Source organism: Ovis canadensis, chromosome 2 (assembly GCF_042477335.2).
Source record: "Ovis canadensis isolate MfBH-ARS-UI-01 breed Bighorn chromosome 2, ARS-UI_OviCan_v2, whole genome shotgun sequence".
NCBI lineage: Eukaryota > Metazoa > Chordata > Mammalia > Artiodactyla > Bovidae > Ovis > Ovis canadensis.
In genome coordinates, this window is record NC_091246.1 from 230,933,496 (window position 1) to 231,005,584 (window position 72,089).

The window sequence follows — 72,089 nt, forward strand, 5'->3', positions numbered from 1 at the left end:
TATACCACACAAAATCTCCAGCAACACAGGAACACAGCCCTGAGCTCCAATATACAGGCTGCCCAAAGTTACTCCAAAACCACTGACATCTCATAACTCATTACTGGACACTTCATTGCACTCCAGAGAGAAGAAATCCAGCTCCATGCACCAGAACACCAACACAAACGTCCCTAACCAAGAAACCTTGAAAAGCCATGCGTCCAACCCCGCCCACAGTGAGGAAACTCCATAATAAAGAGAACTCCACAAACTGCCAGAATACAGAAAGGCCACCCCAAACTCAGCAATATAAACAAGAAGAAGAGACAGAGGAATACCCAGCAGGTAAAGGAACAGGATAAATGCCCATCAAACCAAATGAAAGAGGAAGAGATAGGGAATCTACCTGATAAAGAATTCCAAATAATGATAGTGAAAATGATCCAAAATCTTGAAATCAAAATGGAATCACAGATAAATAGCCTGGAGACAAGAAGGATCGAGAAGATGCAAGGAAGGTTTAACAAGGACCTAGACGAAATAAAAAAGAGTCAATATAAAATGAATAATGCGATAAATGAGATAAAAAACACTCTGGAGGCAACAAATAGTAGAATAACAGAGGCAGAAGAGAGGATTAGTGAAGTAGAAGATAGAATGCTAGAAATAAATGAATCAGAGAGGAAAAAAGAAAAACGAACTAAGAGAAATGAGGGCAATCTCAGAGACCTCCAGGAGAGTGTTAAACGCACCAACATTCAAATCATAGGAGTCCCAGAAGAAGAAGACAAAAAGAAAGACCATGAGAAAATATTTGAGGAGATAATAGTTGAAAACTTCCCTAGAATGGGGAAAGAAATAATCACCCAAATCCAAGAAACCCAGAGAGTCCCAAGCAGGATAAACCCAAGGCAAAACACCTCAAGACACGTATTAATCAAATTAACAAAGATCAAACACTAATAACAAATATTAAAAGCAGAAAGGGAAAAATAACAAATAACACACAAGGGGATTCTCATAAGGATAACAGCTGATCTTCCAAAAGGAACTCTTGAGGTCAGGCTGCTGCTAAGTCGCTTCAGTCGTGTCTGACTCTGTGCCACCCCACAGACAGCAGCCAACCAGGCTCCCCCATCCCTGGGATTCTCTAGGCAAGAATACTGGAGTGGGTTGCCATTTCCTTCTCCAATGCATGAAAGTGAAAAGTGAAAGTCAAGTCGCTCAGTCATGTCCAACTCTTAGCGACCCCATGGACTGCAGCCTACCAGGCTCCTCTACCCATGGGATTTTCCAGGCAAGAGTACTGGAGTAGGGTGCCATTGCCTTCTCCATCAGGTCAGAAGGGAATGGCATGACATACTTAAAGTGATGAAAGAAAATAACCTACAGCCCAGATTACTGTACCCAGCAAGGATCTCATTCAAATATGAAGGAGAAATCAAAAGCTTTACAGACAAGCAAAAGCTGAGAGAATTCAGCACCACCAAACCAGCTCTCCAACAAATGCTAAAGGATATTCTCTAGACAGGAAACAGAAAGTATGTATAAACTCAAACCCAAAACAATTAAGTAAATGGCAACGGGATCATCAGTTCAGTTCAGTTCAGTCACTCAGTTGTGTCCGGCTCTTTGAGACCCCATGAATCGCAGCACGCCAGACCTCCCTGTCCATCACCAACTCCCGGAGTTCACTCAGACTCGTGTCCATCAGGTCAATGATGCCATCCAGCCATTTCATCCTCGGTTGTCCCCTTCTCCTCCTGCCCCCAATCCCTCCCAGCATCAAAGTCTTTTCCAATGAGTCAACTCTTAGCATGAGGTGGCCAAAGTACTGGAGTTTCAGCTTCAGCATCATTCCTTCCAAAGAAATCCCAGGGCTGATCTGCTTCAGAATGGACTGGTTGGATCTCCTTGCAGTCCAAGGGACTCTCAAGAGTCTTCTCCAACACCACAGCTCAAAAGCATCAATTCTCCGGCGCTCAGCCTTCTTCACAGTCCAACTCTCACATCCATACATGACCACTGGAAAAACCATAGCATTGACTAGATGGACCTTAGTCGGCAAAGTAATGTCTCTGCTTTTGAATATGCTATCTAGGTTGGTCATAACTTTTCTTCCAAGGAGTAAGCGTCATACTTATCAATAATTACCTTAAATGTAAGTGGGCAAAATGCTCAAACCAAAAGACAAAAACTGGCTGAATGGATACAAAAACAAGACCCATATATATGTTGTCTACAAGAGACCCACCTCAAAACAGGGGACACATACAGACTGAAAGTGAAGGGCTGGAAAAAGATTTTCCATGCAAATAAATATCAAAAGAAAGCAGGAGTAGCAATACTCATATCAGATAAAATAGACTTTAAAACAAAGGCTGTGAAAATAGACAAAGAAGGACACTACATAATGATCAAAGGATCAATCCAAGAAGAAGATATATCAATCATAAATATATATGCACCCAACATAGGAGCACCGCAGTAAGACAAATGCTAACAAGAATGAAAGGGGAGGGGGGGCCACCCTAAGATGGCGGAGGAATAGGATGAGGAGACCACTTTCTCCCTCACAAATTCATCAAAAGAACATTTCAATGCTGAGTAAATTCCACAAAACAACTTCCAAACACTGGCAGAGGACATCAGGCACCCAGAAAAGCAGATCATTGTCTTCAAAAACAGGTAGGAAAAAATATAAAAGACGAAAAAGGAGACAAAGGAGGTAGGGAGGGAGCTCCATCCCAGGAAGGGACTCTTAAGAAGAGAGGTTTCCAAACATCAGAAAACACTCTCGCTGCCAAGTCTGTGGCGAACCTTGGAAGCGCAGAGGGCAACATAACAGGAAGGAAAAATAAATAAATAATTAAAACCAACAGATTACAAGCCCAACAGTAACTCCCCCAGCGGAGAAGCAGCACAGACGCCTGCATCCACCACTAGCAAGTGGAGGCTGGGCAGGGAGGCGCGGGAGGTGCGGGCTGCAGTGCTTTGTAAGATTTGGGCCAGAACGCCCTGCGCATAACCAAAGCGAACTAACTTGGGCTAGCAAACCAGACTGTGGGATAGCTACCACGCATAAAGCTCGAACAGAAGACACCACCAGGACCCCACACAAAACAAAGGATGGAACAGAAATATCCGGCTGTAGACCATCCCCCTCCGGTGACAGGCAGCCAGAGCTGTAAGGGCTGGAAGGGGGCAATCGCAGTCCAAGAGAGACATTACCTACCAAAATGCAAGCAGGCTTCTTTGCTAACTAAGACTTCTGGGGGTTCAGGACAGTCATCAGCCACCAGAGAAGGGATGCCAGCGATATACCCAGAAAACTGAGCAGCAGAGATGGGAAAGGCGATAAGTCGGAGCGACTGCACTCACCAAACACCTGAGCTACTCACCTGGGAAGGGCACAATACACAGGCCCAACCGAATCTGCACCTCTGAGGGCTACCTGAGGGCCAAGCCTGAGCGACTTAGACCAGGGAGGTGCATGCAGCCTAGGGCCGGCCTCAGACTGTTCCTGGCGGAGCAACATAGAGCTTGAGTGGTGTGCGCCGCGAGCAGGGGCAGGCCCAGCGGGGCTGAGACATTGCAAGCACACGCCAGTGTTACTTGTTTGCAGCATCCCTCCCTCCCCACAGCGCGACTGAACAAGTGAGCCTAAAAAAAAAAAAAAGTGTCCACCACTGCCCACCCCATGACAGGGCGGAAATCAGACACTGAAGAGACCAGCAAACAGAAGAAGTTAAACAGAGGGAACCACCTTGGAAGTGACCCCACACTTCCCACAACACCAGAGAAAGGGCCAGATATATCTTTACTATTTTTCCTATCATTCATTTTGTTGTTGTTGTTGATATTGTTGCGTGATTGTTTTTTCTTTTCTTTTTCCTCTTCTTTTTTTTTAACCTTTAAAAAATTTTAAGTCCTCTATTTCTCCTTTAATTTTTATTTTCATAACCTACTATTACTTTTCAAAAAAAAAGACCCTATTTTTAAAGCAAATGCCATATATACTCTTTTTGTGGTTGTTGTTTTTGTTTTTTAATAATTCTTGTGGCTTTTTTTTTCTTTCTTCTCCTTCTTCTTCTTTTCTTTAATATTGTTTTTTTGAAAATCCAACCTCTACTCTAGATTTTTAATTTTTGCTTTTCGGTATTTGTTGTCAATTTTGTACATTTAAAAACGCAATCTTCAGTACCCAATTTTACCTGAGAGCAAGATTACTGGCTTGACCACTCTCTCCTCCTTTGGACTCTCCTTTTTCTCCACCAGGTTGCCTCTGTCTCTTCCCTACCCCTTCTCTTCTCTACCCAACTCTGTGAATCTCTGTGTGTTCCAGATGATGGAGAACACTTAGGGAACTTGTTACTGGCTGGATCTGTCTCTCTCCTTTTCATTTCCCTCTATTATCCTCCTGGCCACCTCTGTCTACTTCCTCCCTCTCCTCTTCCCTGTATAACTCCGTGAACACCTCTGAGCAGTCCAGACTGAGGAGTACACATAAGGAAGTGACAACTGACTAGCTTGCTCTCTCCTCTTTTGATCCCATCTCATCTCATTCCAGTCACCTCTAACTACCCCCTCCCTCTTCTCTTCTCCATGTAATTCAGTGAACCTCTCTGGGTGTCCCTCAATGTGAAGAAACTTTTCATCTTTAACCTAGATGCTTTATCATCGGTACTGTATAGATGGCGAAGTCTTGAGGCTACTGTAAAAATAAAACTGAAAACCAGAAGCAGGAGGCTTAAGTCCAAATCATGAGAACATCAGAGAACTCCTGAATCCAGGGAACATTAATCGATAGGAGCTCATCAAACACCTCCATACCTACACTGAAACCAAGCACCACCCAAGGGCCAACAAGTTCCAGAGCAAGACATACCACGCAAATTCTCCAGCAACCCAGGAACACAACCCTGAGCTTCAATAAACAGGCAACTCCAAGTTACTCCAAAACCATTGACGTCTCATAACCCATTACTGGTCACTTCATTGTACTTCAGAGAGAAGAAATCCAGCTCCACCCACCAGAACTCCAACACTAGCCTCCGTAACCAAGAAACCTTGACAAGCGACTGATACAACCCCGCCCACAGTGAGGAAACTCCATAATAAAGAGAACTCCACAAATTCCCAGAATATAGAAAGGCCGCCCCAAACGCAGCAATATATCCAAGATGAAGAGACAGAGGAATACCCAGTAGGTAAAGGAACAGGATAAATGCCCACCAAACCAAATGAAAGAGGAAGAGATAGGGAATCTACCTGATAAAGAATTCCAAATAATGATAGTGAAAATGATCCAAAATCTTGAAATCAAAATGGAATCACAGATAAATAGCCTGGAGACAAGGACTGAGAAGATGCAAAGAAGGTTTAATAAGGACCTAGATGAAATAAAAGAGTCAATATAAAATGAATAATGCAATAAATGAGATCAGAAACACTCTGGAGGCAACAAATAGTAGAATAACGGAGGCAGAAGATAGGATTAGTGAAATAGAAGATAGAATGCTAGAAATAAATGAATCAGAGAGGAAAAAAGAAAAACGAATTAAGAGAAATGAGGACAATCTCAGAGACCTCCAGGAGAGTGTTAAACGCACCAACATTCAAATCATAGGAGTCCCAGAAGAAGAAGACAAAAAGAAAGACCATGAGAAAATATTTGAGGAGATAATAGCTGAAAACTTCCCTAAAATGGGGAAGGAAATAATCACCCAAATCCAAGAAACCCAGAGAGTTCCAAATAGGATAAACCCAAGGCGAAACACATATTAACCAAAGACACATATTAATCAAATTAACAAAGATCAAACACAAAGGACAAATATTAAAAGCAGCAAGGGAAAAACAACAAATGACACACAAGGGGATTCCCATAAGGATAACTGCAGATCCTTCAATAGAAACTCTTCAGGCCAGGAGGGAATGGCAAGACATACTTAAAGTGATGAAAGAAAATAAACTACAGCCCAGATTACTGTACCCAGCAAGGATCTCATTCAAATATAAAGGAAAAATCAAAAACTTTACAGGCAAGCAAAAGCTGAGTGAATTCAGCACCACCAAACCAGCTCTCCAACAAATGCTAAAGGATATTCTCTAGACAGGAAACACAAAAAGGGTGTATAAACCTGAACCCAAAACTGTAAAGTAAATGGCAACATGGTCATACTTATCAATAATTTCCTTAAATGTAAATGGGTTGAATGCCCCAACCAAAAGGCAAAGACTGGCTGAATGGATACAAAAACAAAAGCCCTATATACGCTGCCTACAAGAGACCCACCTCAAAACAAGGGACACATACAGACTGAAAGCGAAGGGCTGGAAAAAGATGTTCCAAGCAAATAGAGTCCAAAAGAAAGCAGGAGTAGCAATACTCATTTCTGATAAAATAGATTTTAAAACAAAGGCTGTGAAAAGAGACAGAGAGGGCCACTACATAACAATCAAAGGATCAATCCAAGAAGAAGATATAACAATTATAAATATATATGCACCTAACATAGGAGCACTGCAATATGTAAGACAAATGCTAATAAGTATGAAAGGGGAAATTAACGGTAACACAATAATAGTGGAAGACTTTAATACCCCACTCACACCTATGGACAGATCAACTAAACAGAAAATTAACAAAAAAAATGCAAACTTTAAATGATACAATAGACCAGTTAGACCTAATTGATATCTATAGGACATTTCACCCTGAAACAATGAATTTCAACTTTTTCTCAAGTGCGCATGCAACCTTCTCCAGAATAGATCACATCATGGGCCATAAATCTAACCTTAAAAAATTTAAAAAAAAAAAATCAAAATCATTCCAAGCTTCTTTTCTGACCATAAAGCATTAAGATTAGATCTCAATTAGAGGAGAAAAACTATTAAAAATTCCAACATATGGAGGCTGAAAAACACGCTGCTGAATAACCAATAAATCGCAGAAGAAATCAAAAAAGAAATCAAAATATGCATAGAAACAAATGAAAATGAAAACACAACAACCCAAAACCTGTGGGACACTATAAAAGCAGTGCTAAGGGGAAAGTTCATAGCAATACAGGCATACCTCAAGAAACAAGAAAAAAGTCAAATAAATAACCTAACTCTACACCTAAAGCAACTAGAAAAGGAAGAAATGGAGAACCCCAGGGTTAGTAGAAGGAAAGAAATCTTAAAAATTAGAGCAGAAATAAATGCCAAAGAAAAGAGACTATAGCAAAAATCAACAAAGCCAAAAGCTGGTTCTTTGAAAGGATAAATAAAATTGACAAACCATTAGCCAGACTCATCAAGAAGCAAAGGGAGAAAAATCAAATCAATAAAATTAGAAATGAAAATGGAGAGATCACAACAGACAACACAGAAATACAAAGGATCATAAGAGACTACTATCAGCAATTATACGCCAATAAAATGGACAACGTGGAAGAAATGGACAAATTCTTAGAAAAGTACAACTTTCCAAAACTGAACCAGGAAGAAATAGAAAATCTTAACAGACCCATCACAAGCACGGAAATTGAAACTGTAATCAGAAATTTTCCAGCAAACCAAGGCCCAGATCCAGATGGCTTCACACCTGAATTCTACCAAAAATTTAGAGAAAAGTTAACACCTATCCTACTCTAACTCTTCCAGAAAATTGCAGAGGAAGGTAAACTACCAAAGTCATTCTATGAGGCCACCATCACCCTAATACCAAAACCTGACAAAGATGCCAGAAAAAAAGAAAACTACAGGCCAATATCATGGATGAACATAGATGTAAAAATCCTCAACAAAATTCTAGCGATCAGAATCCTACAACACATTAAAAGATCATACACCATGACCAAGTGGGCTTTATCCCAGGGATGCAAGGATTCTTCAATATCTGCAAATCAATCAATGTAATACACCACATTAACAAACTGAAAAATAAAAGTGATAAGATTGTCTCAATAGATGCAGAGAAGGCCTTTGATAAAATTCAACATCCATTTATGATAAAAACTCTCCAGAAAGCAGAAATAGAAGGAACATACCTCAACATAATAAAGGCTATATATGACAAACCCACAGCAAACATTATCCTCAATGGTGAAAAACTAAAAGCATTTCCCCTAAAGTCAGGAACAAGACAAGGGTGCCCACTTTCACCGCTACTATTCAACATAGTTCTAGAAGTTTTGGCCACAGAAATCAGAACAGAAAAAGAAATAAAAGGAATCCAAATTGGAAAAGAAGAAGGAACACTCTCACTGTTTGCAGATGACATGATCCTTTACATAGAAAACCCTAAAGACTCCACCAGAAAATTACTAGAGCTAATCAATGAATATAGTAAAGTTGCAGGATATAAAATCAACACACAGAAATCCCTTGCATTCCTATACACTAATAATGAGAAAGTAGAAAAAGAAATTAAGGAAACAATTTCATTCACCATTGCAACGAAAAGAATAAAATACTTAGGAATATATCTACCTAAAGAAACTAAAGACCTATATATAGAAAACTATAAAACACTGGTGAAAGAAATCAAAGAGGACACTAACAGATGGAGAAATATACCATGTTCATGGATCGGAAGAATCAATATAGTGAAAATGAGTATACTACCCAAAGCAATCTACAGATTCAATGCAATCCCTATCAGGTTACCAGCGGTATTTTTCACAAAACTAGAACAAAGTTTCACAATTTGTATGGAAATACAAAAAAACTCGAATAGCCAGGGCAATCATGAGAAAAAAGAATGGAACTGGAGGAATCAACTTGCCTGACTTCAGGCTCTACTACAAAGCCACAGTCATCAAGACAGTATGGTACTGGCACAAAGACAGAAATATAGATCAATGGACCAAAATAGAAAGCCCAGAGATAAATCCACGCACCTATGGACACGTTATCTTTGACAAAGGAGGCAAGAATCTACAATGGAGTAAGGACAATCTCTTTAACAAGTGGTGCTGGGAAAACTGGTCAACCACTTGTAAAAGAATGAAACTAGAACACTCTCTACACCATACAGAAAAATAAAGTTAAAATGGATTAAAGATCTAAACATAAGACCAGAAACTATAAAACTCCTAGAGGAGAATATAGGGAAAACACTCTCTGACATAAATCACAGCAGGATCCTCTATGACCCACCTTCCAGAATTCTGGAAATAAAAGCAAAAATAAACAAATGGGATCTAATTAAAATTAAAAGCTTCTACACAACAAAGGAAACTATAAGCAAGGTGAAAAGACAGCCTTCTGAATGGGAGAAAATAATAGCAAATGAAGCAACTGACAAACAACTAATCTCAAAAATATATAAGCAACTGATGCAGCTCAATTCCAGAAAAATAAACGACCCAATCAAAACATGGGCCAAAGAATTAAATAGACATTTCTCCAAAGAAGACATACAGATGGCTAACAGACACATGAAAACATGCTCAACATCACTCATTATCAGAGAAATGCAAATCAAGACCACACTGAGGTACCATTTCACACCAGTCAGAATGGCTGTGATCCAAAAGTCTGCAAGCAATAAATGCTGGAGAGGGTGTGGAGAAAAGGGAACCCTCTTACACTGTTGGTGGGAATGCAAACTAGTACCACCACTATGGAGAACAGTGTGGAGATTCCTTAAAAAATTGCAAATGGAACTGCCATATGACCCAGCAATCCCTCTGCTGGGCATACACACCAAAGAAACCAGAATTGAAAGAGACACATGTACCCCAATGTTCATCACAGCACTGTATATAATAGCCAGGACATGGAAACAACCTAGATGCCCATCAGCAGATGAATGGATAAGAAAGCTGTGGTACATATACACAATGGAGTATTACTCAGCCATTAAAAAGAATACATTTGAATCAGTTCTAATGAGGTGGATGAAACTGGAGCCAATTATACAGAGTGAAGTAAGCCAGAAAGGAAAACACCAGTATAGCATACTAACACATATATATGGAATTTAGAAAGACGGTAATGATAACCCTGTATGCGAGACAGCAAAAGAGACACAGATGTATAGAACGGACTTTTGGACTCTGAGGGGGAGGAAGAGGGTGGGATGATTTGGGAGAATGGCACTGAAACATGTATACTATCATGTAAGAAATGAATCGCCAGTCTATGTTCTATACAGGATGGAGGATGCTTGGGGCTGGTGCACGGGGATGATCCAGAGAGATGATATGGGGTGGGAGGTGGGAGGGGGGTTCAGGATTGGGAACTCATGTACACCCATGGTGGATTCATGTCAATGTATGGCAAAACCAATACAGTATTGTAAAGTAAAATAAAGTAAAAATAAAAATTAAAAAGAAAGAATGAAAGGGGAAATTAACAATAACACAATAATAGTGGGAGACTTTAATACCCGACTCACACCTATGGACAGATCAACTAAACAGAAAATTAACAAAGAAACACAAACTTTAAACGATATAATAGATCAGTTAGACCTAATTGATATCTATAGGACATTTCACCCTGAAACAATGAATTTCAACTTTTTCTCAAGTGTACATGGAACCTTCTCCAGGATAGATCACATCCTGGGCCATAAATCTAGCCTTGGTAAATTCAAAAAAATTGAAATCATTCCAAGCATCTTTTCTGACCACAAGGCACTAAGATGAGATCTCAATTACAGGAGAAAAACTATTAAAAATTCCAACATATGGAGGCTGAAAAACACGCTGCTGAATAACCAACAAATCACAGAAGAAATAAAAAAGAAAGCAAAATATGCATAGAAATGAATGAAAATGAAAACACAACAACCCAGAGCCTGCGGAACACTGTAAAAGCAGTGCTAAGGGGAAAGATCATAGCAATACAGGCATACCTCAAGAAACAAGAAAAAAGTCAAATAAATAAGCTAACTCCACACCTAAAGCAACTAAAAAAGGAAGAAATGGAGAACCCCAGGGTTAGTAGAAGGAAAGAAATCTTAAAAATTAGAGCAGAAATAAATGCAAACGAAACAAAAGAGACCATAGCAAGAATCAGTAAAGCCAAAAGCTGGTTCTTTGAAAGGATAAATAAAATTGACAAACCATTAGCCAGACTCATCAAGAAGCAAAGGGAGAAAAATCAAATCAATAAAATTAGAAATGAAAATGGAGAGATCACAACAGACAACACAGAAATACAAAGGATCATAAGAGACTACTATCAGCAATTATACGCCAATAAAATGGACAACGTGGAAGAAATGGACAAATTCTTAGAAAAGTACAACTTTCCAAAACTGAACCAGGAAGAAATAGAAAATCTTAACAGACCCATCACAAGCATGGAAATTGAAACTGTAGTCAGAAATCTTCCAGCAAACCAAAGCCCAGGTCAGATGGCTTCACAGGTGAATTCTACCAAAATGTTTGAGAAGAGCTAACACCTATCCTACTCAAACTCTTCCAGAAAACTGCAGGGGAAGATAAACTTCCAAACTCATTCTATGAGGTCACCATCACCCTAATACCAAAACCTGACAAAGATGCCAGAAAAAAAGAAAACTTCAGGCCAATATCACTGATGAACATAGATGCAAAAATCCTTAACAAAATTCTAGCAATCAGAATCCTACAACACATTAAAAAGATCATACACCATGACCAAGTGGGCTTTATCCTGGGGATGCAAGGATTCTTCAATATCCGCAAATCAATCAATGTATACACCACATTAACAAACTGAAAAATAAAAGTGATATGATTATCTCAATAGATGCAGAGAAGGCCTTTGACAAAATTCAACATCCATTTATGATAAAAACAAAAAAACTCTCCAGAAAGCAGGAATAGAAAGAACACACCTCAACATAGTAAAGGCTATATATGACAAACCCACAGCAAACATTATCCTCAATGGTGAAAAACTGAAAGCATTTCCCCTAAAGTCAGGAACAAGACAAGGGTGCCCACTTTCATCACTACTATTCAACATAGTTCTGGAAGTTTTGGCCATAGCAATCAGAGCAGAAAAAGAAATTAAAGGAATCCAAATTGGAAAAGAAGTAAAACTCTCACTGCAGATGACATGTGGCTCTGCATAGAAAACCCTAAAGACTCCACCAGAAAATTACTGGAGTTAATCAATGAATATAGTAAAGTTGCAGGATATAAAATCAACACATAGAAATCTCTTGCATTCGTATACACTAATAATGAGAAAATAGGAATTAAGGAAACATTCCATTCACCATTGCAACAAAAAGAATAAAATACTTAGGAGTATATCTACCTAAAGAAACTAAAGACCTATATATAGAAAACTAAAAAACACTGGTGAAAGAAATCAAAGAGGACACTAATAGATGGAGAAATATATCATGTTCATGGATCGGAAGAATCAATATAGTGAAAATGAGTATACTACCCAAAGCAATCTACAGATTCAATGCAATCCCTATCAGGCTACCAACGGTATTTTTCACAGAGATAGAACAAATAATTTCACAATTTGTATGGAAATAGAAAAAGCTTTAATAGCCAAAGCAATCTTGAGAAAGAAGAATGGAACTGGAGGAATCAACTTGCCTGACTTCAGGCTCTACTACAAAGCCACAGTCATCAAGACAGTATGGTACTGGCACAAAGACAGAAATATAGATCAATGGACCAAAATAGAAAGCCCAGAGATAAATCCACACACCTATGGACACCTTATCTTTGACAAAGAAGGCAAGAATCTACAATGGAGAAAAGACAATCTCTTTAATAAGTGGTGCTGGGGAAACTGGTCAACCATTTGAAAAAGAATGAAACTAGAACACTCTCTAACACCATACACAAAAATAAAGTCAAAATGGATTAAATTCTAAACATAAGACCAGAAACTATAAAACTCCTAGAGGAGAACATAGTTAAAACACACTCCAACCTATATCACAGCAGGATCCTCTATGACCCACCTCCCAGAATATTGGAATTAAAAGAAAAATAAACAAATGGGACCTAATTAAACTTAAAAGCTTCTACATAACAAAGGAAACTATAAGCAAGATGAAAAGACAGCTTTCAGAATGGGAGAAAATAATAGCAAATGAAGCAACTGACAAACAACTAATCTCAAAAATATACAAGCAACTCCTGCAGGTCAATTCCAGAAAAATAAATGACCCAATCAAAAAATGGGCCAAAGAACTAAATACCAGGCAACTATTAGCATTATCTGTTAACAACGAAATGTTTTCTTGCTGAAGCTGTCGCTATTAACCAGTCTTCTAGTTTCTACCCAGTGACGTTCTTAATTAAATCAGATTCTACTAGGGCATGTTTTAAGACTGAAAGGTAATAAAAATGCCTTTCTTTAAAAAAAAAATCAGACTTTTTACATCTTATCCTCCTTGAACTCACTGAATAGTGAGTTCTTATCCTCCTTAACTCACTGAATAGTGCCGACTTAATGTGAAAGTGTTTCAGTTTTCTTAAATTCCTTTCTTCAATTGATTGTTTTTTTCTTACCTTTCCTGAGCTCCTAGTATGTTATTATCATTGCTCAAAACTGTTGCTCTACTGTTTCAACTTTGACTATTTATTCACAGATAAAATCATTAAATAAATCCCATGTTCACGTTATTTAAAAAAAAAAGAACTAAATAGACATTTCTCCAAAGAAGACATACAGATGGCTAACAGACACATGAAAACATGCTCAACATCACTCATTATCAGAGAAATGCAAATCAAAACCACAATGAGGTACCATTTCACACCAGTCAGAATGGCTGTGATCCAAAAGTCTGCAAGCAATAAATGCTGGAGAGGGTGTGGAGAAAAGGGAACCCTCTTACACTGTTGGTGGGAATGCAAACTAGTACCACCACTATGGAGAACAGTGAGAAGATTCCTTAAAAAATTGCAAATAGAACTGCCTTATGACCCAGCAATCCCACTGCTGGACATACACACTGAGGAAATCAGAATTGAAATAGACACATGTACCCCAATGTTCATCACAGCACTGTGTATAATAGCCAGGACAAAGAAGCAACCTAGATGTCCATCAGCAGACGAATGGATAAGAAAGCTGTGGTACATATACACAATGGAGTATTACTCAGCCATTAAAAAGAATACATTTGAATCAGTTCTAATGAGGTGGATGAAACTGGAGCCTACTATACAGAGTGAAGTAAGCGAGAAAGAAAAACACCAATACAGTATACTAATGCATATATATGGAATTTAGAAAGACGGTAATGATAACCCTGTATGCGAGACAGCAAAAGAGACAAAGATATATAGAACAGTCTTTTGGACTCTGTGGGAGAGGGAGAGGGTGGGATGATTTGGGATAATGGCATCGAAACATGTATAATATCATATATGAAATGAATCACCAGTCCAGGTTTGATGCATGATACTGGATGCTTGGGGCTGTTGCACTGAGACGACCCAGAGGGATGGTACAGGGAAGGAGGGGGGTTCAGGATGGGGAACACGTGTATACCTGTAGTGGATTCATGTTGATGTATGGCAAAACCAATACAATATTGTAAAGTAATTAACCTCCAATTAAAATAAATAAATTTATATTTTAAAAAATTTATAAAATGTTGGTACTAAGTAACCAAAGAGGGATCTGCCTAAAGAACCCTTCTCAGAAGAGCTAATGGAATTGTGATTTGGTCTCATCACCACCAATCAATTCTCCTGGAGTTCAGGTTATTAAAGGGGCCAGAATATGTTCCAGCATGGAATAAAAGTAGACTTCCCTGATAGCTCAATTGGTTAAGAATCTGCCTGCAATGTAGGAGACCCTGGCTTGACTTCTGGGTTGGGAAGATAGGCTGCCCACTCCAGTGTTCTTGAGCTTCCCTTGTGGCTCAGTTGGTAAAGAATCTGCCTGTGATGTGGGAGACCTGGGTTCGATCCCTAGGTTGGGAAGATTCCCTGGAGAAGGGAAAGGCTACCCACTCTAGTATTCTAGCCTAGAGAATTCCATGGACTGTATAGTCCATGGGGTCACAAAGAGTTGGACGCACCTGAGCAACTTCTACTCACTTCAATTTGGAATAAAATACACAGCTAAAGGCAAAATCTTGTGTTCTTCCTCTAAAAGTTGGGGTGTGAGGTTGTGTTCCATCTCTTCTCAGATAAGAAAAAAAACTTCTTTTCCAAAAGAAAGCCAAGTTTTCAGGGCAGGAATAGAGACGCAGACACAGAGAACAGATTTTGGACACAGCAGGGGAAGGAGAAGTTGGGACAAACTGAGAGAGTAATTGAAATGTATACATTACCATATGTAAAATAGACAGCTAATGGGAAGTTGCTGTATAACACAGAGAGTTCAACCTGGTGCTCTGTGACAACCTAGAGGGATAGGTGGAGTGGGAGGTGATGGGGGAGGTTCAAGTGGAAGAGGATATATATGGTTGATTCACATAGTTGTATGGCAGAAGCCAACACAATATTGTAAGGAATTATCCTCTTAAAAATAAAATTTTTAAAAAGCAAATCAAGTCCTGAAGTCTATAAGGTGATGACTAAATGTCATGCTTTTAATGGAATGTAGAGAGACAACAAACCACTTGGTCTCTAGGTCTCTCATTGCCCTGAAGCTTCTGCTCCATTAATTACTCTAAAAGAACTAAAATTGGGTCCAATGTAGAATAAAAGGTTATTGAAATATTACATTTCAGTGTATACCTAAGAAGGTAGAATATGCATACGGAATGAGGAAAACAGCAATTAGTAAAACCTAAGTAAGAAATCAGGCTTGGAAGGAATGGATTCCAGCTTAGCAGACTGGAGGCAACTTCCTGGACTACGAGAGATCAGATTTATTACCTTGTTCAGTGTAGGTTGTTGGTTAGGATGTTGGCTCTGAGTCAGGTTGCTGAAGTCTTTATTTCTCCTCTGCTACTTGTGACTTGCAAGCCTTAAAAAGTTATTCAGTCTCTTCCAGTTCAGTTCAGTTCAGTCACTCACTCAGTCATGTCTGACACATTGTGACACCATGGACTGTAGCATGCCATGCTTCCCTGTCCCTCACCAACTCCCAGAGCTTGCTCAAACTCATGTCCATTTTGTCGGTGATGCCATCCAACCATCTCATCCTCTGTCATCCCCTTCTCCTCTTGCCTTCAATCTTTCCCAGAATCAGGGTCTTTTCAAATGAATCAGTTTTTCGCATCAGGTGGCCAAAGTATTTGAGTTTCAGCTTCAACATCAGTCCTACCAATGAATATTCAGGACTGATTTCCTTTAGGATTGACTGGTTGTATCTCCTTGCAATCCAAGGGACTCTCAAGAGTCTTCTCCAACACCACCATAGTTCAAAAGCTTCAGTTCTTCAGCACTCAGTTTTCTTTATAGTCTAACTCTTATATCCATGCATGACTACTGGAAAAACCATAACTTTGGCTAGACGGACGTTTGTTGACAAACTAATGTCTCTGCTTTTTAATATGCTCTCTAGGTTGGTCATAGCTTTTCTTCTAAGGAGCAGGAGTCTTTTAATTTCATGGCTGCAGTCACCATCTGCAGTGATTTTTGGAGTCCAAGAAAATAGTCTGTCACTGGGTTTCCAATGTTTCCACATCTATTTGCCATGAAGTGATGGGAATAGATGCTATGATTCAGTCTCTCTAGGCCTCCATATTATTCTCTGAAAATGGAAATAACAAAAACACATATTCAATAATGTTTCAGTATTTAATTTAGGTTGATAGTTGTGTATGCTGTGACAAAAAGTTCCAATTTCATTCTTTTGCACATGAATATCCAGTTTTCTCAACATCATTTATTGAGGAAACTATCATTTCTCATTGTATATTCTTGGCCTACTTTCCCAAAATTGCTTGACTATATATGCATGGCATTATTTCTGAGCTTTTGATTCTCTTTCACCAGTATATATTTATGTCAATATCATGCTGTTTTGATTATTGAATCTCTGTAATATATTTTGAAGTTGGAAGTTTGATGCTTCCAGATCTCGTCTTCTTACTCAATATTGCTTTGGCTGTTCAGAGTTTCTTGTGGTTCCATATAAATTTTTAGCATTACCTTCTCTGTTTCTGTGGAAAAACACTAGTGAAATTTTGATAGGATTCCATTGAATCTGTAGATTGCTTTGTATATCCTGAATATTTTAACAATATTGATTCTCCCATCCATGAGAAATCTTTCCATATATTTGTGTGTGCTTTAATTTCTTTTGTTAATGTTTTATAGCTTCAGTATACAAGCCTTTTACCTCCTTTGTTAGCTTTGTTCCTAAAGTAATTATTTTTGATGCTATTACAAATGAAATTGTTTTCCCAATTTCTTTTTAGATAATTCATTCTTAGACCTGCTGTGGTTTTAAAATCTTTTTTTTATCAGATTAAAAGGGTTTTCTTCCAGTTTATATATATTTTCAGTCAGTTCAGTTCAGTTCAGTCGCTCACTCGTGTCCGACTCTCTGTGATCCCATGAATCACAGCACACCAGGCCATCACCATCTCCCGGAGTTCACTCAAACTCATATCCATCGAGTCGGTGATGCCATCCAGCCATCTCATCCTCTGTCCTCCCCTTTTCCTCCTGCCCTCGATCCCTCTGATCATCAGAGTCTTTTCCAATGAGTCAACTCTTCTCATGAGGTGGCCAAAGTACTGGAGTTTCAGCTTTAGCATCATTCCTTCCAAAGAATACCCAGGACTGATCCCCTTTACAATGGACTGGTTGGATCTCCTTGTAGTCCAAGGGACTCTCAAGAGTCTTCTCCAACACCACAGTTCAAAAGTATCAATTCTTCAGAGCTCAGGTTTCTTCACAGTCCAACTCTCACATCCACACATGACCACTAGAAAAACCATAGCCTTGACTAGACAGATCTTTGTTGGCAAAGTAATGTCTCTGCTTTTCAATATGTTATATATTTTAGTTGATGTATTTAAAAAAATTATATATCAGTGTTAAATTTTCCAAGTGCTTTTTCTGCCTTTATAGAAATTATTATGCTTTTTATCTTTTTATTTTCATGTGGCAAAGTGTATAGAAACACTTAAAAATATTAAACCAGTTGTGTATAACTGAAATTAACCCAATTTGATGATGGTTTTATAAATTATTTTGTTTGATAATGCTTTTTTAGAATTTTTGCATCCATATTCATTTAAGATCTTTGTTTTTAGTTTTCTTTTCTGGTAAATTCTTTTCATGTTTTGAAATCAAGGTTAGGCTGACCTCATAAAATTAGTTGAGAAATGTTTTTGTTGTTGTTGTTGTTGTTGTTTTAGTTCCCTGATGTGTTTGAGTTATGCTTTTTCCCTGAATGTTTTGTAGAAATTATCAGGGAAACCATCTGGGCCTTGTGCTATGTTGCAGGAAAGTTTTAATAACAGATTTAATTTCTTTAACAGTTATAGGACAAATCATATTTTCTCCTTACTGTCTCAGTTTTAGAAACTTGTGCTTTTCTAAGTATTTGCTTACTTCATCTACTTTTAAAATATTATTGGCATGAGTAATCCTTTGCCATGAAATTAAAAGATGCTTACTCCTTGGAAGAAAAATTATGACCAACCTAGATACCATATTGAAAAGCAGAGACATTACTTTGCCAATAAATGTCCATCTAGTCAAGGCTATGGTTTCTCCAGTGGTCATGTGTGGATGTGAGAGTTGGACTGTGAAGAAAGCTGAGTGCCAAAGAATTGATGCTTTTGAACTGTGGTGTTGGAGAAGACTCTTAAGAGTCCCTTGGATTGCAAGGAGATCCAACCAGTCCATTGTAAAGGAGATCAGTCCTGGGTATTCTTTGGAAGGAATGATGCTAAAGCTGAAACTCCAGTACTTTGGCCACCTCATGAGAAGAGTTGACTCATTGGAAAAGACTCTGATGCTCAGAGGGATTGAGGGCAGGAGGAAAAGGGGAGGACAGAGGATGAGATGGCTGGATGGCATCACCAACTCGATGGAAGTGAATTTGAGTGAACTCCGGGAGATGGTGATGGACAGGGAGGCCTGGTGTACTGCGATTCATGGGGTCGCAAAGAGTCGGACACGACTGAGTGACTGAACTTAACTGAATCCCTTGTTCAGATTAATTGTTTAGAGTAATCCCTTATTATATTTCTAATGTCTAGTATTTCTGTGATGTCCATCTTTTTACTTTTTGTTTTTGTTATTTGTCCCAGTTTTATTCTTGATTGAATTTGTTAAGGATTTATAAATTGCATTAATTTTTTCAAGAACAATTTTGGTTCTGGTGAACCTCCAGTATATGCTAGTTTTCCATTTCACATATTTTGTTATTATTATTTATTATTTTCTCCTTTTTACTCAGAGTTTATTTTTCTATTTTGGATGGATATTTAAGTCATGTACTTATTTCTTGTTCTGTTAACATCCATAAAGCAAAACTTTATTTATATCCTACGATGTTAATTATGTAGTTTTTGTTCATTATTAGTCATTTCAGAATATGTTCTAATTTGTGGTGATTTTGTATTTTCAAAAGAAATTGTGATTTTATGTGTCTAATTATAAATCACAATTAGATAAATTAGATAAATTATTTTATCTATGAGTTATTTAGCAGTACATTGCTTACTTTTCATAAGTATTTTTATATTCATTATTTTATTAGTTCTTTTAAAAAGTTTTCAAAATAAATTTATATTTAAAAATAGTTTAGATTTACTGAAAAATGACAAAGATAGTACAGTTTCCACATGTCCTGTAGCAACTTTTCCCTATTATTATCTAGCATTAGTGTGGTAAATTTGTCATAATTTATGAAAAAAAATCATGTTACACTATTATTAATTAAAGTCCACAATTTTTTCACATTTGCTCAGTTTTAGCTAATGTTCTTCTGCTGCTTCAGGATAGGATCCCATCTAGGATATCACATTATTTTTAAGTCATCAAGTCTCCTCAGACCCTTCTTGGCCATGTTAGTTTCTCAGATTTCCTTGTGTACATCACCGTGACAGGAGTACTGGTCATGTGTTTGGTAGAATGTACTTCAATCAGGAGTTGTCTGATGTTTCTCCCAGGGTTAGACAGGGACTTTTTTTTTTTTTCTTAGGTGGGGGAGACCATAGATTTAAAGATCCATTCTTATCACAGCATATCAAGGATGCATACCATCAATATGACATTGTTGATGTTGCTTTCATCACCTGCTGAGGTAGTGTTCATCAGGAGTCTCCTTTGTAAAGTTATCTTCCCCCTCCCCATTTCCAAATATCATCTTTAGAAGGAAGACAGTATATGCAGCCCACACTTATGGAGTGGAGATTTAGGCTCCATTTCCTTGAAGGTGACCTATCTGCATAAATTATTTATAATTATTCTGTGTGGAAGATTTATATTTTCTCTCCATTTGACATTTAGATCTATGATGCCTCTTGTATTAACTTTTGTGTAAGATATAAGGTATGTGGCTAGGTTAATATTTTTGGAGATGGACATTCAATTATTCTAGTATCACTTATTAAAAATACTATTCTGTCTGTATCGGCTTGCCTTTACACTTTGTCAAAAATTGGTTGATTATATTGATATGGGTCTATTTTTAGCTTCTCAATTCTGTTCTATTGATCTATGCATTTTTTTTCTTCTGCCAATGTCACATTGTCTTTAATATTTAATCTTTGTATTAAGCCTTAAAGTTGGGTTGTGAATCCTTCAATTTTCGTTCTTTTTCAGTACTGTGTTGGATATCCTTGGTGTTTTGCCTTGGTGCTTTCCATATAACCTTTAGAATCATTTTGGTGTATATACTGAATTGATTGTTGAAATTTGATTGGGATTGCATTGGATCTGTAGATTGAGTTGGAAAAAGATAACATCTTAGATGTTTAGTCTTCTACTAACTAAATATCCTATGTCCCAACTCAAGTGCACATGTACTATCTGTGCATCTATTTAGATATTGTTTGACTTCTTTCATCATTGTTTTTTAGCTTTTTAGCATTTATTTGTTTGCATTCAGGGCCTGTACATATTTCTTTTTCACTCTTTCTCTTTTCCTCCCTCACCCTTCCTTTCTTTCTTTGTTGGTGCTATTGTATTTTTTGTTTATTTCCAATTCTAGCTGCTCATTCCTGACATATAAGAAAGCAACTTTTATCAACTTTATATCCTGTGACCTTGTTTTGTATCCTGTTCACTTATTATTTCCAGAACTTTGTTATTGATTGTTTATGAGAAATCCTAGTCTGTATTCCTATCTTGTAATGTCTTTATCTGGTTTCGGTAATAGAGTAATGCTAGTTCATAAAATGAATTATAAAATGTTCCTTTCACTTATATTTTCTGTAATAAACTGTAGATAAATTTGGGTGTTATTTCCTTCTTAAATGTTTAGTAGAATGTGCCAAAGAGATAATCTAGGCTTGGAGCATTCTTTTTTGGAAGATTATTAATTATTGATTCAATTTTTTAAGATAGATAAAAAACACCTTGGGTACATTTTGGTAGTTTGTGTCTATCTAAGAATTGGTTCATTTCACTTAAGTTATCAAATTTTTGGTCATAGATTTATTAACATTATTCCTTTATTATGTGTTTAATTTTCATAAGATCAGTTGTAATGATCCCTCTTTAATTTATGGTACTGGTAGTTTATGGCTCCTCTCTCTTTTTCTTGGTTAATTAGTCTATCTAGAAGTTCATCAATTTTGCTAATCTTTTTCAAAGAACCAAGTATTGATTTCACTGATTTTGCTTATTATTTACCAATTATAAATTTTATTTATTTCTGATCTTGTTTTATTACATATTTTCTTTTGCATAAGTTATGCTTAGAGTTATCTGCACTATGAAGATATAAGATTATTATTGATCTTAGATAGTTCTTCTTTTTTAGTATATTTATTGCATGCTATAAAACTTGCTCTAAGAAGTGCTTTCTCTGCACTCCATCAATTTTGATAACTTGTATTTTCATTTTTACTAAGTTCAAAATATTTAGAAATTTACCCTAAGACTTATTTGTTCCATAAATTATTTAGGAAAGTTTTGAAATAGTTGGGTAGTTTTCAGTTATTTCTAAATTTTTTTATGTCTAGTTTAATTCTGGAGTTTCCCTTGTGGCTCAGATGGTAAAGAAACTATCTGCAATGCAGAAGACCTGAGTTTGATCTCTGGGTCAAGAAGACCCCCTGGAGAAGGGAATGGCAACCTACGTCAGTATTCCTGCCTGGAAAATCCCATGGACAGAGAAGCCTGGCAGGCTGCTGTCTACTTTTGTCAGATAATATATTTTATATAATTTCTAAGGTTTTAAATTTGTTAAGGCATGTTTTATGGTCCAGAATGCAATCTCTCAGTGAATGTTCCAAATAATTTTGAGAATGTTGTATGCTCTGCCATAATTGATTGGAATAATCTATAAATATTAATTAGATCAAATTTGCTGTTAGTGATGGTCAGATCACCTATATATACTGACTCTCTGCCCATTTGATCTATCAATTACCGACAAATGGTTGAAATCTCCAACTACTAAAGTCTCCACTATAAAAATAGACTAGACTTGTCTACTTTTCCTTTCAGTTCAATTGGTTCTGCTTAATATGTTTTGATGCCTAACAAGGCATATATAAAATTATAAGTCTTATATAATCTAGAAAAAATTAATTCCTTTATCATTATGTAATGGTCCTCTGACTCCTGATGATTTTCTTTGTTCTAAAGTTAGGAGAAGGGGATGACAGAGGATGAGATGGCTGGATGGCATCACTGACTCGATGGACGTGAATCTGAGTGAACTCCAGGAGTTGATGATGGACAGGGAGGCCTGGCGTGCTGCAATTCATGGGGTTGCAAAGAGTCAGACACTACTGAGCGACTGAACTGAACTGAACTGAAAGTTAGCTTTGACTAAAATTAATGTAGTTCATCTAGATTTCTTTTGGGTTAATGTTACTATGGTATATCTTTCTCTGATGCTTTACTTTTAACCGGTATATCTTTATATTTAGAGCAGATTTTCTGTAGACAGTTGTCTTGGGATTCACTCTAACAATCTGTTATTTCACTGGGTTGTTTTGGTTATTCTTTTCAATCTTAAGAATCTTAGAAAGAGCCTAGTCAACCAAACTTTTGATCACACAAACTGAAGAATAAAAAAAACTCTCTTTTTAAAAATATTTTAACTATCTATATAAATAATTGTCAAGTCTTATTTATATAATTACATTAAGGCTATAAGCCACATACAACAATTAAATTTAGTAAAAACTATATAAAGATTAAATAAACAATATTACAACAAAGTGAATTATATTAAATTTTATATTATAAAATAATTTTTGCTCTCACTAAAATATTAAATATTTTTAAATGAAATAATATTAAATATGTCTCTTAAAATCTTGGACTAATACTTTTGATATAATGATTTTAAGTTCTAGAAGTTTATATAATAATTGTTTTAATAAGTAAATAATTTATATCTCATGAATAAATTTAGATACAAAGGGAAAAAATCACATTATTGATTGTGCTTGCTGAATAATAACACTCCTTTTAATTCCCATGTCAAATTAGACAAAGGTTTTATCTTTTTAATTTTGGAGTAAATTTCCTTCATTCATGTTGTCAATGTTGTCCTTGAGCCCTAATTAGAAGGAATTACATTTTTATATTGTTTTGAAACTCTTTGGAAAATTATTGAATTGATAATTCTGTTCCAAGTACATGAAATTTCAGATGTAAACATTTTTATAAGATGTACTTTACTTTCAGCATAGTGAAAAAGTATTTTAAATATTCTTTTTCAAAATGATCTTTATGTTTCATGAACTTTTCCTTTTCTGTTTTAAAATGTCATCTTTACCTTGAAAAGACAGATTAAGTGTGTTTGTATTTTTTTCAGAAACATCTACAAGGTAATTTATGGCTAGAAGGTCAAGTAAGGTTATAGGCAAGGTCAGAAATTTTAGAATACTAATCATTTTGAGCAAAACAAATTCATGACTCATATTTAAGTTCAATAACCTTTAAATGTTTTGCCATAAAATGAATAGTTAACATTTTGTGAGTGTTCACCATGTGCCAGGCAGTGCAGTGTGTTCTTTATACACTTTATTTCATATTGTTCCTCATAACCACTCTATCATCCCTCTTATTTCCCAACCGAGTTAGCTCAGTAGTTAAGTTGCTTGCCCAAGATCACAGAGAGTGTTTCAAGTCAGATTTTTCAGATGAAGTCTCTCAAGATAAAGATTTGTTTGGGCAAGTGACTTATTAAGAAAGTGTTTCCAGGATTCATGGTAAGGGAGTGTGGGGAGCAGGAAAAATAAGAGAAGAAGCCAAGAAGGGTGCAGTTTCAACAAAATCTCAGACTTCCTCTGATTATGAAGGAACCTCTTGAGTATAAATTGCACAGAGTTTCTTCCGCTTCAAAGTACAGATGTCAGTTTTCATAATCTAGTCCACTCAGTAATAGCCACACCATTTAGAAGGATAAGCTCTTAGGTAAGCTTTCTACCAGGTCTCCTAAGAAGGAGGTTTTGTAGCTTCCTTGGGCCTTTTTCTCTGAAGGGAGTCACAAACACATGTCTTTATTTATTTATTTATTTATTTATTTATTTATTTTTGCCCTGGGAGCCATTCTATCTCTTTATTATCTTTTTTTAAATTTTAAAATCTTTAATTCTTACATGTGTCCCCAAACATGAACCCCCCTCCCACCTCCCTCCCTATAAAGAAAAGCAGATACAAGCTGGAGGATAAGCACACAGAACCCTCCAAAAGGATGTAAGAAGATTTGAGTTAGCATTTGCTATCATTCTGTCCTTGTTGTCCTAAGTCACTTCAGTGGTGTCCAACTGAAGGACACCCACAGGTCTGTGGGACCCTGTGGAGTGTAGCCTGCCAGGCTCCTCTGTGGGATTCTCCAGGCAAGAATACTGAAATGTCATACTCTCCTTCAGAGAATCTTCCCAGCCCAAGAATCAAACCTGCATCTCTTAACATCTTCTACATTGGCAGGCAGCTTCTTTACCACTAGCACCAAACCAAGCAGTGTGGCTACATACCCCTCACTCTTGGTCATTATACTATACTACTTGGAATAAGCAACAAATCTCTGGCTGGGAGATAGACGCCCATGGTATTTCTAAATGATTTACATACACTATTAATACTTTATTTTAAAGGTATTTTTCTGATAAAATTTACAAATCAGTGATACCCTATACCATTTTTGTCCTTCTGACTCAAATTTTCACTGTAATGATTCACTCATGAATTACACATTAAGTGGATTTTACACGTGATGCTATCTCTGTAGCACCAGAATTATTTTAAAACTCTAAGCAAAGGAGCAACCACCTAATTGAAGAAATATCTTTGTTTCCCAGTGTGAATTTAGATGTAGTTCAAAAAAATGACTGTCTAGGTCAAATGTGTGTATATGCTAACCTATATGCTAACCAGTCCACCACTTGATATAACAGATATTCCTACAAACCGGAGTGATGTGGATATTGAAAAGAAAAATAATCTAAGGGATCACTTGCCATCCTTGTCCTTGGGACCTAGAGTACTTTTTCCCCATTGATGGCTCTGTGATGTAGTCATCATCAAGTGAATATCTAAGGGAATTATATGGGCACTGCTCTAGAGTAACAGTAAGGAGATGAAAGCAAGCAGATGGCCTTAGGGAGTAAGTGTTCTCTTAGGGGGAAGAACAAGTCATCCTAAGGGAGATTGGTGGACATCAAAAGGCCTGACTCATGGATCTACTTACTTTGAGTTGTTAGGGTAAGCACAAGTTAGCGAGAGTTCTAACTTTTCCCTTCTATACCAAGAATCACTTCTGAAATGATTGAACCACTCAGTGAGACAATTAGCATATGTTGGCAGACCATGAAGTGTAGGAAAAGTGGGTGGTAAAGGATAGGTCGACATGCTCCATTCCAACTCCTTACTTGTTTTTGGGAAAGGAACTCTTATCTCACTAACAAGGCCAGTTGGAAGCCTTTAGTTGTCCTAAGCACTGAAAAATACCTGTAGCTTATATAGTACTGAATGCTAATGCAATGCCATATAATATATGCCATATACCTATAGACATGTATTGTATGTGGGTGTGCACTCAGTCATGTTGATTCTTTGTGACCTCATGGACTGTAGCCCACCAGTCTCCTCTGTCCATGGACTTTTCCAAGCAAGAATACTGAAATGGGTTGCCATTTCATCCTCCAGGGGATCTTTTGGACCCAGGGATCAAATCCATGTCTCTTGCATCTCCTACATTGGTAGGCTGGTTCTTTACCACCTGAGCCATTGGAGAAGCCCATAGTATATACAGTAAATATTGTTATTTCCATGTTATATCTGAGGAAACTGAAGCACAAGGAGATTAAGTATTTTGTGCAAGATTGCACAGCTTCTTGGCAGAGGTAACTCTGAAAAGCAACCATTCCATGGCTTTGCTACTAAGATACATAAAGAGGGAGAAGGAAATAAGGAGTTAGACGAGGAAGAGGTAAATATGGGGTGGCCTCATCTATATTTGTATAAAAATTTTATTTGTTAAAATGACTGGCAAATAAACATGAATATTCTTTATATTTTTTGCAAATCTAAATAATTCATCATCTATACAAGTAAATTATTTTACCTTCCCCTTAGTATGAAATACAAATTATTTATGGGCATGCTGTAGAGAAAACTACTCAGTGAAAAACAGACTTTTCTTATTAAAAAGGAGGATTACTCAGAAAAGCAGAGTCAAGAGACCAGAGGACAAAGCTTAGAGATACAAAGAATTGCTCTAAGGGAGAACTGAGGCTTAATCAAACACATGCATCTGGTTAGATTTTTGAATTACCATGAGCCAGTGACCAAAACACACCCCTTGACTTTCTCCTCTCTTTTGAATAGGAATCCATTGCAGTTCAGTATGCTTCAGCATTGCATGTTGAAAGTGTAAAGAGTAGATATTACTAACCGGTCCCTAACTGCTCAGGGATGCACATATATAAGAATTTACTGGAGGAGTTATATTTCTTTTTTTTAACCATGCCCAGTGACATGCGGGCATGCTTATAAATTATTTGCAGCCAAAGGTGGAGAAGCTCTATACAGTCAGCAAAAACAAGACCAGGAGCTGACTGTGGTTCAGATCATGAACTCCTTACTGCCAAATTCAGACTGAAATTGAAGAAAGTAGGGAAAACCACTAGACCATTCAGGTATGACCTAAATCAAATCCCTTATGATTAAACAATAGAAGTGAGAAATAGATTTAAAGGCCTAGATCTGATAGACAGAGTGCCTGATGAACTATGAATGGAGATTTGTGACATTGTACAAGAGACAAGGATCAACACCATCCCCAAGAAAAAGAAATGCAAAAAAGCGAAATGGCTGTCTGAGGAGGCCTTACAAACAGCTGTAAAAAGAAGAGAAGCTAAAAGCAAAGGAGAAAAGGAAAGATATACCCATTTGAATGCAGAATTCCAACGAATAGCAAAGAGAGATAAGAAACCCTTCCTCTGATCAGTACAGAAAAATAGAGGAAAACAATAGAATGGGAAAGACTAGAAATTTTTTCAAGAAAATTAGAGATACCAAGGGAACATTTCATGCAAAGATGAGCACAATAAATAATAAAGGACAGAAATGGTATGGACCTAACAGAAGCAGAAGATATTAAGAAGAGGTGGCAAGAATACACAGAAAAACTATTAAAAAGATCTTCATGACCCAGATAATCATGATGGTGTGATCACTCACCTAGAGCCAGACATTTGGAATGCAAAGTCAAGCGGGCCTTAAGAAACATCACTACAAACAAAGCTAGTGGAGGTGATGGAATTCCAGTTGAGCTATTTCAAATCCTGAAAGATGATGCTGTGAAAGTGCTGCACTCAATATGCCAGCAAGTTTGGAAAACTCAGCAGTGGCCACAGGACTGGAAAAGGTCAGTTTTCATTCCAATCTCTAAGAAAGGCAATGCCAAAGAATGCTCAAACTACCACACAATTCCACTCATCTCACATGCTAGCAAACTAATGCTCAAAATTCTCCAAGCAAGGCTTCAACAATACCTAAACCGTGAACTTCCAGATGTTCAACCTGGTTTTAGTAAAGCCAGAGTAACCAGAGATCAAACTGCCAACATCCATTGGATCATTGAAAAAGCAGCAGAGTTCCAGAAAAACATCTGCTTCTGCCTTATTGACTACACCAAAGACTTTGTGTGGATCACCACAAACTGTGGAAAATTCTGGAAGAGATGGGAATACCAGACCGCCTGACCTGGCTCTGGAGAAACCTGTATGCAGGTCAGGAAGCAACAGTTAGAACTGGACATGGAACAACAGACTGGTTCCAAATAGGGAAATGAGTACATCAAGTCTGTATATTGTCTCCCCACTTATTTAACTTGTATGCAGAGTACATCATGAGAAACACTGGGCTAGATGAAGCACAAGCTGGAATCAAGATTCCTCAGAGAAGTACCAATAACCTCAGATATGCAGATGACACCACCCTTATGGCAGAAAACAAAGAAGAACTAAAGAGCTTCTTGATGAAAGTGAAAGAGGAGAGTGAAAAAGTTAGCCTAAAGCTCATCGTTCAGAAAACTAAGATCATGGCATCTGGTCCCATCACTTCATGGCAAATAGATGGGGAAACAGTGGAAACAGGGGCTGACTTTATTTTGTGGGGCTTCAAAATTACTGCAGATGGTAATTGCAGCCATGAAATTAAAAGACGCTTACTCCTTGGAAGAAAAGTTATGACCAGTCTAGACAGCATATTAAAAAGCAGAGACATTACTTTACCAACAAAGATCTGTCCAGTCAAGGCTATGGTTTTTCCAGCAATCATGTGAGAGTTGGACTATAAAGAAAGCTGAGCATGGAAGAACTGATGCCTTTGAACTGTGGTGTTGGAGAAGACCCTTGAGAGTCCCTTGGGCTGCAAGATCCAACCAGTCCATCCTAAAGGAAATCAGTCCTGAATATTCTTTGGAAGGACTGATGTTGAAGCTGAAACTCAAATACTTTGGCCACCTGATGCGGACTCATCTGCAAAGACCCTGATGCTGGGAAAGGTTAAAGGCGGGAAGAGAAGGGGATAACAGAAGTTGAGATGGTTGGATGGTTGGATAACTCAGTGGACATTAGCTTGGGTAAACTCTGGGAGTTGGTAATGGACAGGGAGGCCTGGCATGCTGCAGTCCATAGGGTAGCAAAGAGTTGGACACGACTGAGTGACTGAACTTAACTGAGGGACATGCAGGATCTCTCTGAGAAGGGATTGAACCCGTGCCTCCTGCAATGGAGGTACAGAGTCCGAACCACTGGACCACCAAGGAATTCCCAGAAGGAGCTATATGTGATGAACCACACTGAAGAGTTTTATCTACAGCTGAACTGATTTAGATAATGAGATCTTAAATATCAAGCATGAGCCAGATACTAAAACAGGATGAGATTTTGGTGATTTTTGAGAGAGGTATGATGTATTTTGCATGTGGGAGATATATGAATCTTTGGTGCCAGAGGGGGTACTGTGATTTCCAGCTGAGAATCTTGAATTTATTCACTGTTGAACACTTGTTTCTGTACACTGGCCAGAGGAAAATTATACCTTACATAAAATAATGTCAGATGACATGCCTGGAAATAGAATTAGGATTTTATCACGAGCTCCATCATGTGTGGGCATACAAGCTGCCAGTTTGGAATTGCAAGTTTCCTCAAGTCAAATGGAAATAGAAATGGATATCTAGTTCCCTTCAATAAGATGATTATAGATTTAATTTTCAATGATGCAAAAAAATCATTTTTATTCGAAATAGATAATGCTCCACCAGATTTTTAAAACTGAAATGTATACTTACAATGTTGTGCTTATTCCTGCTATACAGAAAAGTGATTCTATATGTGTGTGTGTACATATATATACACACACATTCTTTTTTATATAGGTAGGCTACAGTCCACAGGGTCGCAAAGAGTCAGACACGACTGAGCAACTTCACTTTCACTTATACATTCTTTTTATATTCTTTCCATTATGGTTTATTACAAGATATTGAATATAATCTCCTGTGCTATACAGTAGGACCTTGTTGTTTATGCATCCTATATATAATAGGATGTTTTAATAAAGCACTTGGACAGTAATTTGAAATAGAGGATTTATTTGGCAAAAACAGAGCTATGTATAAAACACTGGTGAAATAAATCAAAGAGGACACTAATAGGAGAAATATATCATATTCATGGATCAGAAGAATCAATATACTGAAAATGAGTGTACTACCCAAAGCAAGCCAGAGCACTGAGTGTAGCTGAGAGGAGCTACCCCGTGTCAGAGGCCAGTGGTGGCCGGGAGGAGACACCCGCGTCCGAGGTCAGGGGCGGCCTGGAGAAGCCACCTCATGCCCGAGGCCAGGGGCGGTGACCCTGAGGAGCCACCCCAAGCCCGAGGCCAGGGCCAGCGGCCGGGAGAAGCAACCCGAGGAGCAGTGGCTGCGTGGGCACAGGAGGGCCTAGAGGAGCTATCCCACGTTGAAGGTCAGGAACGGTGGCAGTAAGGAGATACCCCTCATCCAAGGTAAGGAGCAGCGGCTGTGCTTTGCTGGAGCAGCCATGAAGAGATACCCCACGCCCAAGGTAAGAGAAACCCAAGTAAGATGGTAGGTGTTGTAAGAGGGCATCAAAGGGCAGACACAGTGAAACCATACTCACAGAAAACTAGTCAATCTAATCACACTAGGACAACAGCCTTGTCTAACTCAATGAAATCAAGCCATGACTGCAGGGCAACCCAAGATGGGTGGGTCATGGTGGAGAGGTCTGACAGAATGTGGTCCACTGGAGAAGGGAATGGCAAGCCACTTCTCTATTCTTGCCTTGAGAACCCCATGAACTCTATGAAAAGGCAAAATGATAGGATAACAAAAGAGGAACTCCCCAGGTCATTAGGTGCCCAATATTCTACTGGAGATCAGTGGAGAAATAACTCCAGGAAGAATGAAGGGATGGAGCCAAAGTAAAAGCAATACCCAGTTGTGGATGTGACTGGTGATAGAAATAAGATCCAATGCTGTAAAGAGCAATATTGCATAGGAACTTGGAATGTCAGGTCCATGAATCAAGGCAAATTGAAAGTGATCAAACAAGAGAGGGCAAGGGTGAACATCGACATTCTAGGAATCAGCGAACTAAAATGGACTGGAATGGGTGAATTTAACTCAGATGACCATTATATCTACTACTACAGGCAGGAATCCCTCAGAAGAAATGGAGTAGTCATCATGGTCAACAAAAGAGTCCAAAATGCAGTGCTTGGATGCAATCTCAAAAACGACAGAATGATCTCTGTTCATCTCCAAGGCAAACGATTCAATATCACAGTTATCCAAGTCTATGCCCCAACCAGTAATGCTGAAGAAACTGAAGTTGAACGGTTCTATGAAGACCTAAAGACCTTTTAGAACTAACACCCAAAGAAGATGTCCTTTTCATTATAGGGGACTGGAATGCAAAAGTAGGAAGTCAAGAAACACCTGGAGTAACAGGCAAATTTGGCCTTGGAATGAGGAATGAAGCAGGGCAAAGACTAATAGAGTTTTGCCCAGAAAATGCACTGGTCATAGCAAACACCCTCTTCCAACAACACAAGAGAAGACTCTACACATGGACATCACCAGATGGTCAACACCAAAATCAGATTGATTATATTCTTTGCAGTCAAAGATGGAGAAGCTCTATATAGTCAACAAAAACAAGACCAGGAGCTGACTGTGGTTCAGATCATGAACTCCTTATTACCAAATTCATACTCAAATTGAAGAAAGTAGGAAAAACTGCTAGACCGTTCAGGTATGACCTAAATCAAATCCCTTATGATTATACAGTGGAAGTGAGAAATAGATTTAAGGGCCTAGATCTGATAGATAGAGTGCCTGATGAACTATGGAATGAAGTTTGTGACATTGTACAGGAGACAGGGATCAAGACCATTCCCATGGAAAAGAAATGCAAAAAAGCAAAATGGCTGTCTGGGGAGGCCTTACAAATAGCTGGGAAAAGAAGAGAGGCAAAAAGCAAAAGAGAAAAGGAAAGATATAAGCATCTGAATGCAGAGTTCCAAAGAATAGCAAAAAGAGATAAGAAAGCTTTCTTCAGTGATCAATGCAAAGAAATAGAGGAAAACAGCAGAATGGGAAAGACTAGAGATCTCTTCAAGAAAATTAGAGATACCAAGGGAACATTTCATGCAAAGATGGGCTCGATAAAGGACAGAAATGGTCTGGACCTAACAGAAGCAGAAGATATTAAGAAGAGGTAGCAAGAATACACAGAAGAACTGTACAAAAAAGATATTCATGACCCAGATAATCATGATGATGTGATCACTAATCTAAAGCCAGACATCTTGGGAATGTGAAGTCAAGTGGGCCTTAGAAAGCATCACTATGAACAAAGCTAGTGGAGGTGATGGAATTCCAGTTAATCTGTTTCAAATCCTGAAAGATGATGCTGTGAAAATGCTGCACTCAATATGCCAGCAAATTTGGAAAACTCAGCAGTGGCCACAGGACTGGAAAAGGTCCGTTTTCATTCCAATTCCAAAGAAAGGCAATGCCAAAGAATGCTCAATCTACTGCACAATTGCACTCGTCTCACACGCTAGTAAAGTAATACTCAAAATTCTCCAAGCCAGACTTCAGCAATACATGAACCATGAATTCCCAGATGTTCAAGCTGGTTTTAGAAAAGGCAGAGGAACCAGAGGTCAAATTGCCAACATCTGCTGGATCATGGAAAAAGCAAGAGAGTTCCTGAAAAACATCTATTTCTGCTTTATTGACTATGCCAAAGCCTTTGACTGTGTGGATCACAATAAACTGTGGAAAATTCTAAAAGGGATGGGAATACCAGACCACCTAACCTGCCTCTTGAGAAATCTGTATGCAGGTCAAGAAGCAACAGTTAGAACTGGACATGGAACAACAGACTGGTTCCAAATAGGAAAAGGAGTACATCAAGGCTGTATATTGTCAATCTGCTTATTTAACTTATATGCAGAGTACATCATGAGAAACGCTGGACTAGAAGAAACACAAGCTGGAATGAAGATTGCTGTAAGAAATATCAATAACCTCAGATATGCAGATGACACCACCCTTATGGCAGAAAGTGAAGAGGAGCTAAAAAGCCTCTTGATGAAAGTGAAAGAGGAAAGCAAAAAAGTTGGCTTAAAGCTCAACATTCAGAAAACGAAGATCATGGCATCTGGTCCCATCACTTCATGGGAAATAGATGGGGAAACAGTGTCAGACTTTATATTTTTGGTCTCCAAAATCACTGCAGATGGTGACTGCAGCCATGAAATTAAAAGACGCTTACTCCTTGGAAGAAAAGTTATGACCAACCAGGATAATATATTCAAAAGCAGAGACATTACTTTGCCGACTAAGGTCCGTCTAGTCAAGGCTATGGTTTTTCCTGTGGTCATGTATGGATGTGAGAGTTGGACTGTGAAGAAAGCTGAGCGCCGAAGAATTGATGCTTTTGAACTGTGGTGTTGGAGTAGACTCTTGAGAGTCCCTTGGACTACAAGGAAATCCAACCAGTCCATTCTGAAGGAGATCAGCCTTGGGATTTCTTTGGAAGGAATGATGCTAAAGCTGAAACTCCAGTACTTTGGCCACCTCATGCGAAGAGTTGACTCATTGGAAGAGACTCTGATGTTGGGAGGGATTGGGGGCAGGAGGAGAAGGGGACGACAAAGGATGAGATGGCTGGATGGCATCACGGACTCGATGAACATGAGTCTGAGTGAACTCCAGGAGATGGTGATGGACAGGGAGGCCTGGCGTGCTGCAGTTCATGGGGTGGCAAAGAGTCGGACATGACTGAGGGACTGAACTGAACTGAACTGACCCAAAGCAATCTATGGATTGAATGCAATCCCTATCAAACTACCAATGGTATTTTTCAGAGAACTAGAACAAATAATTTCACAATTTGTATGGAAATACCAAAAACCTCTAAAAGCCAAAGCAATCTTGTGAAAGAAGAATAGAACTGGAGGAATCAACCTGCCTGACTTCAGGCTCTACTACAAAGCCATAGTCATCAAAACAGTATAGTACTGGCACAAAGACAGAAATATAGATCAGTGGAACAAAATAGAAAGCCCAGAGATAAATCCACACACCTATGGACACCTTATCTTTGACAAGGGAGGCAAGAATATACAATGGAGAAAAGACAATCTCTTTAACAATTGGTGCTGGGAAAACTGGTCAACCACTTGTAAAAGAATGAAATTAGAACACTTTCTAACACCATACACAAAAATAAAGTCAAAATGGATTAAAGATCTAAACATAAGACCAGAAACTATAAAACTCCTAGAAGAGAACATAGGCAAAACACTCTGCAGCATAAACCACAGCAGGATCCTCTATGATCCACCTCCCAGAATATTGGAAATAAAAGCAAAAATAAACAAATAGGACCTAATTAAAATTAAAAGCTTCTGCACAATAAATGAAACTACAAGCAAGGTGAAAAGACAGCGTTCAGAATGGGAGAAAATAATAGCAAGTGAAGCAACTGACAAACAACTAATCTCAAAATATACAAGCAACTCCTGCAGCTCAATTCCAGAAAAATAAAGGACCCAATCAAAAAGTGGGCCAAAGAACTAAACAGACATTTCTCCAAAGGGGACATACAGATGGCTAACAAACATATGATAAGATGCTCAACATCACTCATTATCAGAGAAATGCAAATCAAAACCACAATGAGGTACCATTTCATGCCAGTCAGAATGGCTGTGATCCAAAAGTCTACAAGCAATAAATGCTGGAGAGGGTGTGGAAAAAAGGGAACCCTCTTATACTGTTGGTGGGAATGCAAACTAGTACAGCCACTATGGAGAACAGTGAGAAGATTCCTTAAAAAATTGCAAATAGAACTGCCTTATGACCCAGCAATCCCACTGCTGGGCATACACACTGAGGCAACCAGAATTGAAAGCGACACGTGTACCCCAATGTTCATTGTAGCACTGTTTATAATAGCCAGGACATGGAAGCAACCTAGATGTCCATCAGCAGACGAATGGATAAGAAAGCTGTGGTACATATACACAATGGAATATTACTCAGCCATTAAAAAGTACATTTGAATCAGTTCTAATGAGGTGGATGAAACTGGAGCCTACTATACAGAGTGAAGTAAGCCAGAAAGAAAAATACCAATACAGTATACTAACACATATATATGAGCTTTATAAAGATGGTAATGATAACCCTGTATGCGAGACAGCAAAAGAGACATGGATGTATAGAACAGTCTTTTTGACTCTGTGGGAGAGGGCAAGGGTGGGATGATATGGGAGAATGGCATTGAAACATGCAAATTATCACATGTGAAATGAGTCACCAGTCCATGTTCAAAGCATGATACAGGGTGCTCAGGGCTGGTGCACTGGGCTGACCCTGAGGGATGCGATGGGGAGGGAGGTGGTAGGGGAGTTCAGGATGGGGAACACATGTACCCCCATGGCAGATTCATGTCAATGTATGGCAAAACCAATACAATATTGAAAAGTAAAATAAATACTGAAAAAGAAAAAGAAAAAACAGTTAATATAGAAAAATGAAAAAAAAAAAAACAGAACTATGTTCAGCAATGTGGAACAGAACATTATTTTTCTTACAAAGTTAAAAACACATTGTATTTCCTTTCTGGCCACTTGCCTAGTCCCCATCTCTTCAAGAGAAAATCTTCATCTAAATTTTTTCATCTGATTGATGACTACTTTATTGCTACTTCTGTCTTGGATAGTCCTTTGGAAAAGGTGTATGGATTCATTACATATTCTAATGTATTGTCTATAGATTATAAGATAAAGTCAAGCATGTGTCTGCTGATACTTTTTAAGTTGACCTGTCGTTATACTTAGAAATGTCTCTTAATGGTAGGCTTCCCTGGTGCCTCAGGTGGTAAAGACTCTCTTGCAGCTCAGGATCCCTGGGTCGGGAAGATCCCCTGGAGAAGGAAATGGCCACCCACTCCAGTAATCTCAACTGGAGAATTCCATGGACAGAGGAACCTGGCAGGCTATAGTCCATGGGGTTGCAAAGAGTCAGGCATGACTGAGCAACTGTCACTCACTCACATCTGCTAGTCCCAAACTTCCACTACAATCCTCCCCTATCCTTCTCACTCTTGGCAACCACAAATCTGTTCTCTAGGTGTGTGAATACTGCACCAGATTGTGCTCCCTATAATGAGAGAGGCTTTCTACTCACTTTTTCAGTGAGGTGAGCATTGTGACTCAGTTCTGGTCAGTGGACTCAGGATGAAAGTGGTATGTGCCCTTCTTAAGCCTGGCACATAAAAACTTCCAATCTTCCATTTCTCTCTTCTTTCCTTCTGGACAAGTTTGTCCTTGTCCAGACTCATCTTGAAAGCTCTGTGTTGAAGACAGCAGAAGTTCTATTACACTGAGTAATTATGCTGGAACATCATGCATCAATAAAACACCAAGATATGGCACATGATTCATGATTGAAAACAATAAAATTTTGGAATAAGATATTTTTACGTTTGGTAAGATTCAGTGATTTCCCAAAGAACATATTGCCAGCTTTCCTTTGGTTCAAGATGGTAGTAGTCTGTCTGGTCAGATTTTTTTCTCATTCCCCACTTACATGAAAATATAACAACCAATTAGCAGTAGCTTTTACTATTCAGATGATTATTAGATCTATCCTTTTCTTTCAATCTCCATGTCAGAAAAAAGTGTTAATTGCTCAGTCGTGTCTGACTCTGCAACCCCCAGACTGTGGCCCACCAGGCTCCTCTGTCCATGGAATTTTCCAGCCAAGAATACTGGATTGGGTTGCCATTTCCTTCTCCAGTGGACTCTTCCTGACCCAGGGATTGAACCCAGGTCTCCTGTATTGCAGGCAGACTCTTTACTGTCTGAGCCACCATGGTCATCAACCTAATGCAGATTTTAATGATTCTCTTCTCTGGATAACAATAGCCTTCCATCTGTCCTTATACCCTCCATACTGTCTCTAAGTGGTAGTCAGAGATCAAATGGATCTTTTCAATTTGATCATGGTTCCCATCACACCCATTCATAGCTTCCTATTGTTGTTAAGTCCTTAATATGTCAAAGTCCCCTGAGGTTTGTCTTGTCTGACCCGTGTGTACCTCACCAGCTTCTTCACAGACTGCCCTTGCTCTCACTGCTCTTTCTTGAGCCACATATCAGTTCCTAGAAATATTTTCCTTTCATAGAAACTCAGCTTACAAATCATTTCCTTAGAGAAGACTTTCCTATAATCCCAAATTAATTAAGATTCTTTCATTTATGCTTTAGTATTATCTTACTTTCCTTCATAACTTTTTTCTAACTTTGAAAAAGTTTAAGTATCCAATTATTTTGTTTTAACCAGGTATTATATCCATGTGGTTTATAAATTATTTTAAAAACATAGTAAAATAAATGTGTAACATCAGAGTAGAAACTAAACTTTTGCAAGTGATCTGAGGGTCTAGTTTTTCCATGTATTGAATTCTGATATGTATTTGGTATTACCCAGATCTGGTATCATCTGAGTCTATTTTTGAATTTTCTATTTTGGTCCATAGGTGCCATTCTGTTTTAGTTGATAATATTATTTTTGTTACTACTTGATTTTGCACTATTAAGTATTTTGGTAGTGTAATTACTTGATTTATTGGCTTCAAATGAGATTCCTTTTCACACCATTATTACAAATAATGCATCAGTGAATTTATTCTGCTTTCAATGTCTCTCCCCCTTTCCCTCCATTCCTTTAGTTGTTATAATTTCCACATAATACTTTTATTATTGTCAGTCACTTTATTTTTTTTTACTTTTATTTTTATTTTATTTTACTTTACAATACTGTATTGGTTTTGCCATACATTGACATGAATCCACCATGGGTAAATCCTATATTATAAAAAAATTTGGTTCCATCATTAAATAATTTAACCTTTATCATCAATCTTTTTATCAGTGTCCTTGTTATCCCTTATTTGATTGATATGGCCTGAGGAATAGAGAAAGATGTAAAAGCATGGAAGATGAATCTTCTGGAAGTGTAAAGTGAATGCATCCAACACAGTAATTGACAGGAATCTTGCCTCCTAAACTTTAGAGGGAAAAAGTATGACAGAAATGGGCTAAAGTATATGAAAAAATAAAAATGTCTATGTATGAGACTTTCTGATAAGAAGCAAGGTCTTTGGAGAAGCTGAATGAGAAAACTGACTGGTGAGGTGACTATTGTCAGAGAGGAAAATAACTAATTTGGGTTTGGTTTTTTTTCCCCCCAAATTTCAGAGTGAGGAAACTTCTAAATGATGACAGGATCCAGGTTGTGACCATGAGAGTAAATGGTTGAAATGGAACTGAGAAGAAGCTCATTAGATATGAAGAAGTCAAGTAACTGAAAGTTCAGAGTCTTGAAAGGGTCATTGATGCAGATTGAAGAGATCAAATCATCTAGGGAAATGGCAATAACTGGGGTTGGGAGGAAGACTATTGGCAAGGTAGTATGGGCATCAAAGGAATAGAGAGTTTTACATGAAGATGGAGGAATAACTGTCTGGAAGCCATCTTGAGGAGGGCTTCCCCAGTGGCTCGGTTGGTAAAGAATCTGCTTGCAATGCAGGAGACCACCTGCAATGCAGGAGATCCAAGTTCAGTCCTTGGGTTGAGACGATCCCCTGGAGAAGGAAATAGCAACCCACTCCAATATTCTTGCCTGGGAAATCCAGAGGAGCCTGGTGGGCTACAGTACATAGGGTTGCAAAGAGTCGGACACGACTCAGTAACTAAACCCCCATCACTACCAGGAAAGAGTGGAAAGAGAAAATCAGCATCCTTTCTTCAAGGTGCATAGAGCTGGTAAAGCTTTGAAAGCTTTAAAGCTGGGCAGTGAAGCTGCTGCTTTCTGAAAAAGATGAAGAAGCTTGGGAAGTGGAGTCTTCTGAGGCATGTCATGTTTCATTTAAATGCAAACTATTACAATTTTGTTTTGATATGATGAAATGGGAGTTCCAGAGAGCACAGTTAAGGAGGAAAATAAACGAAGGAAGTTGGGCTAAAGGAGAAATCATTTCACCAGGGATGAATGTTTGGGAGAGTCTAGATCCCTGGAGAGACTTTCATCAGTACAACATCTGACATACAGGGACGCGTTTGCCTCTTTGAATGTTCACAACTTGAAGCTTTGTATGTAAGGAACTTACTGTACTTCTCTTTAACAATACACTAAATGACAAATAATGGACTTAATTACAAATATATATATATATCACTCAGAAAGAGAATGGCAAAAGCAACATGCTTTTGACACCACAGTTTGCTCTCTGCCAATAATGTGATCAGTTAATATTCACTACACTGGATGGGAAAATTAGATTGATAATGTAAAAGGGCCACTCTGAAGAAACTCCATGTAGGAAATGCCTTAGCAGAGCATCCTGAATAAAATGTAGGCAGTTGAGTCAGGAAGAAAATGAAATGTTGTTCAAGCTCCTACAATGAACTCAGCAATAATAAATGAAAAAGACTGTCCTTGTCTCCAGTGAGAGAGTTCCTGCCCCTTTTAGACTTCTTGCACGGAGGAAACTCAGTGTATCCTTTAAGTTACAATGGCAGGAAATAAACAATTAAAATAAAAAATAAATTGTACCTTCAATAAGTGCTGTGGTAGTTCTGGGAAGGAAGCAGGGCAGTGTGTTTTGGACAAACTATATAAACGTTAAGAACACTTTTTACCACTTCTTTGCATAAATGTTGTGATGAAGCAAGCAACGAGCTTCATGACTTTCAAGTCCATAAAATGTTAATGAGGTAATATTTGTGAAAATATATATTGCAAGGCTCTGTGTAAATGTCCAGTGCTATTTCTTTATTAACAGTGCTCATCATAATTAAGCGAGTATTTAGGGGCACCATCAGAAGCAGCAAAGAGAACTGTAGAAGCTAAATAAAACAAATTTAAAAGCTGAAAAAGAATTATTAGGTGGCTGAAGTCTGTGATCTCAGGGATATTTGCTTTCATGATTAATTTTTTTAATGAAATGGATGATCCAAGGCTTTGAAACTATTTTTTTGCTGTTTAGAATTTTGTTTTACTGTAGTCATGTTTATTGTGATGGGTTCTGCTTGCATTACCTAATGATAGGGCAACTTGTTTATCTTTAACATAATTGCTTCCACAGTCATTACTAAAAACTGGAAAAAGTACATTAGACTCCTAGTAGAAATAATATGTTGCTCCAGGGTGATATGTGGGAAAAGATTATTACAGAAATATGCATGCTGTAGAAAAAAGGACTTTTTTGTAGAAAAAAAGACATTTGTGTTTTCCTTTGAAGTTATGGCTCTTAAGACATTTAACTGAAACATTATATGTTTATTATGATGATCAATCTGTGTTTCTAATCATCACTAAAAAGATACAGCCATGGCTTAAATATTAGTTTGTTTCGCATTATATTATATTTAAATACGTGACAGTTGGGCTATTCTTACAATGAAACATAGGAATTGACTTACTGAGCAGAAACTGTACTACCAAATATGGATAAAATTTCCATATAGCAAATGTTATAGGATTTACTTTTAAGAAAATAATGGAATGTCATCAAATGTATCTGTTATTGGAAATTACTGGCATCATTTGAGTGTGATGTTTTAGTCAGGTGGTTAAAAGGAAGTTTGTGGCAGTTAGACTCAATAGAAACAGACACTGAAATGAGTAAGGAGTGAAAACTTAGACATCAAAACCTGAGAAAGGAAGCAAGAGGAAGAAGAACTAGGCAGAGAATGAAGCTGAACATGGGTACAAGTTTGACAAAGTCAAAGCACAAGCTGGAATCAAAATTACTGGGAGAAATATCAACAACCTCAGACATGCAGGTGATACCAGCCTTATAGCAGAAAGTGAAGAAAAACTAAAGAGCCTCTTGATGAATGTGAAAGAGGAGAGTAAAAAAGTTGGCTTAAAATTCAACATTCAGAAAACTAAGATCATGGCATCCGAACCCATTATTTCATGGCAAATAGATGGGGAAATAATGGAGACAGTGCCAGACTTTATTTTCTTGGGCAGATGGTGACTGCAGCCATGAAATTAGAAGATATTGCTCCTTGGAAGAAAAGCTATGACCAACCAAGACAGCATATTAAAAAGCGGAGATATTACTTTGCAAACAAAGTTCATCTAGTCAAAGCTATGGTTTTTCCTGTAGTCATGTATGGATGTGAGAGTTGGACTATAAAGAAAGCCGAGCACCGAAGAATTGATGCTTTTGAACTGTGGTGTTGGAGAAGACTGAGAGTCCCCTGGACTGCAAGGAGATCCAACTAGTCCATCCTAAAGGAAATCAGTCCTGAATATTCATTGGAAAGACTGATACTGAAGCTGAAACTCCAATACTTTGGCCACTTGATGAGAAGAACTTACTCATTTGAAAAGACCCTGATGCTGGGAAAGTTTGAAGGCGGGAGGAGAAGGGGACAACAGAGGATGAGATGGTTGGAGGGCATCACTGACTCAATGGACAGGAGTTTAAGCAAGCTCTGAGAGTTGGTGATGTTCAGGGAAGCCTGGCGTGCTGCAGTCCATGGCGTCGCAGAGTCAGACGCAACTCAGTGACTGAACATCTCTAAATGTTTTTCTGAGTCCTTTTGTTGTTGTTTGTTTTTTGTGCGTATATGTTTGCTTGAGGAGAGGGCATAAGAACTCTTAATATGAGATCTCTACTATCTTAATTTTTAAAGTGTTCACTATGGTAGGTTTGATAGGTGCTATGCTTTACAGCAGATCTCTAAACTTATTCATCTTGCATAATGGAAAGTTTATGCTGAATGAACAATTCCTCATTTTCTGCTCCTGGTAATCCCCATTCCATTCTTTACCTCTGTGAGTTTGACTATCTTAGGTAACCCATAAGTGGAATCATGCAGTGTTGGTTCTTATGTGACTGGTTTACATTTTTTAAGTTTGCAAACACTATCAAGGGAAAAGATTAAAAATGTAAGAATAAAAAATGCATTATTGCTATAATGATTTACTTGGTGGGTAAGTAGATGCAGTGAAGTACAAAATAAGAATGAGTCATGAGAGCACTATTCCCAAGACCATGTCTACCAGAAGACATCTTATACTCACTGATAGTGATAGCAAAGGCACAGTTTATAGCCTGTGCTGGCTATGATGTCATAGAGGCTAACTTCTCCCCCAGAGTGAATTAAGATAATTTCATAGTTTTGTGGAAGAAGGAGATAAAGGTCATTGAGCTCTTAACTATATGCCAGATACTAAACTTAGCATTTTTGGGGAGAGGAGACAAAATTAGGTTATGTGATTTGCCTGATATTTTATAGTTCACCTCAGATTTCCTTTCCTGCTTTGAAACACGACCAAAATGACTCCATAGTGATAAGTCCTTTAAGGAAAGAGCTTGCAGAAAAGAAGGCTATTGCTGAGAACTTGATGTAGTCGGATCTGTTAGAGCTCATCAGGGCTTGACTCTTCCCAGGATCTGGGCCTGACATCAAAAGATAGCTAGGATTCAGGAATAAGAGCCCTGGCCATGCTGTTCCAGCCAAGTTCACACCATCCTTCTGCTAGCTCCAGTTGGAACCCCAGTGTTCTTAGTGGTTCTGGGGATTTCACAGCAGATCATTTACTCATTCAGATATTAATGGATTATATCATAGGTAAAATTTTTAAAAATATAAGATATTCAAGAGCTACTGATTTTCTTTTATTCTGAAACTAACTCAAATTCCTCCAATTCAGAAATATATAGAGAACCCCTTGAAGTGGCCATTGGTTGTTTATACCTGCTTAGCATCTTTCCCTCTTTTTCTGGTAACTAAGTACCCCTTCACATTCTTTGTGGTGTCCATTCTATAAGACTTGGGCAGGAATAAGCACAACCACAAGAAAGTGATTTCTTGGTAATAATAGTTCACCATTGTAGATGATGAGTAAAAGGAGTGACCATTAATCAGCAATTTCTCTTCTTCTTCTTCTGCTTTAGAATGCAGAAAGTAAAGGGAGCTCTCTCTACAATCCTGCCTTTTCTGCTGGAGCAATCGTGAGAGATTTCTCATGAGGAATGACTCTATTTGAGAGATGGAGAGCATAAGACCAGGCATCCCTGGACTGGGCTATGCCTGAAGGAAAATATTTCTTTTTTTATTTTTCAGTTAGATGAACAAATGAAGTTCCTTATTTTGCTTAATCTAGTTGCAACTGTCTTTCTGTTTTTCTGTAACTTGTAAACAAATGAGGCTTGACTACTGCGTAGACTTGTTCTTGAAAAAGTGATGTAGGGGAGAGGAAGAGAAAATAATATTATTCTAAGTACCTATTGCAATGTGCTGTGCAAAAATTCAGTTCAGTTCAGTTCAGTCGCTCAATCGTGTCCGACTTGTTGTGACCCCATGAATTGCAGCACGCCAGGCCTCCCTGTCTATCACCATCTCCCGGAGTTCACTCAGACTCACGTCCATCGAATCAGTGATGCCATCCAGCCATCTCATCCTCGATCGTCCCCTTCTCCTCCTGCCCCCAATCCCTCCCAGCATCAGAGTCTTTTCCAATGAGTCAACTCTTTGCATGAGGTGGCCAAAGTACTCGAGCTTCAGCTTTAGTATCATTCCTTCCAAAGAAATCCCAGAGTTGATCTCCTTCAGAATGGACTGGTTGGATCTCCCTGCAGTCCAAGGGACTCTCAAGAGTCTTCTCTAATGCCACAGTTCAAAAGCATCAATTCTCTGGCGCTCAGCCTTCTTCACAGTCCAACTCTCACATCCATACATGACCACAGGAAAAACCATAGCCTTGACTAGATGGACCTTAGTCGGCAAAGTAATGTCTCTGCTTTTGAATATGCTATATCTAGGATGGTCATAACTTTACTTCCAAGGAGTAAGCATCTTTTAATTTCATGGCTGCAGTCACCATCTGCAGTGATTTTGGAGCCCCCCAAAATAAAGTCTGAAAATGTTTCCACTGTTTCCCCATGTATTTCCCATGAAGTGATGGGACTGGATGCCATGATCTCCGTTTTCTGAATGTTGAGCTTTAAGACAACTTTTTCACTCTCCTCTTTCACTTTCATCAAGAGGCTTTTTAGTTCCTCTTCACGTTCTGCCCTAAGGGTGGTGTCGTCTGCATATCTGAGCTGATTGATATTTCTCCCGGCAATCTTGATTCCAGCTTGTGTTTCTTCCAGTCCAGTGTTTCTCATGATGTACTCTGCATAGAAGTTAAATAAGCAGGGTGACAATATACAGCCTTGACGTACTCCTTTTCCTATTTGGAACCAGTCTGTTGTTCCATGTCCAGTTCTAACTGTTGTTCCCTGACCTGCATACAGATTTCTCAAGAGGCAGGTCAGGTGGTCTGGTATTCCCATCTCTTTCAGAATTTTCCAGAGTTTATTGTGGTCCACACAGTCAAAGGTTTTGGCATAGTCAATAAAGCAGAAATAGATGTTTTTCTGGAACTCTCTTGCCTTTTCCATGATCCAGTGAATGTTGGCAATTTGACCTCTGGTTCCTCTGCCTTTTCTAAAACCAGCTTGAACATCAGGGAGATCACAGTTCATGTATTTCTGAAGCCTGGCTTGGATAATTTTGAGCATTACTTTACTAGCGTGTGAGATGAGTGCAATTGTGCGGTAGTTTGAGCATTCTTTTGCATTGCCTTTCTTTGGAATTGGAATGAAAACTGAGCTTTTCCAGTCCTGTGGCCACTGCTGAGTTTTCCAAATTTGCTGGCATATTGAGTGCAGCACTTTCACAACATCATCTTTCAGGATTTGAAATTTCCAGCTCATCTGGAATTCCATCACCTCCACTAGCTTTGTCCATAGTGATGCTTTCTAAGGCCCACTTGACTTCACATTCCAAGATGTCTGGCTCTAGATGAGTGATCACATCATCATGATTATCTGGGTCGTGAAGATCTTTTTTGTACAGTTCTTTCATGTATTCTTGCCACCTCTTCTTAATCTCTTCTGCTTCTGTTAGGTCCAGACCATTTCTGTCCTTTATCGAGCCCATCTTTGCATGAAATGTTCCCTTGATATCTCTAATTTTCTTGAAGAGATCTCTTCAAGAGATCTTTCCCATTTTGTCCTTTTCCTCTATTTCTTTGTCTTGATCACTGAAGAAGGCTTTCTGATCTCTTCTTGCTATTCTTTGGAACTCTGCATTCAGATGCTTATATCTTTCCTGTTCTCCTTTGCTTTTCGCCTCTCTTCTTTTCACAGCTATTTGTAAGGCCTCCCCAGGCAGCCATTTTGCTTTTTTGCATTTCTTTTCCATGGGGATGGTCTTGATCCCTGTCTCCTGTTCAATGTCATGAACCTCATTCCATAGTTCATCAGGCAATCTATCTATTAGACCTAGGCCCTTAAATCTATTTTTCACTTCCACTGTATAATCATAAGGGATTTGATTTAGGTCATACCTGAATGGTCTAGCAGTCTTTCCTACTTTCTTCAGTTTGAGTCTGAATTTGGTAATAAGTTTATGATCTGAGCCACAGTCAGCTCCTGGTCTCGTTTTTGTTGACTGTATAGAGCTTCTCCATCTTTGGCTGCAAAGAATATAATGAATCTGATTTTGGTGTTGACCATCTGGTGATGTCCATGTGTAGAATCTTCTCTTGTGTTGTTGGAAGAGGGTGTTTGCTATGATCAGTGTATTTTCTTGGCAAAACTCTATTAGTCTTTGCCCTGCTTCATTCCGCATTCCAAGGCCAAATTTGCCTGTTACTCCAGGTGTTTCCTGACTTCCTACTTTTGCATTCCTGTCCCCTATAATGAAAAGGACATCTTTTTTGGGTGTTAGTTCTAAAAGGTCTTGTAGGTCTTCATAAAACCATTCAACTTCAGTTTCTTCAGCATTACTGGTTGGGGCATAGACTTGGATAACTGTGATATTGAATGGTTTGCCTTGGAGACGAACAGAGATCATTCTGTCGTTTTTGAGATTGCATCCAAGCACTGCATTTTGGACTCTTTTGTTGACCATGATGATTACTCCATTTCTTCTGAGGGATTCCTGCCTGCAGTAGTAGATATAATGGTCATCTGAGTTAAATTCACCCATTCCAGTCCATTTTAGTTCGCTGATTCCTAGAATGTCAGTGTTCACCCTTGCCATCTCTTGTTTGACCACTTTCAATTTGCCTTGATTCATGGACCTGACATTTCAGGTTCCTATGCAATATTGCTCTTTACAGCATCGGATCTTACTTCTATCACCAGTCACATCCACAACTGGGTATTGTTTTTGCTTTGGCTCCATCCCTTCATTCTTTCTGGAGTTATTTCTTCACTGGTCTCCAGTAGCATATTGGGCACCTAATGACCTGGGGAGTTCCTCTTTTGTTATCCTATCATTTTGCCTTTTCATAGAGTTTGTGGGGTTCTCAAGGCAAGAATAGTGAAGTGGCTTGCCATTCCCTTCTCCAGTGGACCACATTCTGTCAGACCTCTCCACCATGACCCCCCCGTCTTGGGTTGCCCCACAGGCATGGCTTGGTTTCATTGAGTTAGACAAGGCTGAGGTCCCAGTGTGATTAGATTGACTAGTTTTCTGTGAGTATGGTTTCATTGTGTCTGCCCTCTGATGCCCTGTTGCAACACCTACCATCTTACTTGGGTTTGTCTTACTGGGCGTGGGGTATCTCTTCACGGCTGCTCCAGCAAAGCACAGCCGCTGCTCCTTACCTTGGATGAGGGGTATCTCCTTACTGCTGCCGTTCCTTACCTTCAATGTGGGATAGCTCCTCTTGGCCCTCCTGTGCCTGTGTAGCCACTGCTCCTTGGGTTGTTCCTCCCGGTCGCCAGCCCTGGTCTCGGGTGTAGGTGGCTCCTCCCAGCTGCCGTCCCTGACCTCGGACACGGGGTGTCTCCTCCCGGCCCCCACTGACCTCGGCTCGGGGTAGCTCCTCTCAGCCGTTCCTGTGCCGTCACAGCCTGGCACTCTAGGCTGCTGCCCCTGACCTCGGGCGTGGGGTAGCTTCCTTCAGCCGTGCTTAGTGTGCCGGCTCGCCGCCCCCGCCTGTGCAAAAATTAGACACTATTATTTCATTAATTAATACATGTTCTTTATTTACAAGGAGAGAGAGGACAAAAGTAGATTATGTGATTTGCCTAGTATCTCACTCTAAGTTACAGATGCAAGCCCAACCCAAACTCCACATCTAATATGCCATGTTGCCTCCTCATGTTGCAATTATATTTCATATGCAAATGCAGCTGTATATATATGAAAATAATATTAGAATTGAAGCAATACTGAGAGCTATTGCTATAAAAAGAACAAAACAGATTGTGTTGTAGAGAAATGAGTCAGAAAAGAACTTTGAATGCAGTCCAGAGCTGTCCAGAGTTCTGACCTCTGCCTAGCTGTCTCTGACTATCAGTCCTTAGATAAGTTGTCATTCTTCCTACACCAAAGCCTTATTCAGTCTCATCCATCTAACTTTTACTTTCCTACCTCTTCTAATGAAGGTAGTGAATGAACTCTGTTAGACTGGCTTATGCATATGATTTGAAGTCATTTAGCCCTCAATTTAATTTTCAGTACTTCTGCTGATGAATCTTACATCTTTGAACAAGTTATATAATCAAAGACTCAATTTTCTCATCTATAAAAGGGGAATAAACCAGGAGTTGCATGACTGGAATACTTGTTCAGTCACTCAATTATGTCCATATCTTTGCTATCCCATGGACTGAAACAGGCCAGACTTCCCTGTTTTCACAATCTCCTGGAGTTTGCTCAAACTCATGTCCATTGAGTCAGTGATGCCATTCAACCATCTCATCCTCTGTCTCCCTTCTCCTCCTGCCCTCAATCTTTCCCAGAACCAGGATCTTTCCCAGTGATCTTTCCCATCTTTGCATCAGGTATTCAAAGTGTTGGAGCTTCGCCTTCAGTATCAGTGCTTCCGATGAATATTCAGGGTTGATTTCTTTTGGGATTGACTGGCTTTATCTTCTTGCTGTCCAAGTGACTGAAATATAGAAGGAACTAAAAAATGTTCACTCTCTTGTTACCTTCCTCACTTATGAAATAAAACTTGAAAAAAATGGGGAAACGTTTATGGGCAGAATCACTTTTGAAGTGATATTTGCTGTGACAAAATTTTACCTATAGGTGTTTTCAGCACGGTGTTATGTTTCCATTTTCATTTACAAAAGCTTTGTCTTCATGCATTTAAATATTTGCAGCCTCCCATGTAAATTGTACTCTAGACATCCACTGATTTGCAGAAGAAATACATGATAATGCTTTCATTTACAAAAATAAGAGCAAAGCAAATTGGATTATTTCTAATTATACATATATATTTTTTCCAGCAGAAATGGCAGCAATTGGCATCTAGGATAAATGGATTTAAACCACAAATATAGTCAGGTAGAGAATGTAGATGATAATTTTAGCTTTCAAAATATGCATTCAGAACAAACATTAGCTTGACAATGTGATTTGCACATTTCAAGTTTTGCATTAAAAAGCTAAGTATAAGCTCTGGTTTCTACATACCTGAGAAAAAAATAGATCCTAAGAGGACATAAAAGATGGAATAAAGATGTACTTGCTCTCCCATTTATAAGTTTATGTTTTCTTTTAAATCTCCCACTTTTCCACATTTGTTGTTGTTGTTCAGTCTCTCAGTTGTGTCCGACTCTTTGTGACCCCATGGACTGCAGCACACCATACTTCCCTGTTCTCCACTATCTCCCAGAGTTTGCTCAAATTCATGGCCATTGAGTCAGTGGTGCTATCCAGTCAACTCATCCTTTGTCATCTCCTTCTCCTCCCATCCTCAATCTTTCTCAGCATCAGGGTCTTTTCCAATGAGTTGGCTCTTCACATCAGATGGCCAAAGTACTGGAACTTCATCATCGGTTTTTACCAATGAGTAATCAGGTATAGATGTGAGAGCTGGACTATAAAGATAGCTGAACACTAAAGAATTGATGCTTTTGAACTGTGGTGTTGGAGAAGACTCTTGAGGTTTCCTTGGACTGCAAGGAGATCCAACCAGTCAATCCTAAAGGAAATCAGTCCTGAATATTCATTGGAAGAACCAGTGCTGAAGCTGAAACTCCAATACTCTGGCCACCTGATGTGAAGAATTGATTTATTGATAAAGACCCTGATGCTGGGAAAGATTGAAGGAAGGAGGAGAAGGAGATGACAGAGGATGAGATGGTTGGATGGCATCACTGACTCCATGGACATGAGTTTGAGCAAGCCCTAGGAGTTGGTGATGGACAGGGAAGCCTGGCAGGCTGCAGTCCATGAGATTGCGAAGAGTCGGACATGACCAAGCAACTGGACTGAACTGATTCAGGGCTGATTTTCTTAAGGATTGACTAGTTGGATCTCCTTGCAGTGCTAGGGACTCTCAAGAGTCTTCTCCAGCACCGCAATTCAAAAAGCCTCAATTCTTCAGCACTCAGCCTTCTTTATGGTCCAACTCTTACATTCATACATGACTATTGGAAAAAACCATAGCTTTGACTAAATGGAACTTTGCTGGCAAAGTGATGTCTCCCCTTTTTCATATGCTGTCTAGGTTTGTCATAGCTTTCCTTCCAAGGAGCATCTTTTAATTTCTTGGCTGCAGTCACCATCTGCAGTGATTCTGGAGCCCAAGAAAATAAAATCTGTCACTGTTTCCTTTGTTTCCCCATCTATTTGCCATGAAGTGATTTGAATGTTGAGTTTGAGCCAGCTTTTTCACTCTCTCCTTTCACCTTCATCAAGAGGCTCTTCGTTCATCCAGCCCGGCATTTTTCATGATTACCCCATTAGTTATTATTATAATTATCATCAATTTGTACTTTTTGAGAATTGTCCATTGGTTCTAAACACAGTTGCTGTATTTTGGCTCTTATTATTACACTAGTTTATTAGCAATGTGTCTTTCATCTAAGGTTTTACTGTGGAGTAAAACTGATAAAAGAGAAGCCATCAAAACAAGCTTGATAACCTCACTGAGTACTTTTCAGGGTGTCATTATGCAGTTTACTTAACATGTGTATGTGTGTCCTTAGGGAAGGGGGAAAAAGCCACATACTCTTATGATTATACCTTTAAATGATCCCCATACGCTATGGCATAAAATCATCTGTTTCTGTTTTTTTTTTTAACTTATTTGATCTACAATTTTTTAAGATACTTACACAATACGGAGTGATTGCAAGCATATGGACCTTGGAACTGAGGAGTACAAAGTTTGAACCTCAGCTTTATGACTTATTTCACTGATTAATTTCAAGTAACTTAAAATCTCTAAATCACTGTTTCCAAATACGTTCTGAGATAATATAAAGATTAAATTAACTAAAGTATGCAAAAGAATTATGGCAGTAACTGTTGGTTGGATAATTCAATACTGTTTCAAATCCTATTCTGATCACTTTGCACCTTTCAATGGGTTGTAAATGGAAGTCTCATGGAAAGGGTTTCCCTCCCCATAAAATTACAAGGATTTTGGTCCTATCTCTTTCTTCCTGTTTGGGAGGACAATTTGATGCCTGGAGGTATAGCAGCCATTTTAGAACCACGAGTATAAAACCACACATTATGTCATAAGTCTGGCATAGAAAGAAACTATTTCCTTCATGACATTCCTGAGCAGCTAGAGCTGACATAGAATAGTTTTCTCAAGAATTCTTATCATGTGAAATCAGTAGTCTCTTATCTGATAAAACTACTGTTTCTTATATTTTCTGTTACTCAGAGTTGCAGCTTTCCTATGTAATGTACAAGAGCCAACATGGTCCTTGGTCCATGAACCTCTATAGAGGTTCGAATAGTGTTAATTACCTACTCCCTTTCCCCAGTAGTAAAGGCTATACAATGGATGAGAAGTAATTTCAGCACACACCTTTCAAAAATAAATAAAAGGATAAAAAACTCAGGCATCACCTTCTACTTTCAAGTGAATGGTATCACCAGTCAATCTGATTTATATTTCAGAGTCTTAGAAAAAGTCCTGATACTTTCTTTTCCCTTACATATCTTATTCAATCCAAGTCCCAGAGATTTTACCTCTAAATATCTCTCATTATTGACTTATTTCCATCTCCCCTGCCTTCACCTTAGTCCACTGTAATTCACCTGGGCTAGCACTTCTCACACTGTTACAAGTGAACACATGCACAAGCTTTTCCCATTGTCTAGAATGTTCTCTTCTATCTTCTGCTTATCTTTCAGATCTCAGCCTAATTGTCACATACTCAGGAAACAGTTCTCCAACCTCCCAGTCCTGGTCATCTCTCTTTTATATCTCTCTTTTAAAACACATATTCAGTTCAGTTCAGTTCAGTTCAGTTGCTCAGTCATGTCCAACTCTTTGTGACATGAATCGCAGCACGCCAGGCCTCCTTGTCCATCACCAACTCCTGGAGTTTACTCAAATTCATGTCCATATAGTCGGGGATGCCATCCAGCCATCTCATCCTCTGTCATCCCCTTTTCCTCCTGCCCCCAATCCCTTCCAGCATCAGGTTCTTTTCAAATGAGTCAGCTCTTTGCATCAGGTGGCCAAAGTATTGGAGTTTCAGCTTCAACATCAGTCCTTCCAATGAACACCCAGGGCTGATCTCCTTCAGAATGGACTGGTTGGATCTCCTTGCAGTCCAAGGGACTCTCAAGAGTCTTCTCCAACACCACAGTTCAAAAGCATCAATTCTTCGGTGCTCAGCTTTCTTCACAGTCCAACTCTCACATCCATACATGACCACTGGATAAACCATAGCCTTGACTAGACAGACCTTTGTTGACAAAGTAATGTCTCTGCTTTTTAATATGCTATCTAGTTTGGTCATAACTTTTCTTCCAAGGAGTAAGCATCTTTTAATTTCATGGCTGCAGTCACCATCTGCAGTGATTTTGGAGCCCCCCAAAATAAATTCTGACACTGTTTCCACTGTTTACCCATCTATTTCCCATGAAGTGATGGGGCCAGATGCCATGATCTTAGTTTTCTGAATGCTGAGCTTTAAGTCAACTTTCTCACTCTCCTCTTTCACTTATATTTATATGTGCTTTAACACCTGTCTCTTAAACTTATAAGTACCAGGTGATCTGAGTATATTGTTTGTTATATCTTCCATCATTTTGTATCCATGTCAAGCCTAGCCCTAGCACATAGTAAGTGCTTCGGCTTCCCTAGTGACTCAGTTGGCAAAAAAATCCACCTGCAGTTCAGGAGACTGGGGTTCTATCTCTGGGTCAAAAGATCCCCTGGAGAAGGTAATGGCTACCCACTCCATTATTCTTATCTGGAGAATTCAATGGACAGAGGAGCCTGATGGGCTAATAGTATGTTCTTAGCATTCACTTAATCATAATAAGTAACATTTAATGAGCACTTACTGCACATGGAGCATTTTTATTGTTGCTTTATATCTATTAACTCGATTTTGTGGTCACAGTAGTCCTTTTGTAAATAAGGTAGCCCCAATTTTGCAGATAAAGAAGCTAAGGTACAAAAGAGTTAAAGAATTTGCCTAAGGTCAAATAGGTAGAAACCCAGAATTTGTCAGGCAGTTTATCTTTAGAGCATGTGTTATTTACTCCCCAAAGCTAAATAAAAAAAAATAATCTTACCACAAACTGGTCATTGATTATTACTTTGATTTCTAGCCCTGAATATCTACAAGAAATAAATTGAAGTCCCTTTGTACAAGCTATTTATTCTCCCAGTTCAGTGGGAGATATGATGGAGTCTACAAGCACCCAGTCTGTTTTTTAAAGGCTTGGTAAAACTAAACACTGATTGGTCTGCAAATATAAAACAAATTTCTCCTATCTATTTACATTTTATTTAAAACATAATACCAATTCATTATATAATTAGTATCTTTCCTCCTCAATTTGCTTGACCCTCATTATTCATGTGAGAAAGTACATGACTCTTATAAGATTTCTTCTTTATCCTGCCATGTTAGGTAATGCTATATTATTGTTTTGTTTTTTTTTTTTACACCAAAAACAAAATTATTTTGAAAGAGTGAAGAAAACACCATCTGTAACAACTGAAATCAGAATAACATTTTTTTTTCCTATTCTCAAAGCACATCAGTGTTATATAATGAAAGGAAAAATGATTAGTCCCAGACTGAGATTAACCGTGCCAAACAAGTATGCTAATTTTGTTGGCTTGGTTAGAAAACCATGAAATCAGAGATTTATGCAGGGATTTGCAAATTATAGATTATTTTGGTAGATCCATATCTTTATACTTTAACACTAACACATTTAAAATGGGGTTGGATTTTAGGAAAGACACAAGAATGAAGAAAGTAAGTCAGTAAAGAGATGGAGAGAGGCAAGGAGGAGGGACAAATATTAGTTCTATATTTTATTAAAAATTGGCTTGATGATTTTACAATGAGAAGTAATTAATGTTATAGTAATAATTGCTTTGTATCTAGCAGGTATATTATTAATCTCATATAACCCTCAGAACATTCCTGAAAGTTTGATGATTCGATTTCCAAAACTAAAACATTTTCAGAAATAAATCATTTTGTAAACTAAAACCGAAAGCTCAGATGAGTTAAGTAAAAGAAGTGGAAGTGGCCTGCAATGAGGACTTTATAGAGAGGGCTTTCAGTGTGCTGTGTGACCTCGCCCCAGCGGGATGAGGGTGTGCATCTCTTTCACTTTAAGCTCAGCAAGAGAAAAAGCAAGACCTTGACTTTGGGGATTCAGGTAGTGATGAATCTACTCTAGGTGGGAGACATGGAAGACAGGTTGGAGATGGCAGAGCAAAGAGAGAGAATGTTGCATTGAGGGTGAGCTGTATTTCTACTGAATGTGAAATCGAGATGTATGATTGCCTCTCACCAGATATATAACTGTAGAATAGAGCCTGTTCAGGGCCATCATAGGGCTTCCAGGGTGGCACTAGTGGTAAAGAACCCTTCCCACCAATGCAGAATCCCATGGACAGAGGAGCCCAGTGGGCTATACTCCATCGGGTTGCACAGAGTCATACATGACTGAAGCAACTTAGGACACAGGGTCATTGTAAGTTGAACCTCTGCCAAGAGGATGATCTGGAAATGTGTGACTCCAACAAAAGAATGAGTTGTCGGAAGTCCTGGATGATAAAGGAGAGGCTGAAAGTAGCCAGCTGGAGAAGCCTTGCTTATATCAAGGGAACAGTGATCAGAGGTCCCCCAGTTAAAGTGCCACATTGTTAGCATAGGGAGATAAAGAGCAGCAAGCTATGAAAAACAGAGCCACTAATGCCTCCCCTACTAATATCCTCTTTTTACTGTTAGACACATTTTTCTTCATCTTTATCCTTGACCAATGCAAACTAACTTACAGCTTACTCCTGGTTAATGTCAAGAATTGACCATGACTTTTGTAAACCCCAATCCACCTTGTAACTCTCTGTGGAAATACCATTTTTTCTCACTAGTAATAAAGAAACTCTTTCAATGAGACAAAATATTCTAATGAAAAGGAGGTTCAAATTCTAACCCTTCCATATATTGTTCTTATAACTGAAGGCAATGAACTTGATTTTATGAATTTTAAATTATTCTATTTGTGAAATTTAAATTTGAGAAAAATATCCTCTAAGATCTCTTCCCATTCTAATTACAAGATTTGGTGAGAAATCTTAGAAATTCAGACTCCACGTTCAAATTTTGTGATAATTTGCTCAAATTATTACCTGATATTCTACCATTTTCACTCTAGAGAATAAAAATATTCGCTATGTAGAGTTATCATGTAAACATGGATTTAAAGAAAATCAGCTGAGTTTAAATATTTTAGAAGTATCATTATATGTACAAAATTGTTATGTCAGTCAAATATTCTACTGGGCAAATTCTAGTTACAGTGAAAGACAAGAGAAAGAAGCCAATTTTCTCTGAATTTTATAATGTAACCATTGTGTCAGTCCTGATTAGCCCTTCTCTCTTGGAAACCAAATAAAGTTTCAAGGTTGTTGTTTTTCCTTTTTCTTTTGTCAAATTCCTATGCAATAAGATCTCTTCTTATTGAAATATGTTTGAGTTTCTTCAAATTGAATTGAAAATGACATATTGAGGTAAAATAACTTTCAAGCCTTTCAAAAGTTAGAGGAAAGCTTTTCTTATTTGGTGGGGAATATCAGGAAGGAGAAAGTCATAGATACTAAGATAATGCATATTTCTAAGGAGATTGATGAAAACATGCAACATCCTTGAGGAAATAAGTCCTGATATTTTCCCATCTTTTTGTATAAAAACTAATGTTCAGAGAGTTTGACTTTCTCAAGATCAAACAATAACTTTACATCAAAGCATGGGGGGAAAGCAGGCCTTGGCTCTCCCATCATATTTCAATTTCTTTGTCAGCTGCTCCTTTGATAGATGCCAGCATATCTTGTTTTCAGCTGAATTTCTTGCTTCTAGAAATCGCGCAGCAGGAAGTACTCTGTCAATAGAACCAGGTTTCCTTGAAATCGATTGAGGCTCTGGGCTTCCAGCTAAAACACCGCTCTTGTGTCCATCTACATGAAACAAGCACTTTTCTTAAATAAATGTGAACTCTGCCTTTCGTAGCAGCAAGGACTATTCAAGACACCAAATGAAAACAGCAAATTCTCTTGGGAGGGAGAAAGAAGTTGGCATTATCTTCAAAAGCTAAATTGAGCCATTTCACTGAAAAGAACATCAAATGTGAAAAGCCAAATTGGTCTTCATTAAGCAACATCATGGCTTGGATCACTGTTTTCTAACAACTCTCCTCTTTTAGGCTTTGAGGCATATGTCTGCTGCAGAGGTAGAAATGAGGATGAAAGTGAAAGTGAAGTCGCTCAGTCGTGTCCGACTCTGTGACCCGCGGACTGTAGCCCACCAAGCTCCTCCGTCTATGGGATTCTCCAGGCAAGAATACTGGAGTGGGTTGCCATTTCCTTCTCCAGGGGATCTTCCCAACCCAGGGATCGAACCCAGGTCTCCCACATTGCAGGCAGACGCTTTAACCTCTGCACCACCAGAGAAGCCCTTAGAAATGAGGATAGGAGAAATTAAATGACTACTATCTTTCACTTGATACCTACTTGGACTCTGTCTTCCCCTCCCTCTTCTTTGTCAGTTTGGTTCTGTCCGTCATTCCTCCCTTTCCTCTTTCTTCATCCCCCTCCTGCCTTCGTTCTTTCCTTCCCTCTTTTTTTTTTTCTTTCCTTCCCTCTTAATGGTAATCTTTCTCCCCTAATTGGGGCCACACTTTTCTGGAACATTCTGACTACTCTTTCTCTTTCTTCTCCTCATTCTCTTCTAAGGCTAATTCTGTCTTTTCTCCCTCCAAACTCTACTGATTTCCTCAGTCACCACCCTCTATCCAGTGCAGGAGCTAGCATTTTCTAACAAGCTAAAACCACAAAGAACTGTGATGGCTAAGCTCTTGTATGTGGAATACTCTAAGCAGAAAATGAGCAAATGGGGACAACAGGTGTGGTTCATTAACAAAAACTAGCTTGGAGGCCTGGAGCATCACTCTATTGCCGAGAGTAACTTTCAGATATTCATTTTAGGGGTATTTCAAATGCAATCCCATCCATGGGGCAATTTCACCTCCAAGAAATATCTTGTGATTCTTCATTTTTTTACATTTTATACCATTGGTGGTGATTTAGTCTCTAAGTCATGTCCAATTCTTGTGACCTCATGGGCTATGGTCCTCCAGGCTCTTCTGTCCATGAGATTTCCCAGGCAAGAATACTGGTGTGGGTTGGCCTTTTTTTCTCCAAATTTATAGCATCATCCAACAGAAAACAGCATATGTTTCTTTCTCCTAAGAAACTGTGCTTCCTGGAGCTCCTCTCCATCATTTCAAGATCCTCTCCCCCTCCTATTTCTATGGCTCCTTTTTCTGCCTATTAGTTTCCTTAGCCCACTGTACTTTTTAAAAAAATATTTATTTATTTATTAGGCTGCACTGGGTCTTAGTTACAGCATGTGCTTTCACCCCCCCCCAACCCCCAAACTTACTTATTTTTAATTGAAGGAAAATTGCTTCACAATACTGTGTTGGCCTCTGCCATACAGCAACATGGGTCAGCCATAGGTATACATGTGTCCCCTCCCTCTTAAACCTCCCTCCCATCTCTCACCCCTTCCTACCTCTTTAGGTTGTTACAGAGCCCCGGTTTGAGTTCTCTGAGTCATATAGCAAATTCCCACTGGTTATCTTTGTTAGACATGGTAATGTACATGCTTCCAAGTTACTCTTGGAAGAGTAACTCATTTGTCCCACCCTCTCCTTCATTCCCCTCCATGTGGGATCTTTAGTTGTACCATGTGGGATCTGGTTCCCTGACCAGGGATTGAACCCTGGCCCCCTGCATTGGGAGCATAGAGTCTCAGCCACTGGACCACCAGGGAAGTCTCACCCACTTTATCTTCTTAATGATATGAGCAGGTATTTCAGTTTTCTGGCTATATTTTAACTTTTGAAACTCTGTGTATATTTGATCCGAGGTTTCCCTGCCTCTTTGAGGGGCTCTGGGAGGCGGAATTGAATGCTCCAATGAAGACTGTATTGTGTAACTCCACCATGAAATTTGGCACTTCATCCTGAAGCCTGCCCCCAGAACAACCCCTCAGGAATGTGGACAGGCAGAACCGAGACAGATGGAGCAAATGATGGAATTATTAGTTAAGATTAAAAGCATTTTTGTAGCATAAAAAAATTTGGAAAATGTTGAGACACAAAACATATACGCAGATCATTTTTTCCAAACACAAGATCAGAACGCTTGGTCTGACACACTCAAAAAGTCTGACAAAAGGAAGAAGGATTTGAAATTAGCACTTCTCCAAAGAATCTTGTTTGATAGGAGTTTGTACATATAGGTTACAGAGAAACAGAGACATGAACTGGAAGGCAATGAACCACGTGTACATCGTGTTGTGCTTCTCAAATGTTATTATGCACATAAATCGCCGAGGATGGTGATAAAAAGGCAGATTTTTGCTTTTTCAGATCTGAAGTCGTGCCTGAGAAGGTGTTTTCTGACAAGCACCCTGATGATTGTGCAGTTCTGATATCACACATAGCCAGTGATGATGGCCTGAGGACCACCATTTAGAACCAACTATCCTGTGGGCCATGTCTTACTCATATTTGTCTCCCCAACAGCTGGTACACCAAACATGAAGATTTATTGTAAAACTGAACTGTATGCACTTTATATGTACACTAAATTATTTACTTTTCTAAGTAATATTAAAGCATAGGTGTTATCCTGGGCTTCCCTTGTGGCTCAGTTGGTAAAGAATCTGCCTGTAATGCAGGAGATGCCAGTTAGATCCCTGGGTGGGGAAGATCTCTGGAGAAGGAAATTGCAAGGCACTCCAGTATTCTTACCTGGAAAATCCCATGGATAGATGAGCGTGGTGGGCTACAGTGCATGGGGTCACAAACAGTCAGACATGACTGAGCAGCTAACATACATACATGCTATTATATTTTACCAATGGGCAAATGTGAGAAGGGGACAACAGGGGATGGGATGGTTGGATGGCATCACTGACTCAATGGACATGAGTTTGAATAAACTCTGGGAGTTGGTGATGGACAGGGAGGCCTGGCATGCTGAAGTCCACGGGGTCGCAAAGTGTTGGACACAACTGAGCAACTAAACTGAACTGAACTGAAATGTGAGTTCAAGCATTTAGTAATTCAGACCTGTATGACTGATTCTAAAGATAAGCAATCATTACTGGCACGTAGGTTTCAAAACTTGTCAATGCACGGAACATCTTTGTTTTCAACTTAATTGCTTAATATGTCAAAATGACATAGGGGAGGTATTATGTTTAAGAGCATTTTATCTGGAGCCAGTCAGGCTGGTCTGAATCCCAATTTCAATCCTTACCAACATTGCAATATAAGCAAGTTCACTACCTCTGGTTTTCAGTCTTATTCTTACAGTAGCCTCACGACTTCTCCATCTCCTTTCAAAGACAATGGGCTCCCTTTCTGGGTGCCTGAGTGACTTCACTTTCACTTTTCACTTTCATGTATTCGAGAAGGAAATGGCAACCCACTCCAGTGTTCTTGCCTGGAGAATCCCAGGGATGGGGAATCCTGGTTGGCTGCCGTCTATGGGGTCACACAGAGTCGGACACGACTGAAGCAACTTAGCAGCAGCAGCAACTGTCCACAGCAAGGCTTAGTATACTCTGTGAAATGGGAATAATAGCAATTCTTGCCTCATGGAGATGTTATGAAGATTTAATGACTTACTATTTGTAAAACACTCAAAATAGGCCCCGTCATACATCTTATGACAAAGCGTGGATTACATGGTGAGCCCAATAAGGAGCTAAGGATGTTTTACCCAGACTATGCAATGCTTTGAAGAGCGTAACTTTTCTTGGAAATGTGTCCTGGAATTTCTCGTGGCTTACAGTTACTGGATGACTTTGTCCTATAAGAAAGCTGTGCCTTTCTATTCCAGTGCCCCAAATCAAAGTGAAGTCATCTCCATTTGAAAAGTAAACTAGTATTCTTTCACTGGATATTTATAAATGCACTCAGAACAGGATTAGATGTACTGTCAAAAGTGAGATGAAAATTCTCACAGAAACTCTTTTTGAGAATATGGCACATAGTTGCTTAGGGATCTCTCTAATACTTCCCTCCACCTTACCTCACTTATTTTTAGAACAAGTTGTACATACCAAGTTTTCCCTCCTAAGACTTTTGCCTCTGGCAAGAGGCACATTGTATATTTCCACCCACTGCCTTTTAATGACATGCAGAGAACAATGATTCACCCCAGTCAACATTCTAATATTATTGAAATATCTCCCTTAGTCCCCAACACAATTTTCAAAACATGTGAGCCAATAAGAACAAAGGGCATCAAACTGTCTTTGCTAAGTCATTTTCTGTTCCTCTCCTTCTGCCTAAATTCCCTCTGATCTGTAGTTTACCAGCCAGCAAGAAGATAAATGATATTCCTAGTTAATTAATCAAAAATCAACCCCTGTTATTTAGTAATATCCACAACTGTGCTTACAGATTGGCCACATTTAAGCCTATTTCATTGGTCTTTTATAGATTCAATTGTACTTTAGTTACATTCAAAGAGTGATATTAAATCTATTTCACCCCAGATTTTCACTTAATCTAATGAGTTTGGGCCTCATATGGAAATGATCACATCATTCACGAGGTACTGTAAGAATGTATGATATGAAGCTGGATGATCCAAAATGATGCTGACCAGTGGGCCTTGATTCTTTGATGTCCGGCTTTTGAAAATGGAAACAAGTCAGAAGGAGCATTTCAAAAGGACTGCAGCAAATTCAGCTTCCTTGAATTAGCCACTCAGTACCAGGGGAAATAGTCTTTCTGCCTCCTGCTGCTAATCAGCTTGTGCCCTAGGCTTAAGGGCGTTTTAATATTTTAACACTCCTCTTTTGGCTTGCAGCCCTGCAGATTTTTAATAGAAGGCTAAAGTTAACAATTAATTAGCACAGTCACACAGCACTGAAAGGGATTTGGACTGCTCTGAAAGAAAAGCTGATGGAAGCAAGTAAAACATTGGAGAACTGGGTTCTGATGTGACCACTGTATTCCTGTTCCACGGACCTTTGACTCCTTCTGCCTTTGTGATAGGGCTTTGGCAAGTCAGGTTAAGAATTTGCTTGCTGGCTGGCTTTCTCTCTTTTCTTCCCTCTTTCCTCCTCCCTTCTTTCTTTCCTTCCTTTCTTCCCCTTTCTCTCTCCTTTTCTCTCTCTTTCTAAATGATGAGATTTTTTTTTTCTCTACTAGTGAGTATTTTATGCCAGTAAAACTAGAATGGGACTTTCTATCCACACTGTAATCCTAAACAATTCACTTTTTGAGGCCAGGGACTTTATTCTGAAAATGAAGGAGTCGAATTAGTCTCTGAGGACTGTTTTACTCTGAAAAGTTTTATTCAGAGTAAATGGAGCACAAGGGCAAATGTGATGTTTGTTGACATTTGACAGATATTCAATGGGGACCATATTAAGTAGGATATAGCAATCTACCCCCCAAATTGCAGCCTGTTGCCTTTGCTATATAGATAACAATTGATGTTTAGTTGCTAAGTTGTGACTGACTTTTTTGTGACCTCATGGACAGCAAGGAGCTCAAACCAGTCAATCCTAAGGAAATCAATCCTGAATATTCTTTGGAAGAACAGATGCTGAAGCTGAAACTCCAGAACTTTGGCCACATAAGGTGAAGAGCTGACTTATTGGAAAAGAGTCTGATCCTGGGAAAGATTGAGGGCAGGAGGAGAAGGGGGCGACAGAGGATGAGATGGCTGAAAGGCATCACTGACTCAATGGACATGAGTTTGAGCAAATTCCAGGAGATGATGAAGGATAGAGAAGCCTGGTGAGTCCATGAGGCTGCAGAGAGTAGGACACGACTGAGGGACTGGACAACGAGGTGGACTATAGCCATCCAGGCTCCTCTATCCATGGGATTTCCCAGGCAAGAATACTGGAATATGTTGCCATTTTCTTCTCCAGGGGATCTTCCCAACCCAGGGCTCAAACCCATGTCTCCTGCATTTCAGGTGGATTCTTTACCACTGAGCAACCAGGAAAGCCTCCATAGATAAGAATAGCGAGGAGTGTAGCTGAATTGATTAAAGCCTGAGCACATACCCTAATAGTGTTTGAAAATTCTGCCTGACTACTATGCAGCCTGTCATGCATTCATTTATTCACTGTGATTCATCAGCCCTGTTACATGCTAGTATCCCTAACATGTGTCGGGAATATTGAGCTGAATTGAACATTACTACAAATGCATTTGGTAGATTTTTCAAGGAAATTTGGGTTAGAGTTGTTCTGTCAACTCTCTTGACTCCTCTTTCAGTCTTCATAACTCTAGCAGTTCAGTTGAGTTTAGTTCAGTTCAGTCACTCAGTCGTGTCCAACTCTTTGAACCCCATGAACTGCAGCACACCAGGCCTCCCTGTCCTCACCAACTCCTGGAGTTCACCCAAACCCATGTCAATCGAGTCGGTGATGCCATCCATCCATCTCATCCTCTGTCTTCCCCTTCTCCTCCTGCCCTCAATGTTTCCCAGAATCGGGGTCTTTTCAAATGAGTCAGCTCTTCGCATCAGGTGGCCAAAGTATCGGAGTTTCAGCTTCAGCATCAGCCCTTCCAATGAGCACCCAGGACTGATCTTCTTTAGGATGGACTGGTTGGATCTCCTTGCAGTCCAAGGATCTCTCAAGAGTCTTCTCCAACACTACAGTTCAAAAGCATCAATTCTTTGGTGCTCAGCTTTCTTTATACTCCAACTCTCATATCCATACATGACCACTGGAAAAACCTTAGCCTTGACTAGACAGATCTTTGATGGCAAAATAATGTCTTGGCTTTTAAATATGCTGTCTATGTTGGTCAAAACTTTCCTTCCAAGGGAAAAGTGTCTTTTAATTTCATGGCTGCAATCACCATCTGCAGTGATTTTGGAGCCCAGAAAAATAGTCAGCCACTGTTTCCACTGTTTCCCCACCTATTTGCCATGACTGGATACCATGATCTTAGCTCTCTGAATGTTGAGCTTTAAGCCAACTTTTTCACTCTCCTCTTTCACTTTCATCAAGAGGCTCTTTAGTTCTTCTTCACTTTCTGCCATAAGGGTGGTGTCATCTGCATATCTGAGGTTATTGAGATTTCTCCCAGCAATCTTGACTCTAGCTTGTGCTTCATCCAGCCCAGCATTTCTCATGATGTACTCTGCATAGAAGTTAAATAAGCAGAGTGACAATATACAGCCTTGATGTACTCCTTTTCCTATTTGGAACCAGTCTGTTGTTCCATGTCCAGTTCTAACTGTTGCTTCCTGACCTGCATACAAATTTCTCAAGAGGCAGGTCAAGTGGTCTGGTATTCCCATCTCTTTCAGAATTTTCCACAGATTATTGTGATTCACACAGTCAAAGGCTTTGGCATAGTCAATAAAGCAGAAATAGATGTTTTTCTGGAACTCTCTTGCTTTTTGCATGATCCAGTGGATGTTGGCAATTTGATCCCTGGTTCCTCTGCCTTCTCTAAAACCAGCTTGAACATCTGGAAGTTCATGGTTCATGTATTGCTAAAGCCTGGCTTGGAGAAGTTTGAGCATTACTTTACTAGCGTGTGAGATGATTGCAACTGTGCAGTAGTTTGAGCATTCTTTGGCATTGCCTTTCTTATGGATTGGAATGAAAACTGACCTTTTCCAGTCCTGTGGCCACTGCTGAGTTTTCCACATTTGCTTGCATATTGAGTGCAGCACTTTCACAGCATCATCTTTCAGGATTTGAAACAGCTCAACTGGAATTCTGTCACCTCCATTAGCTTTGTTCATAGTGATGCTTTCTAAGGCCCACTTGACTTCATATTCCAGAATGTCTGGGTCTAGGTGAGTGATCACACCATCATGATTATCTGCGTTGTGAAGATTTTTTTGTACAGTTCTTCTGTGTATTCTTGCCACCTCTTCTTAATATCTTCTGCTTCTGTTAGGTCCCTACCATTTCTGTCCTTTATTGTGCTCATCTTTGCATGAAATGTTCCCTTGATATCTCTAATTTTCTTGAAGAGATCCCCAGTCTTTCCCATTCTGTTGTTTTCCTCTATTTCTTTGCACTGATTGCTGAGGAAGGCTTTCTTATCTCTCCTTGCTATTCTTTGGAACTCTGCATTCAAATGGATGTATCTTTCCTTTTCTCCTTTGCTTTTCACCTGACTTCTTTTCACAGCTATTTGTAAGGCCTCCTGGGAAAGCCATTTTGCTTTTTTGCATTTCTCTTTCTTGAATAACTCTATACTGTGAGTATAACAAAGTTATATTGGGTAGCATTTTGCACCTAAAATTTTTAGAAGTAAAATGACTTGAAAGATAGAACAGGAAAAATTGGTCTTTCCATCTTTTTATCTCCCAAGCACCAAGAAAAGCCTAAGATATTTGTCAAACTAGTAAATATTTATCAATATTATGTGCTAGTTACTGGGTTATTGTTTGTTTTTTTTTCTTTTGGTAAACTGGAACTTACCATGTGGTGCTTGTGGTAAAGAATCCACTTGCCAATGTGGGAGACAGAAGAGACATGGGTTCAATCCCTGGGTGAGGAAGATCCCCTGGAGGGAGTCGTGGCAACCCATTCCAGTATTCTTGCCAGGAAAGTTCCACAGACAGAGGAGCCTGGCAGGCTACAGTATATGGGATCCCAAAAGAGTCAGACATGACTGAGTACACTTGGTAAAATACACCAGGGTAGAATTTACATATAATACATAGAATAAATAATACATATTTTAGGTATAAAATTTGATGATATTTGAGAAATATTTACCCCAGGTTGATGATATTTGAGAATTGATGCTTTTGAAATGTGGTGTTGAAGAAGACTCTTGAGAGTCCCTTGGACTTCAAGGAAATCCAAGCAGTCCCTCCTAAGGAAGATCAGTCCTGGGTGTTCATTGGAAGGACTGATGCTGAGGCTGAAACTCCAATACTTTGGCTACCTGGTGCCAAGAGCTTACTCATTAGAAAACACTCTGATGGTGGGAAAGATTGAAGGTGGGAGGAGAAGGGATGACAGAGGATGAGATGGTTGAAATGCATCAGTGACTCAATGGACATGAATTTGCTCAAGCTTTAGGAGATGGTGATAGAGAGGGAAGCCTGGCTTGCTACAGTCCATAGGGTCACAAAGAGTCAGACATGATTGAGTGACTAAACAACAGCAAGGAATATTCAACATCTTTCCATATCCTTAATAAACACTTACATAATTTATTTTGTGAAGCGTCTTTACAAAACAAACTTTTGAATTCTAACAGTTCTTATATATTCTGGATACTAAGTTCATGTGAGAGATATATTTTTATTTTAAGTTGTGTCCTGCCTTTCTATTTTCTGAATGGTCTTTTGATGAGCAGGAGCAAACTTTTATTTTTTTAACAGAAAGTTTTCCTTTCTTTTCATTTCTTCCTTTTTAAGATTTGTTTATTTTTAGCTGTACTGGGTCTTTGCTGCTGCATGTGGGCTTTCTCTAGCAGTGGTGAGCATGGGCAAGTCTTAGCTGCAGTGCCCAGGTTTTCCATCGCAGTTGCTTCTCTTGCTGCAGAGCACAGGCTCTAGAGCTTCCATAGCTGCAGCATGAGGGCCCAGTAGTTGCGGCTTATGGGCTGTAGATCATAGGTTCAACAGTTGTGGCTCACAGGCTTAGTTGTCCCTCTGTATGTGGGATCTTAGTTCCCAGAGCAGGGATTGAACACATGTCCCCTGCATTAGTGGGTGAATTTTCAACAACTGGACCACCAAGGAAGTCCCAGATTTTTGCTTCTGACAAAGCCTAATTTATGAATTTTTATTTTATGTTTAGTGATTTTCATGTCTATGTATATATGCCTTTATCTTGCAAGGGTTTTTTGATTGTTGTTTTCTTTCAGGAGTTTTAGAGTTTTCCCTTTACCTTTAGATCTATGGTTCATCTTGAGTTAATCTTTGTGTGTGTGTGTGAGGTTCTTATTTTCCTTGATAAACATTCAATAGTATCAGCATTTGTTGAGATTTTTCTTTTCCCAATGAATGGCTTTGATACATTTGTCAAAATCAATTCATCATATACATATGAATCTACTTCTGGACTCTTGATTTTATTCCATTAATATAATTGTATGTTGTTGCTTAGTTGCTAAGTCGTGTCCGACTCTTTGGACTGCAGCACGCCAGGCCTCCCTGTCCATCACCAATTCCTGGAGGTGACTCAAACTCATTTCTATTGAGTCGGTGATGCCATCCAACCATCTCATCCTCTCCCATCCCCTTCTCCTCCCACCTTCAATATTTCCCAGCATCAGGGTCTTTTCAAATGAGTCAGCTCTTCGCATCAGGTGGCCAAAGTGTTGGAGTTTCAGCTTCAGCATCAGTCATTCCAATGAATGCTCAGGACTGATTTCCTTTAGGATGGTGTTTAGTATAACCTGGTTATAAATATTTAGCTATAAATATTTCTTATATGCACTTTATCAGATTGAGAAAGCTTTTCTGTTTTTGTTGCGAATTTTATTATGAATAAATGACTAAACAATTTTGCTAGGGGTTGATCAACTTTACTGTTCTTTTTAAAGAGCCAGTGTTTATTTTTGTTTATTTTTCTCTATCTTTTTTTCTTTTCTCTGCCTTCAATCTTTCCCAGAATCAGGGTCTTTTCCAATGATTTGGTTCTTCAAATCAGGTGGCCAAAGGATTGGAGCTTCAGCCTCAGCATCAGTTCTTCCAATAAATAGTCAGAATTGATTTCATTTAGGATGTACTGGTTGGATCTCCTTGCTGTCCAAGGGACTCTCAAGAGTCTTCTCCAATACCACAGTTCAAAAGCATCAATTCTTCAGCACTCAGCCTTCTTTATGGTCCAACACTCACATCCATACATGACTACTAGAAAAACCACAGCTTTGACTAGACAGACCATTGTTGGCAAATTAATGCCTCTGCTTTTAATTATGCTGTCTAGGTTTGTCATAGTTTTTCTTTCAAGGAACCAGCGTCTTTTAATTTTCCTTTAATTTCCTTAAATGTCTTTAATTCCCTTAAAAGAGAAATGTCCTACTAAAATATAAGCTCCATGAAGACATACATTTTATCATGCTGTTTTCAAATATTTTATCATCTAAAACTGCCAGGCTGATATTAAGCATTCAATAAGTATTTGTGCCTAAGTGATTGAACTAATATAACTAACTTTGATCTTTGATTCTACTTAAGTTAAAAATGACCAGTAATTGAATTTCCTTAGCCTTTTCTTTGAATTATTTCTAAGAAATATAGAAGAAAAAGATTCAATGACCAGAAATTGGGGAAAACACTGTCTTAATGACCTCCTCTTGGAAATTAATAATACAAATGATCATATAAAAGTTTTGAAAACCCCACAGCAAAGAAATCTACTATAAAAAGAAGGAAGTCAAATTCTTTATCTGCAAGAAATTTATTGTTTAGAAAGGAGAGAGAAGAACAAAAGGTAGAAATTACTATAAACTATAGAAAGCACAGTAGAACAGGGGGAAGAAGCAGTTTCAGAGAGTTACATAGCAGTTTCAAGAAGGCTGAAATCACTTTTAGTTGAGATAGGGTAGGGGGATTTCATATAAAAAATGACCTTTCAGCTGGCCCTAGAAGATGGGTAGGAAGGTGTGGGTTGTAGAGGACATACTAGGCAAAAGGAGTAACACACGAGTGATGCCACGGAGTCAGGAACATGTGTTAAATTCAACAAGAGAATAGGGCAGTAGCGAGAAATAGAGCTGGACAAATGTTTTGGAGACATCTTGTGAAGCTTTTGAACATAAGTTATGATGCATTTGTACAACCCTTGGTCGAATCCCTTGGACCACCAACAGTTTCTGAAAATGGGAGTTAAGATTGGAATGCTGTGCTGCTAAGCTTTCTACAAACAATTCTGTCTTGCTAGAAGATTAATTTACCTCATTTGCCAGTGTCTGTTTTTCATATTACTAGGAAAACTTTCCATTATGTTTCCCTGGGAAATAATGGTAAAGCAAGTAAGTGCACTCTTCAATTTTAATCTCCCCACCAGTACAGTATACATTCACTCTTTGTCATGTGTGTTCATTGGAAACATTTCTCTATTTTATTATTTTCATTTCTATTCTATCTCCATCAGCTTGCCTCATTCAAATATACATTTGAATTCAAATATACTAGTTTGCTATTGTTTTTAAAGTAGAGAAAATGTGTCATCTTTTTGCTTTCAGTTTTTTCAAATCATTGATTTTATTTTAGTTTAAGAGGAAACAAAGACAGATCTACACTTCCCCATAATTCAAGTCATTGATAAAATGATGCCTTTCATTTTTTTCTCTGAGTTAATCAAACACTGTACTAAGATCTTTCCATAACACTGTTTATTTTCCTTCATAGATTTAGTATAATCTTTCAAGTTTAGACATTATGTTGCCTTGAGAAACACATAATTTCAGAGAGTTTCAATGTTATATTTAAAGCAAGAATTTAAACAATCAGTGGAAGTTGAAGCTCCAATATTTCCTCAGTGTAAAAGACCCTGATGCCGGCAAAGATTGACGGCAAAAGGAGAAGAGGGCAACAGAGGATGAGATGGTTAGATAGCATCATTAACCCAATGGACATGAATTTGAGCAAACTCTGGGAGATAATGGAGGACAGAGGAGGCTAGCATGCTGCAGTCCATATGGTTGCAAAGAGGCAGACAGGACTTAGTGACTGAACAAAAACAACAGCAAAATAAATAATCATGTGTTTGGCTTAATTGAAAATAATTTCATTCTATTATTATCTCTAAGACATCCATTAATTTCTCTGTATCACTAAAGAGATAAATATTACTGAGTCACTGGAGAGAGAAATATTTTATATATTTTTATTTTATGTGTATATTTTATTCTATTATATACACAAATAAAACAAAAAGATTTATTTTTAAAACTATATTTATTCATTTTTTAATAACTCAATTACAGAGAAATTAATGAATACAGTTTAATGTTACTTTGAGGATGTTTACTTCCTGGATTGCTAGAAAAGTTCACTCAATAAAAACATGATCTTAAAATTAACACTGAGAAGGTCTCAAAAATATCATTGCAAATGTTTTGAAAATTGTGGCTTAAGTTGCATAAGTTGTGTAAAAGAATAGTGCAGAGAAAAAATTTTGGAGAAAATTTGAAATTTAGATTCTTATAGAGTAGGAGAAAGGATGTGAGTATTTATTTGAATCAGTTACTATATCTAAATAAACTAGACTAGAAAAGTATATTCATAGCATTTTTACCCATATAGTAAATATCAGATATTCTTGAAATCACATATATTTTTTATTATCCCAAATCATCTACCGTAATTTAGTGAATTACTTAATGTTTACAAATGTATGCTTTCCCTAAATACATGAGAATATATTTACTGAGATTTTACACTGTGTATTCTATTTTAAAATAAAAGCATGAAATTGTATTTTTTATTTCTTGCCAGTTTTATAAGTAAAAATTAGTGTCAAGTTTCCTAGAAGTAGACACAGATATCTTTATTTAGTTATTTTTTTATTCTTCAGAGATAATTCATATTTTAACTAATTGAGTCATTTAATAATGGTGGTGTTGGAATTCCAGTTTAGCTATTTCAAATCTTGAAAGATGATGCTGTGAAAGTGTTGCACTCAATATGTCAGTAAATTTGGAATATTCAGCAGTGGCCACAGGACTGGAAAAGGTCACTTTTCATTCAAATCCCTAAGAAAGGCAATCCTGAAGAACGCTCAGACTACTGCACAATTGCACTCAACCTAGTCAAATAATCCTTAAAATTCTCCAAGTCAGGCTTCAGCAATACGTGAACCATGAGCTCCCAGATGTTCAAGCTGGTTTTAGAAAAGACAGAGGAATCAGAGATCAAATTGCCAACATCTGCTGGATCATCAAAAAAGCAAGAGAATCCCAGAAAAACATTTATTTCTGATTTATTGACTATGTCAAAGCCTTTGACTTTGTGGATCACAATAAACTGGAAAATTCTGAAAGAGATGGGAATACCAGACCATCTGACTTGTCTCTTGAGAAACCTGTATGCTGGTCAGGAAGCAACAGTTAGAACTGGACATGGAACAACAGACTGGTTCCAAATGGGAAAAGGAGTAAATCAAGGCTGTATTGTCACCTTGCTTATTTAACTTATATGGAGACTATATCATGAGAAACACTGGGCTGGAGGAAGCACAAGCTGGAATCAAGATTGCCAGGGGAAATATCAAGAACCTCAGATATGCAGATGACACCACCCTTATGGCAGAAAGTGAATAAAAAGCCTTGTGATGAAAGTGAAAGAGGAGAGTGAAAAAGTTGGCTTAAAGCTCAACATTCAGAAAATGAAGATCATGGCATCTGGTCCCATCACTTCATGGCAAATAGGTGAGGAAACAGTGGAAACAGTGTCTGACTTTATTTTTGGGGGCTCCAAAATCACTGCAGATGGTGAATGCAGCCATGAAATTAAAAGATGCTTACTCCTTGGAAGGAAAGTTATGACCAATCTAGACAGCATATTTAAAAGCTGAGGCATTACTTTGCCAACAAAGGTCTGTCTAGTCAAGGCTATGGTTTTTCCAATGGTCATGTATGGATGTGAGAGTTGGAGTATAAAGAAGGCTGAGCACCAAAGAATTGATGCTTTTGAACTGTGGTGTTGGAGAAGACTCTTGAGAGATCCTTGGACTGCAAGGAGATCCAACCAGTCCATGCTAAAGGAGATCAATCCTGGGTGTTCACTGGAAGGACTGATGTTGAAGCTGAAACTCCAATATTTTGCCACCTGATGAGAAGAGCTGACTCATTGGAAAAGACTCTGATTTTGGGAAAGATTGAGGGCAGGAGGAGAAGGAGATGACAGAGGATGAGATGGTTGGATGGCATCACCAAGTCAATGGACATGGGTTTGGGTGGACTCCAGGAGTTGGTGTTGGACAGGGAGACCTGGCATGCTGCAGATCACGGGGTCGCAAAGAGTCGGACATGACTGAGCAACTGAACTGAACTGAACTGAATAATAGTGGTGCATTTTCTAATCGGAATATTCATTGTTATCATCATTTTGTAAATATCCCTGAAAACAATGTTGTTCAATGGGTACCATTTTTACAGAATTTTTTTTTAATTCCATACAAAAATCATAATGTATGATGAACTCACTTGAATGTTTACAGCTCTATTTCAAAAGAATCAGGGAAAATTTTCTGCTCAAAGTTTTGGTGGATGAAGAGAGGTCACTGGGATTAGTGACATCAATAGCCAATCATATGCAATCAGCTTTTTATGAAACTATAATCTATTTCATCATTCAGTAAGCAATAGACCATGGACAAGTGCATCAAAGCTGAGGTCTCAGTACTGACTGCATTATTCCCTCACTAACAATGGAAAGCAGATAGGTGAGACAAGAGGGATATTTATTCAGTTATTAAACACAGAGTTTGCAAAAAATGATGTCATGAGTCCTTGTACATAAACTTTTATGTGCCTATCCAATTCTTCAGTTCAGTTCAGCTCATTCACTTAGTTGTATCCGACTCTTTGCAACCACATGGACTACAGTGTGCCAGGCCTCCCTGTCCATCACCAACTCCTGGGGACTACTCAAACTCATGTCCATTGAGTCGGTGATGCCATCCAACCATCTCATCCTCTGTCATCCCCTTCTCTTCCTGCCCTCAATCTTTCCCAGCATCAGGGTTTCAAATGAGTCAGCTCTTTGAATCAGGTGGCCAAAGTATTGGAGTTTCAACTTCAACATTAGTCCTTCCAGTGAACATTCAGGACTGATTTCCTTTAGGATGGACTGGTTGGATCTTGGAATCCAAGGGACTCTCAAGAGTCTTCTCCAACATCAGAGTTCAAAAGCACCAATACTCCAGTGCTCAGCTTTCTTTATACTAAAACTGTCACATCCATATATGACTACTGGAAAAACCATAGCCTTGACTAGATGGACCTTTTTCGGCAAAGTAATGTCTCAGCTTTTAAATATGCTGTCTAGATTGGTCATAAATTTTCTTCTAAGGAATAAGCATCTTTTAATTTCATTGCTGCAGTCACCATATGCAGTGATTCTGGAGCCCCCCAAAATAAAGTCTGGGACTGTTTCCACTGTTTCCTATCTATTTGCCAGGAAGTGATGGGACCAGATGCCATGATCTTTGTTTTCTGAATGTTGAGCTTTAAGAGAACTTTTTCACTCTCCTCTTTCACTTTCATGAAGAGGCTCTTTAGTTCTTCTTCACTTTTGCTATAAGAGTGGTGTCATCTGCATATCTTAGGTTATCGATAGTTCTCCCAGCAATCTTGATTCCATATTGTGCTTCATCCAGCCCAGCATTTCTCATAATGTACACTACATATAATTTAAATAAGTATGGTGAGAATATACACACTCGACATACTCCTTTCCCTATTGGGAACCAGTCTGTTACTCCA